Source organism: Chlorocebus sabaeus, chromosome 24, assembly GCF_047675955.1.
Source record: "Chlorocebus sabaeus isolate Y175 chromosome 24, mChlSab1.0.hap1, whole genome shotgun sequence".
NCBI classification, from domain to species: Eukaryota; Metazoa; Chordata; class Mammalia; order Primates; family Cercopithecidae; genus Chlorocebus; species Chlorocebus sabaeus.
In genome coordinates, this window is record NC_132927.1 from 72,184,629 (window position 1) to 72,256,307 (window position 71,679).

Consider the following 71,679-nt stretch of genomic DNA (forward strand, 5'->3'; position numbering starts at 1 on the left):
AGCATGTTCTTCACATTCCTGACCCTCAGCTTTCTACTCTGTAAGTGTGGGGGAATATGTGAACGACCTTTCAGGTTTGGTGGAGGGATTATATAAAACAAGACATGGAATGACAGCATTCTGTAGAGCTAGTTGTAGATGTTCAATAAGCAGTAGCTACAGCCACCACCACTAACATCAACCATGCATAAAGGAGAAATAACCCTCAGTAGATTTTCGCATTCTGTGCATGTCTGTCACTTACTGGAAGAACCAATATGGCCCTGTGAACCTCTCCCAGAAATCTAGCACTGGAATAAGAGCGAAAGACAGACAAAACATCTCTAGATGCTTTAAACCCCTCAGTTTCTAGGGTTGGCCCTAACGATGCATGCTTCTTGATCACACTGCACCAAGAAAATCCCAGGTTCAGTACCATGGCTGGATCTGTAATACACATTCATGAACTGATCTTATGTCAGGGGAGAGAAGGGCAACATTGTGCCAGTTTTTTAAGGCAGCATTCCCAAGTTAATGTAAAAAAAAGTCTGCATTTTCTTTATCATTCCTCCATCATGTTCAACCCCCAACGAAGATTACAACCTTCAGATATTAGTCACTCTCCAGTTGTAAGAGTTCAGATTAACAGGGTAAACAGATATTCTGTACTGCTTTACCAGAAAAACTTGGCTGATCCAACAGATTTTAACTCTGTAGGACAGATTTTGCTGTATTTGTGCTTTCCTTTTTTTATTCTGTCTTCCCCAGAGGAGTATTAACTCAAAGTCATCACGAGAAACCCGTCGCTGCTTCCTGCTTTTTATTTTATCGCTTGCATCTTTCTGTTTTATAATTTCTCCAGTCATTTGATTAAGCACACACACACGCGCACAGACACACACCCCGAGGATGCCATCCACTTCTAAAATGGCAACAATTTGATTGGAAAATGGAGAGTGTATAAAAGCATTTTCATAGCCACCCATTTCACTTTCATCTACCTTTCCTGGTCTACTCAAGGCAACAGCAGGACTTTGCTCTCTAAATGTAAAAGCTGCTATGGAATGCAGTTAGTGACTGAACTTAGAAAGGAATTAAGAAGACTGAAGTGGGTTGGAAACTAACAGAGAGGTACCCTCTGGACTTGTATTTTCAGTGATCTCTAATAAAAATGTGATGGATTTGAATGATGTTTTAACAAGGTTGCTGATACTTAAATCTTAAGTGTTTAGAAAAAAAACAGATAAGAGATGAAAGAACTTTTTTTCTTTGTCCAAAGTAGGTACGGTGACTGTGTTTTGAGTGGGTGAACTCTGAAAATAACAGTAATTTGACACACCAGCCATTAAGAAGGCAAAGAGGTAAGTCTGTCAGCCACTGCTTGTTTTGTTAGTCTGAAAAGTGAGAAACTATTTCTTGAAAGTTCTGCATTTTTGTTCATTGATGTGACAGAAGGTGTTGCATTTTATTAGCAATGCCTTTGCCTAGTCATATATACTTATATTTTACTGTTAGCTTTAAATTAATGGCTTCTAACAATTGGAAATATTCATTAGCTAAGTTTGGATCTTTGAAGGTTAAAAAATGCCTTTTCCAGTCACTGCTTTTTCATCTGAAAACTGGGAATCATGATGTGTGCTTGTGGTGGTAGTATGAATTTTGAGTAGAAATAATTTACATGAAAGGGGCCTGGCACAGCATAGAGGCTCAATTAATGCTGGCAAAGATGATGATGATGATGATGATGACGAAACTAAGCAGAGATGTATAATATCCTGATTATTCCTATGGAAAGCATAAGCTTTCTTTAATCAATGAAATGTCTTTAGACATTGTCCTAGATGGATTATGAATATGGTCACCCTAGCAATTCAACATTCCTGTGTTTCATGAGATATTTGTAAGTCATCCAAAGCCCCTCCTTCCTTATTCATTTAGAGGAATCTAGTGCAAGGAACTCCAGCTGGATTTAGCTTTATGCAGAGCTTCAGACAGGCCAAGTTGGCCTATGACTGGTTTGTGAGAATAAATAGAAGTTTTAGGAAGGATCTAGATTGGAAAGACAAGATGAGGAGCCCTTTGCCTTCCTCATCATCCATTAAGAGACTCTCCTTCAACCTGACGGAGGCAATCATATGATGGTTTGCTTCGAACTTAGCAGATGATGTGGTTAACTGGGTCGGGGGTGGTGGCTCAAGAAATGGTCTCTGATCCTAGTTCAGCTCTGTGGCATGTCATCTCTTAATTACCGTGGCTTCCCTGTCACTGGAGAATATTTGTCGCTTTTAGAACAATTAACATTATGGAGAGTCGAGACTAAGAGGAAGAATGAGGAACTTCAACAACCTTTACATTTTTAGTAATTTTATAGATATGCCTATTTTATGGACAATCTCCCCAGCAGAACTGAATTACTACATTAATATTTATCCTTGGAATAAGGTAATGTGTGCTCGAGTGTACACGGAGCAATTAATTTAACAATGCTCTCCAATCTTACCTTGGGAGCTGAAACCAAGCATGCTGACATCAAGTAATTATAAATAAAATATATAGGAATCATTTTGTTTGTACTTAACTGGGGACAAAGCTATTACTCTCTTGCCCCCTGTATTGTAAGTTATCATTAAAAATAAACAAGAACCACCTCTCATTTAGGAATTCAACACTGTCCAAGCTATGGCTGGGGGAGATAAATAAAACAAGGCTAAGGCTGGTGTGTCCTGTGGCCTGGTGGGGGGGTGAAAAGGGAAGGTTCAGCTAGACCTCAGCACTGAGATTAGACAATCTACGTCACAGGCAAAAATGGGAATAGAAGATGAAGGAGCACTGGGCTGAGGGTATCCCTGTGAAGACATGAAACATCTGTGGCATTTTTATGTGATGCTTCTTTCATGTCTCACCGGGAGGACATGCCTGACATTTTCTGTGCTCTTTTAAAATTCCAAATAAACACAGCCACGACACCAAGACTTCTTCTATCGGGAGAGCAAACATGAGTTTGGTTCAAATAGGTTTTGAGCGTGATTAAGTGACTGAGAGTGGATGTGTTAAGGCCTGAATAATATCTGAATGCTTCTCAGGTGAAAACCTCTTAGGGGTATCTGTCTCGCAGCTGGGGAATCCTGCCAATGGCAACCAACCACCTTGATTATCTGTCACCTGCAAACAAAAACAGCAGCAAGAAAAATGTAAAATGTAAAAATGTAAAATGAGTTTGTTGCTGCTGTCTTACTTTGATGGGAGAAAGGAATGAAAACTCAAAGCAATGAGGGCTTTAGAAAAATCAGTGCCTGGAATTCATCATGGTGTGGACTGGATCGAGCCACTCAGGATGAGAGAAGCAGTCTTTGCACAAAGACAGTAGAAACAGGAACTAATCAATTTGGCCTTTGCCGATGCTATTCATAAGGGGACATTATTTGTTTTCGGTTGGGAAATCTTTGCTTCAGCATGCAGGCTGTGGATTACTGCATAAGAACATTTTCTTTTGTTTCCATCACATCACGGTGTTTGCAAGACAGTCTGAGATGGGAAAATGGAACCTGTTTGTATTCAATCTGGTTGAGAGAAAGATAACGAAACGGCCACAGCCTTTTTTTTTTTTTTTCCTAAGAGATGATTTTTATTTATTTATTTTTGTGCCTGCGATCCTACTTGGAAAGAAAGCAAATTTCAGTTAATAACATTGTGCAGTATTGTTACTTTGCTAGATAGATACACCACCGGCTGAGTATATCCCTCCCCCTGCCTTTGGAATCTACCAGGTCCTCATCACATTCTGGCCAAGCTAGGTGGGGCCAAGGTGACCAGCTCCTCAAAGGCAGGTGCTTTGTCCAGCTCAAGGTCTGGCAGCGAATTTGCTGGATGATGTCCCCAGACACACCAACAGAAGCCCAACAAAACTAATTTTGCTGGTACCATACCTCATCCCTTTCAAACACATAGTAACGTGTGAGCCACATGGGTATAAAGGTGGCCCAGAAATGATCCACGCAGTTATTCATTAATGAGCTTATTCATCAATGAGTGCCTCTTTCCCAGCGGGAGAGGCCTGGGTGTAAAAAGATTTCCAACAGATGTTCACCCTTGAGATTGCCTGGACTTGTACTACATCTATCTTGTCATATTAAACAGGCAGAGAAAGCCACTGCTCACTTTGATGGGCATTGGACACTGGCATGAAAACTGTAGTCCTGAAAGTCTGCGGAGGCTGCTTCATAGATTATTCATTTATAGTTGTGACTATTGTAACAGGCAGACAGCAAAGAAATTTGAATAACTGTCATTAACTGTTGGACCCTTACAATCTCAAAGGGACCTTATAGGTTACTCAGACTCTTTTCAACATCACCGCTTAACAAGGCTTCAGCTTTTGCTTGAATGCCGCAAGTGATGGGAAACTCACTACCTACCAAGAGAGCCCATTTGTTATTTGTATTGCTGTGAGTCAGGAGTTAGAAAATTGTTTCTGTAAAGGGCTGGATACTAAATGCTTTAGGCTTAGTGGACCATTCAGTCTCTGTAGCAAGTACTCATCTCTGTTCTTGAAGCATAGACAAGACAAAAACGAATGGGTGGGCACTAGAACCTTGTTTACAGAAGTGGTCAGTGAGTTAGATTTGGCCCATGAGCTGTGGTTTGCTGACCACTGTTCTAAGGGTGAAGGTGTTCTTTCTTGTCTTGAAACAAAGCAATTGTCTTCCTGGTGGCCTACTTCAACCTCTTTGGGCCACCTCTAAGAGCTAATCAAGCTCTGTCCTATAAGAAAACCCTGCAGCTGGCTGGGCACGGTGGCTCAAGCCTGTAATCCCAGCACTTTGGGAGGCCGAGATGGGTGGATCACGAGGTCAGAAGATCGAGACCATCCTGGCTAACACAGTGAAACCCCGTCTCTACTTAAAAAATACGAAAAACTAGCCGGGCGAGGTGGCGGGCGCCTGTAGTCCCAGCCACTCGGGAGGCTGAGGCAGGAGAATGGCGTAAACCCGGGAGGCGGAGCTTGCAGTGAGCTGAGATCCGGCCACTGCACTCCAGCCTGGGTGACAGCAGAGCGAGACTCCGTCTCAAAAAAAAAAAAAAAAAAAAAAAAAAAAAAAAAAAAAAAAAGGAAAGAAAAAGAAAACCCTGCAGCTATTTGAAATTGATGGCATCCTCTTTCCAAATCATCTCTTTTGTGTTCGCCACTTGTCTCAGCTCTTCCCAGCTGTCCCAATTTCAATCTTTCACCACTTTCCTTGGTGTGGTCAGTTGATGATCTCATTTCGATAACCTCTCGATATGGGTGTTGCACAGCAAGATTTCCAACCTGAAAGCCGATCCTAAACAAATGTTTGCGTCCTCTTCACTTCATTTCACCTGTGCTTTATGGTGCTCTTCACTCAGGCCCTGCCACTCACACAGGCTGTTCTATTCGCGTGAATGCAAATGAGTTAAACTGCTGCTCAGCCCAGAGGCTGCAGTCTGTCTGGATAAGCCCAGCCAGTCAGCCTCCTGGCCTCCCGCTAACCAGGGGGCTCTGCTGGATAGACGCTGCCCCTCCCTGGATTAGCATTTTCTTCCTTCGAAGCTGGAGATGCTGACAGAGTCAAGTGAGCTCAGGAAGAAGGACATGCATTGTGAACTGTCAAGACTGATGTGCAAGTATTAAAAATTAACAGGACCAGGTTGGGGGCGGTGGCTCATGCCCGTAATCCCAGCACTTTGGGAGGCCGAGACGGGCAGATCACAAGGTCAGGAGATAGAGACCTTCCTGGCTAACGCGGTGAAACCCCGTCTCTACTAAAAATACAAAAAATTAGCCAGGCATGGTGGTGGGGGCCTGTAGTCCCAGCTACTCAGGAGGCTGAGGCAGGAGATTGGCGTGAACCTGGGAGGCGGAGTTTGCAGTGAGCCAAGATTGTGCCACTGCACTCCAGCCTGAGCGACAGAGCGAGATTCTGTCTCAAAAAAAAAAAAAAAAAAAAAAAAAAAAAATTAGCAGGGCCAGACCACCCAGGAGGAAGCCCTAGGTTCAAGTCACAGGGTCTGTCAGGTATCAGCTTTGAGACTGAGGAATCCTCCAGACCAAACCCCCATATATATGATGAGAGCCAATGAAATGTGGGAAATGAGAGGTTTTGAACACCTCAGAGCACCATAAAAAAATAAAATGTCATTAACAGTATAGATACTGATTTTTAGAAAGGAAAGATGCTTCCAATCTTTGCTGAGCCATTTCTAAGGAAGTCCTTTCTCCCTCTTGGGTCCTACTATCTCTAATCCCATATCATACACTTATCTGACTGCCCTTCACGTAGTGTTTCTTCTCTAAAGGGAACAACCAGGTTTGACCTCTCTCAGTGGGCTCTATTTTTCAGTATTTGAAAGTCTTTGCAAGTGCTGCTCCTGGACTTGAAATATTTCTGCTCCCCAACCCCCAAACCATTTCCCTTTCATTTGACTGACTCCCACTTATCTTTCAGACTCATCCTAGAAATCTCCCTCACCCCAGGAAGGCTTCCTCAATCTCCTAGATCCAAGGAAGGGCCTCTCTTTTGTGCAACCACATGACCTAATAAGTGCTCAATTAAACACTTATTAAATGAATGAATGCACAAATGAAGGAATAGATTGTGGATCCAATAGGCTAATATCTGCAAAAAGCTGGGAACAGATGTACTATTTATGTGTCTCATGCAAACAATACACTCATTACAGATCGCCAAGCCCTCTCACACAGAAGGACCTGTGAAGTGTACTGTGTGCCTCGCCATGTCCCTGCAAAGTGTGGAGGCTGGTAGGGATCAAGACCCCATTGTCCTTATGACTCTCTCTCAGCTCCTGCACACAAGAGCTGCTTGTTACCAGCTCTGGAATTTCCTCTGCATATTCCTCCTGATTAGCTTGTTCTTGCTTCTGCCTTATCACCTGCCCAATATTTACAGATCCTTGGGGACCCAACTCAGATGCCACCTCCTCTGGGCAGCCAGCTGCAGTCCCTACAGACAGGTACAGTCACTTTCCTCTATGCCTCCAAGAATAGTATTTGGTAACCTCTATAAGACAGAGCATAACAATTCACAACAACTATGAGGGTCTAATGATGATAATAACTATCTTTTTATCAACAGCTCACTTTGTTCCAGGAACTGTGCTGGAGACTCCACGCACACATCTCATTGGCAATCCTAAGTCTCAAGCAGCCACTAGCTATGTTACTATTGTTCTTTGTTTGCTTTAGCCTGGCGGACAGTATAGGAAGTTAGGAACCTGGGCTTGGGGTTAGGAAGACTGGATTACAAATCCCCAAGAGTCCATCATTTGCCAGCTGCACGACTTTAGGGAACTGACATAACCTTTTCGAGCTTCGCTTCTTAAGCAAAGATAATAGACCCACTTTACAGGGTTTGGTGAGGTTAAAATGAGCTTTCCTAGATAAAATTCGTGGTACCTGGAATTCCTGGCATGGGTGAAGCCCTCAATAAAAGCCCCTATGAGGAGCCAGAAGACTTATCTAAGTCATTTTTGCATCCCTGGTGCCTAACACTGTGCCCGACTTCAGTAGATGCTCCTCACAAAGTTAGGGAGATGTTCTTCTACTGCATTGCTAAGGGACAATCCCTGTGTGGCCATAGGGATCATGGGCTTCCTCAGTCCTGGCTTTCCTGTGCACTCCCCACTTCCTATTATTTGAGAAAAACAGGAAGAATGACTATGTAATGTAGGAGTCTTCCCTGCTCCCCCTTTCCCCACGCATACACACACCAATAAAAGATGTGTGTGCCGGCTTTTGCTGTGCTCAAACAACATGTTTCAAATCTCCGCAAACCATGAATGAGACATTTGTGCCATTGAATTGCACTCCCTTACAGGCTGCTTTGTTTCCTGGAATAGCGGGACGCATGGAATCCAAGCTCTGAGGTTTCATTTATTGTAAGCACTGGGCTCCCTGACAAATTAGGTATCAAACTCTACCTGCAGATTGGGAAACGGGGGCTGAAGAAAGAGCCGGCTGCCAATTTGGCACCAAGAAATAGTCCTTCTGGAGTTTCTGGGGACCAGCTCCCTGTCTGCAACTACCCATAGTAACTGGTTGGGAAATTCAGAGATATTGCTCCCAATTTCACTGGAAAATGTTGGAATGCAACTGTTATACACAGGCTGGGATGCAAAGTGCTTTTCTCAGAAAAGTGTGGCCTTTGGACCCTGATTTCTTAAGACACAAGGTTTCTGTTTCGATAGACTTCCAGGGTTTTTCAACAGGAGTTACTGGCATCTCAATAATAATAATAATTGGAGGAAATGTCTTGTCACTAAGCCAACAAAAGCCACTCAGACTCCGCCGTTTCCCAAAGCCCCTCACGCAGGGACTCTCTCCCGTAGAGCTGCAGGGCTGGGGTGTGGGTGTTCCTGGGCAGGCCTGATTCCCCTAAATCTCTGCAGAGTCTGTCCTCTGCATCTTTCTCCCCACACCCATACCAGAGAGGAAGACAGCAAGGCCAGCTAGGGAGGGTATGGGTTGGTCTTGTCGGTGAGGTGGCAGGCGATTCCTATTCTGTAGCAGGGATGGGAAGGAAGCAGCCTTTTGGTAGGCAGGAGGATCTTCTGGAAAGTAGAGGCAGAAGGTTCCTTGCACCATCCAACTGGGGAAGGGGCACAGCAGTGGAGCCTAGTAACCTGCTAACCAGGATGTCTGGGTTCTTCCCCCAGCTCTGCTTCTGAGGCACCCAGCGGACCTGGGCAATTTGGCCCCCTCGTCGTGTTTCCCGGCACTTGCCTTACCTCCCTGGACGTTGGGGTGGATTTTGGTGAGGTCCCAGAGAACCAGGAGACAGGCTGCTTATCTTCTAGAAAGTCATGTTCACATTCATGGAAGGCCTTGGGTACTAGTACCTAGCTATGACCTTTGGAGACAAGGACTCCATCTTCCTGAACACGGTACAAACGTCCTGCGTACTGCAAGCAATTGGAGGGGCCTGGATTTGAACCCCAGTCTGTGTCAGAGGTCCTAAGTCCTGAAAGCGGAAGGCGCCCTGAGGCAGGTTAGGTGTCCAGAGTCGGGCAACTGGACACGGGGGTGGATTGGGGAGGGGCCAAAGGGCGGCAGGGGTTGGGGGTGTAGTGGTTTGACCACGACATAACTACCTTCAGCTGCCAGGCCATCCTCCTGTTCCCTGGAAGATAGGAGGAGCTGGAGTGGGGAACGGAGCAACCTGGGCTTCCATAATGAAGAAAGAGCGCAGGAGCAAAATGTCCAGGAAGGAGGGAGGGAGGGAGACCAGAGGAAGGAGGAGGCGCCTCTTTCACCCGCGTCCCCAGGTCCCCATGTACGCCACGTGGGTGGGAGCGTGTCCCACACATCCACGCACCCACAGCCACATTCGCCACGCTCCCGCCGGGGCCGGGCTCACCGCGCGCCTCTGGGTGCCCAGCCTTCACAGGCCACGTAGCCGCCACCTGCTGCTGCATCCCCACTGCGGGGACAGGAGCACTTAGTACCTCCCTCTGTTCCCCCGCCCCGCGCAGGCCTCCCATCCTCCAGGGCCAGGCGGAGGCCACGTCTCTCCCGGGACCCCTCCCCAACGCGGAGAGGGAGGCGGAGGGAGGAGCTCGGCCCGCAACCGCCAGCCCTCTCGGCACTGGAGCTCCCCCTCCCCTCCTTCCCCGCCCCTCGGCTGCCGCAGCCCGGCTCGCCGCGCGCGTCAGCGTGGGCTCCCCGGAGCGAGTCGCTAGGTAACGGGGCTGGCTCCGCAGACCCGGGGCCGGGGAAGCCCGCGCGCGTTGTCAGCAGCGGCGCCTTGGGGCGGGGGACCCACAGATTCTCCCCCATCCCGGCCTGCCGAACCCCGCTCGCGCGCAGCCCCCGCGCAGGATGCCTTAACCCGCGGCGATCGCTGCCGCCGAGGTGCCCCTCCCCAGCAGAGACCCCGACGCAGCCAGCCCCTTCCTCCTTCCCCGCAGGTGCGCACTGCTCTGCGTGCGGCCGGGTGGGCGCCCAGCCGCTGCGGTCGCGGTCGCCGCTGGTAAGCTGCGCTCTGGGGCTGGGGCAGGAAGCAGTGGGGGGCGCTCGAAGAGCAGGGCAGCTTCGGCCACCGCGGCCGCCAGACCGGCCATGTGCTAAAGTTTCTGGGGCTCGGCGCCCCGCTGGGCGCGCAGCGCGGGGCGCAGAGGCGCGGTGGGTGGGGCAGCACGGTCCTCCTGGCGCCCGCCCGCCTCCGGCCCCCGCGGGGCGCAGCTCTGCGTGTTCTCATGCTGACTCTTGCTCTCTCTTTCCCTCCGCTCTGCCTCCCCGAGATCCTCCCTCCGAGCCCCGGCGCGGGGCATGAGGAGCCCCCGGGTGCCGCCCAGAGACCAGCCGGCTGCGCGCTCACCTCGCCAGCGGCAGACGGGGACATGAGCAGCGCGCACAGGGTCCCGCGCCCGGCGGCCAGCCCCATCCGGCGGCGGCCCGCGGGTCAACGCTGCCCGGGAGAATGAGGCAGGAGCCGGCGGCAGCCTCCTTTTTTTCCTCCTCTTCGCCTTCCTGCGGCTCCGGCGCTCCGGACCCGGGCCGAGCTTTGGCTCTGCTGCGTGCCCCGCGCGCCCCCCAACCGGCTCCGGATGCGCTTCTCGGTAAGCCAGGCCCTCCGCCTCGCGAACAAAGCTCCCTTTGCAGGGCCCGGAGGCCGCCTCCGGGCCCCTGTCCTGCCCTCCTTCCCCACTTAGAGCCTGGAAACATTTGCGGCTTCCGATTGAATCTTTCAGTTTCCCGTGCCCGAAACCCCGCCTGGAGGCTGAACTGCCGGGGCAGACCTGGTGCTTTCCTCTGCCTTCTGGAGAAAGATGCGGGCTTGACATGCAGGCTGGAGACCTGTCTGGTCTAGATAATGGCATGTGTATGCAGCTGGGTTCAGACTTAGCATTTGGGGGCAACAACTCTTACTTAGTGGGTGTCCAGGCCGTGCCGGGCAGTGCGCCTCAAAACCGCTCTGGGAAATAGGTTCCTGTTTCTCCTTGGCCCCGATGAGGAAACTGAGGCTCGGAGAGGTTGAGTGACTTAATCAAGGTCACAAGGTTAGGAAGTGGGAGACCAGGATTGGAAACCAGGGTACTCTACTTCCCTGCCAGACTGTTCCCTTTGTAACAAACACACCTCTCATTTCTTCTACTGACTGCTTCCGTCTCAAGAGTCACTGCATGTGTGTGAAAATACTTGCTCCAATGAGCATCTGTTCTGATGAAATAAATTGCCGGTAGCATGCCCTTTTTGTTCATCCTGCCATCACGTTGCTGCCAGCCCCTAATGTGTACTCCAAGTGTAAAGCTAATTTTTAGTTCAGGTGAGAGGATAATATGTTTTCCTAGGTGTTCTCTTTCCTGGGGTTCTGTTTTCCCAGTCCTCCTGAAGGATGGAAAGGACAGTGGTTCCTCCTGTGTGCCCAGCACATGCTAGGCCTCAGAACTGCATCCTAAACCTTTCCCTGGGGGCAGGGCTCATCCAGGTTACCTGCCCCTGGTTTTGTAAATCTTGGAGATGGTTACTTAACAGGAGCGGAGACTGATCCCAGACGGCCACTGTGCAGGGGCTGGCCTAGTGTTGGCTCATATTTGCCAGCCCTCAGTGTCAGCAGAACTTCACACTTCTGAGCCCAAAAGAAAAGGAGTTTTAATGCAGATCCGATGCCTGATGCATGCCCCCAGTTCTCTGGCTTGCCACTGTTAACTGTTTGCTTAAGTGCATTTAGTTCAGTCCTGAAGTGGGAAGCCACATGGAATCAATTGGTCCTGGTCTGAGGGGCTTGTTCCAATGGTGGAGTCACAGTGTTGAGCTCAGCTGTCTACACGTACATTTGTGTTGGTGCAGAGCAAGTCCCTTAGCAGTAGGGGCCTCTGTGTCTCGGTTAGTAAAGAGCAAAGCAGCTGTGGACTGAGTGGCCCCTCAGACCCCCTTCAACTAAGTGATTCTATGAGTGAAAGAACTAATGAGTTACAGGCTTGAACTAGGGTGTCTTAGTCCAGTGATTTGGACAAACATTCTACACTGAATGGGTTGTTGATTTCCAAGAAGAGTACATGGTTTCCAGGGAGCTGCGAGATTCAGGTTCAGACCCAAAGAGGTGAAGCTGAAGCTGTGCCTAATAGATTATTTATTGGGCTAACACATAGTGGCTATAAAATGTTCCAAGCTACAGATTGGGGTTATGGGACAGGTTAGGCCTTTCAGTAGGAGAGATGACATTAACTCCTAAGAACTGATGCCAATGCATTAACAAGATGCCCAGCAGGCTAGAAAGCAGCAAGCTGGTGAGCTTTTCCTGCCCCTCCCAAAAAGAATCAATCTTATTTGCATAGGTAAAACATTCCCAACGCAAACAATTACTGCAAATAAATAAAGTGATTTTTTTTTTTAGACTCTCCCAACTCCATTGTTTGCTGAATATATTAGCGATGCCTGGAGCCTGCCTGAGCTTGGCTGTAGAGGGGCTGGGACAGGGAAGGTGGGCCGCAAGGGTGTTCAGACTCTGAGTTAGTTTTTGGCTGTGGGTTAGAGCTAAATCCATCACTTTGACCTATGGGCTGTTAATGGGGTTGTCATGGGTCTTTTTAAGTTGTGGATTAATGAACCTCTTAAAGTGTTGCCGAATCCCAAATGAAACGGGCGTGTCCCACCTTTTTCCCAGAAACTCAGCTCTCAGCGGGTTTTGTGACTGTTTTAAATTCACAAAACCAGAGCAAAGCTTTCATTTTTGACAGGCTCATACAGTCTGCAAAGGAAAAATAATGCATCTTGTGTGGGGATATTAATCTCCTAGCATTGTGTGTTTTAGCTTCTCATGATTAACTGGTAAGGTTTTGAATAAAAATGAATGCAGAGAAACAATCTTCATTAAGTTGCTTTTGAAAATGCTGAGGTAATTATGAAATAACGATTTTTGTGTCATAGATCGTACTACTCAGAGCCAAAGCTGGATTACATCACAAAACATTACTCTTGCTACTGATATTTATTTTTTAATTCATTAGTTTTCTCCTATTTTTTGCTTTTTTTCTCCCAGTGTGAAAATAAGCAATCAAGAATAAATTTTTCCTTTCCAGTTTTTCTTTGTCTTAAACCTAGGGTTTTTTTTTTTTTTTTTTTTTTCTGTGAGATCCCTAAAGCTGAACTCTGCCACACTATGCATATAATGGCCTCATGTTAAAATATGTTTTAAGGGCCTCGGATGTCTTTTGGGAGAACAAGAAGGTTATGTGTAATAAGTAAGTAACAACGATGAGACGAGACGTTTCCCTTTTTTGCTTGCTATTCTAAGTCAGGGGTTGAGACCATGCCCTCATGATTGCAGCAGCCACACTTAGCATCCTGAGGACACAGCCTGAGTGCTGTGGCATTTCTCCCTCAGTGAAGATGCACAGCTGGACTGATCGGAGTGTGGAGGAAAAGAACAGCTTCCAAAGGCCAGGAAACCTGGGATTTATTCCTGACTCAGTTGTTAATTGGCTTTGTGGCCATGGACAGATTATTTCAATTTGCTGAATCTGGGTTTATATATATGCAATGGGTGTGTACGTTTGCATGTATATGTGTGTGTATTGGTACCAGATGTCACCCTCCAGCTCTAAGTTTGAAGAATCCTCAAAATTTGGAGATAGCTGGTTATTAATAGCTCCAGAATGCTCCGTACTTTAAGGTTACATAACATCCCAATTAGATATTCTTATAAACAATAAGAAATTGGTGATTATCAAAGATATGCTGTTTATTACCCTAAGTGGAGACTCCGCACCCTGAATGTGTGAAGGAGGATGGAGCTTTGATCTTAAAGGTGATTATGCCGGCTTCCCTATCAGAGTCCCCTTGCATGGTAGAGGCTCAGCACAAATCTGAGCGCACTACAATGAGCATGACCGTCTCTAGGATCCATGTGGCAGAAGATGCAAGAACCATTATGTAATTTGGGTCAATGGGGTAAGAAGACTATGACATTGTATCTGTGTAGCTTTAGGGTTCAGGAGACTTGAAGATTTCGCCTCAATCTCAGGCTGTTCCTGTAAGGTAAGGAGGGGAAGTATGGAATTACTATTTGCAGTTGTTTTGAAAATGGAGAGTACTTTAGTTAGAGCCTTGAACTCAGCTGAAGCTGGGAAATGGTGAGGAAGAAGTGTCTATTTGGCTGGTATTTTTGCCAGGTTTTGTGTGCAGGCTTCCTTGTAACATCTAAGAAAGTGTGTTGTCTGAGGTCAGTCTCCCTGGCGAAGCTGCAGTCATTTTCAGATAGAGAGGGCACGAGAAAGGAGCCACCAGCCCTTAAACATTTTGTCCTTGCGACTCTGCAAAGTAGATATTATGAACCCCGTGTTCTAGATGAGGAACCCAGGCTCAGAGAGCTGAAGTGTCTTTCTCAGTCTCTAATAATTATCGAATGGCAGAACCAAGCAATGTTTTAAATGGACTCTGCTGGGGTTTAAATCAACCCGTGCTGGACCTCATTTCTGCTGTTGCTGCAGTGTGTCTGTCTGGCAACCAAATTGTGTCCTTCCTCCCCAGTTTCTGGATAACCATGGCACTAAAAAAAAGCATGCAGATGATTTGACAGAAGTAACATATGGAGGTGATTTTGCTGTCAATAAACCTCTAAATTCACCAGGATTTTTGTTAGTACATTAGATTTCTTTTAACTACACGATGTCAAACGTGTCCATTTCCAGAAAGATCCCTAAATAAGCCAAGTATAACCCTAAAAGGGTTAGTGCTGGTGATTCTTTGGGAAAAGCTACAAGAATTCCTCTGTGTCCCACACTCAACCCCCTGGGGTTCTGTGGGAAGTGAACACGAACTGACATATGCAACATCAGTCTGAGAAGTTGTCGCTAGGCTGCACCTCCTGAAAAAGGGACACAATAAAAGTTATGCAACAGAAGCTTTCAAAAGAACTGTTTCTCCTCCTCCAGGATGCGCATGAGTTAATCCTCCCCCAAACAACAGACTAGAGAAGGGATTCAGAGGAACATGTGTAAGACCTTCACGGTTCACCTGCAGCTCTTAGGAGTTTCTGGGACTCGGGAGGAAAGGTAGGTGTCAAAGAACTTTTCACATTACGGAGTAGAGACGCCGTCGTAGCTGATGTTGGGGACGGCCTTCGGAAGGTCACCCGTGTGAGTATAGCAGCTGCTGTTCTTCGTTGTAAGTGTGTAGAGCTGGCCAAGCATCCACCATTCCCAGGACTGGAGATTCCAGAGTCCTGTCTGTAACACTCAATTTACAAAGAGCAAAGGAAAATCCCTGAAATACTCTGTCGTCGCATCACGTGGCTTTACATTCTGGTAATGATACTCAGGCTGGGTTTCTTCACCAGCAGTTGAAAATGCTTCCGTCTCTGACGCTGGCCTTGCCTGTGTCATGCGAGTGACGTCTTCACCAATAGACCCCTCCTTCATCTCCCTTGGATCACTGAGCTACTTATATGGCAAAAGCTTCAAGTTTCTTGATAAGTGATGAATGAGGAAAAGCAGACAGAATGAGTTAGAAAGCTTGACTATGCTTCATCTACAATCTGCAAAATACTGACCACATCTCAGCAGTCAGCACAAATTTTTGATTTGGTAAATGAGGAATAACATTGCGTGTCCTCAGTATGGCCCATGGAATCTGCATCTTCTGCCCCCAAACTTTGAGAGAACAGGTGCCCCGTGGCTTCAGCTTTGGGCTAGATTTCTAATATGTGTAGTTATTAAAAAGTAGAAAACGCAAGAGTAGCTTTGCAGAGTCACCAGAGAGGATAAGATAAGAAGACAGAGAAGTTCATGGCCTCTGATACGTGATTACTGTGAACACTTATTCGGGGCATGATAGTAGAAACGATTTCACACTTGTTTCCAGCAACAAGAATCACAGGATACATTCACTAAGAAATTTGGGTGTGTTTCTTGTTGTCTTTGTATGTGGCTTATGACGAGTGCAGATGGCACTTCGTGTGGTTAAAAACCTCCACCTTCCCAAGTCCTTCGGGGTGGCTAAGAGAGGCTAGGCTAAATGCCTTGACAGACCCTAATTTTTGAAACCTGAATCCCAAGGTCAGGTGGTGGCCTTGGTGAGGGTCAATGTATTTCCGGGTGCTTCTGTTTCTTAATTATCTATGATGAGCTGCTGTATGTAGTACCTCATTTAGCATCACCGAGCAAAAGAGCAAACAGAATACCCAGGGCATTTTCCCAGCCTGCCACATTTCTCCGCCTCTATCTGCTAATATGGTCTCGGGATCCCGATCCACTTCTTGATTCTTTTAATTGAGAAAATGGATGATAACGACAGTCATTTTTTAATGATCAATATTGATAAGTCTTATATTTTTAAATAAAGTGAATGCCCCCGGAGAGCATCACGTGCAAGGTTAAAATGATTTATGAATGGATACAGTATCCTTGCTCAGAGGGCTTTATTGACTACTTCTAAAACAGTACGCCCAGTTTTGCAGTGTTAAGTCTAAAGGTAGAAGTGAAAGCCACATCCTGTGTTCTTCATCTGAAAAGGAGGAGTGGAAAAATACACCCAGCTTCTGAAAGGGAATGTTGAGACTGTTCCTCTATCAGTTTTACTGACAAGATAACATTGCTTCAGTCTGAAAATTCTCTGTAGATGCAGCTTCTACACCAGGGCTGGTTGTCCTCGAGTCTGTTTGAGGACATCCTTGTGGCGGTTGAGAGTGGCTCTGTCCATCTGTGCAGGCATGGAGCCATCCCCTCCACGGAGCATGCGTCTCTCTGGTCCTGTCTGATTACCAGGATCCACCCCCCACACACACCATCATTCTTTCCTCAGTCAGGGACAACGGTTTAACAAACAGTTATGGAGCAATAGCTCTGGTCGAGGCACTGCTAGGCATTGAGGCTGCCGTGGTGGACACAGACAGCTGTAGTGTGTCATAGGCTGCTACTGTCATAGGCTGCTAGTGGGGCGTCACCCTCTGCCCTTTTTAAGGGGTCTGTTCAGAATCTGGAGGACTTAGCTGTTGCAGACTTGGAGGCACACGAGGGCTGGTGGGGAGAGCCCAGGCTGGGAGGAGGTGGCCTTCTCTCTCCTCTCACCTTGGTGCCTAGGGCCAAGCCACCCCCCACTCTGACCCTTCTCTGGTTTCAAGTGCAAAGATTGGGCCACTATAGGTTTTTTCCAAGTGTGATCCAGGGACCACTTCCGTGGAAACACCAGGTAAGCTTATTAAAATGCATACAGGTGGACCTTGCTGCAGACTTGCTGAATTAGAACTCCTGGGGATGGGGGGCTCAGAATCTATATTTTTAACACACTTCCAGGTCACTCTCATCTCGGGCACAGTGGTGTTTGAGAATCACTGGTTCTCATGGGTGGCAGATCAGTAATGCCCCTCCCTGCTCTAAAGGACTCAGAATGCGGCACTCACCCCCATGCTGGCCATTCTTCCCACCTTCACCCACCGCTGTGCTGTCTGAGTCCCTCGACCCTCTTCACCGTGCTTCCCACTCCTCCTCCTCTGCGCACTACAGTTTGTCTCCCATATGGTAGCCAGAATGGGCCTTTTAAAGGATCTCATTTCTCCTCGACTGGGAGAGCTTCAGTCCCCCCTGTGCCCAATAGCCAGGGACCTTAAGGTGACCCTCAGGGCCCTGCATGATCTGGCCCTCCATCTCACCTCCTCTCCCACCACCTGCCCCCTTGCCTCCCTCTTTGTGCCACAGCGCTAGAACCCACCCAGTTGCCAGGTGTTCACTCCGAGGAGCCACAGGACCTGGGGACTGCCAAGGCAGGGTGCCAGCCCCGGTAGGTGGGGCACATACCTGTGAAGCTCTGTTTTCCGTCCCGCCACCATGCTGAAAACCGCTGCAGACTGACACTCTTAAGCCCAATTGGGCAGATCTGTTTCTGGGCCTGCCCACCACCATAGTAAAAACAAATTTCAAAGCAGCTCTTTAATTCTGGGCACCGTGTTACAGGGTGACTCATCATGGGACTGCATTGTCCAAGTGGCTCTAGAACTTTTTTTCAGAGGAAGTTTCTGGGTATAGACTGCAGCCCTCTTGGGCTGAACTGTTAACTCAGCCACTTTTGATCCCAGGGCCCTGTCATCCCTCCTTCTCTTCTTTCCACAAATATTCACAAGACACCTGCTACGTCCAGGCACTGCGGTCCCCGCAATATGTGTCTGCGTGGTTGTATCTCCGACTGCCGCTCTTGCTTACAGATGAAACGATGTGGTCTGGAAAGTATTTCTCTGGCCTTTTTTTCACCTCCTACCGAGAAATAGTTGCTCTGGCCTGTGTATCAACAGTAGCCCTTTTGGGGCCTAGGTTAAGCAAACTGCACTCGAAAGTATCAGTCCCTTGGCAAGTAGGAGGGAAAGACGGACTGTGTTGTGAGATTCCCCTCCGAGGTGAGCTGAGCACGACACTGGAAGATCTGTGGGGTCTCTCAGCTGGGACGCAAGCTCAGCGTGTGGGGCCGGGGCTTGGTTTTCTGAAAGCCAGCCTGCCCAGCAGTGCAGACGAGTGAAAAAGGCCAGGACAACTTCAGACCCTTTTGGGTCTGACGTTGCAGATGCTTTACCTTGAATCGTAAGGAGGGAAGCATTTTCATTCTCAGCATCAGTCTTCTTTGGGATGCTTTCTGTGGACACGTTGACCAAGCCTTCACTGAGAGGCCATTAGCAAAGTGGGGTGGAGGATGAAGGTAGAGATGTTCCCTGCCTTTTATGGATTCAGAGACAGTTGGGGAAAACGTGTTACGTAACTACCCGTAGCCAATTAGAGTGATTGACATGCTCCGAGAAGGCAGAGATGGGAAAGATGGGTTTGGCCAGGGGAGGGTGGAGGCGTTCGACTGGAGTCCTGGGAGATGAGAAGGAATTTCTTGAGCAGAGATGAGCGGGAAAGGCACTCTAGATAGGAGGGCAAGTGTGAGCAGAAGCACAGAGGCCTGTTTATCAGGGAGAGGGGACTGTGTTGTAGGTCTGTAGAGTCAGACTGAGGCCACGAGGCAGAGACAAGGCTGGGTCACTCCTGCTTAGATGGGAGTGGGTCTTGAATGCTAGATTAGGGAGGGTTCCACATCTTACAGGTGACAGGGAGCTCTGGGAGGGGTTTGACTGAGGATTCGCATTAAAAAGATAGCTGGTAGCCCTGTGTATGACCCCCCATACCCTCTATATTATAGGATAGTGAAGATGTGTAAAATGTTCAAGAAGAAATACTGTGCGGGAACGAGCATGGTTGTCCCGGGTGTAACCTCAGGCACCGTTTCTCTGATTGCAATGTCTTTGCTTGTCTGTATCTATTGACTGATCCTCTGGGCCCTGCTGCCCAGACCCCAACTCTGCCAACTCTGCTGAGGCTCGGAAGGAAAGCAAGGTAGCCGCTGGCTTCAGCACTCGCTGCCCAGCCATCGTGGACTCTAGCCAACAGGAAATAGAGCGGGCAGTGTCCCAACCTGATTCACCGAGCCGTGGGTCTCCCTGTGCCTCTGCAAATGCATTCAGGCTGCTCCTGGCCTAAAAACAATGCTCCCAGACTTACATCCACAGCTGAGAGAATCCGGGGCGCACATTGGCTGGTCAGCTTCCCTGAGCTTCCCCCAGCAGTGGGCTCAGTGGGTGGGAAAGGGGGTAATAGTCAGGAATTAAGGCATGTGCCACTCAGTGACCATTTGCTTTAAAATCCACATGCTTGGCAGGGCTGGTGACTTTTGCAGAGCTGGCTGGACAAAGGGAACATGAAGAAGGGAAGAGTGTCTCAGGGTCATGGGTGGTTATACTACACTTGACCTTCACTTTCTTGTTGCTAAGGAGGAGAGAGAGAGAAAGAGAAAAGCATGTTCCACAAGCCGGTGGGCAAATTCTTAGCTGGTTTCTGTGGAGTGTGGGCCTGGCAGAGAGCCCTCTTCATTACTGGCTGACTGCCAGATGGTGCCAAGGGCATGCCAGATGGTGCCTGGGCAGTCAGCCTCCTGGTGAAGATTGCCACCCTCTGGAGGGTTCCTCACCCCAGGACGTGGGCCTGGGAAGGGAATGCAACTCCACCCTCCATGGGTCCCATTTACAGGTCAACAAATTGAGGCCAAGAGAAGCGAAGTGGAATTGTGGCCGAGCAGGACATCAAATCATTCTGGGGTTGGTCATGATCCTTGAGGCCGGCCAATGCCCAGTGCCCAATGCTGGCAGAGTCCACCTGGAAATGGGCAGTTTGTCTTCACACTGCCTTGCTGCCCACCACGCACGGAGGACGTGGCTTTCTCCTTGTTCATCTGTCTTCCCTCTTGGAACTCAGGCCCAGAGCCATGGGGCTGGGCAAGAACCCTAGATGTCTGGCCCTTTGTTTGTTTCTTGGTTTCTGAAGCTTGTGTGGAAGTTGAATGCAAGCAGAGAAAGGAATTCAGTAGCAAGTTATCAGAGCAGATTAGAATGGTTGTCAGGATGTGGGCATGGAAGTCGATGGGGCTGAGTTCTCTGTTTGGAGCTCTAAGGCTCCTGAAATGCAGCATCGGGTCCTGGGAAAGCCTTTCATCCTGGTTCTCAGAGCCCCTAGTGCACACTTACATACATACATAAGTTTAACCCAAACCATCTCGTGAGATCATCACCGCTGGCGCCATCTCCTTCTCTCAACTATCTATTCCCTGGATCATCAGTACTTGGGGCGAAACTTGCTTGGCACCTGGAAGTTACTCCTGGCCTGTTAGTGACTGGACGGAGCATGCATTGTGCAAAGGGACTTGTGCAGCCGTCAGTCTGGCTGAGCTTTTGGGGCAGCCTGGCGCTCCTGACTGTTTCTCACCTTACCAAGTAGGTTCTCCTAAATGCATGAGAAGCTGATGACAGCTCTGCTGGCTGACTTCAAAACAGTAAAACCTTCAGGGCTTTATTAGGCAGATCTATAAGTACAGTTCCTGCTCATAAAATGCATCCATCACAGCCCCGTGGAACATAAAGGAATTGTTTGCAAACTTTCCCAGGTTATTACCCCCAAACTTAGTAAATATATGTATTGGATAAATAATCTTGGGAGGCCCATAAATTATTGCAGTTTTGGACAGAACTAATCTACCTGCTGGCACATTTCATAGGTTTCATCACCTTATTGACTCTCATTTTAATGAAAGAGGAGAGCAAAGCTATAAAAACTATCCTCTTGGGTTGGGGACCCGACCAGATGATGGATGACAAAACAGTGTAGAAAATGTATGAGTTCTGTGTGGTTATTCAGGGTAATTATTATTAAGACATTTTGAGCATCTGACCTCAGTTCCTTTTGTTTTCCTGGGCAAGGACCTAGTACCTCCCAGATTCTGCTGCACTTGGCTGGCGACTCTCTGTGCCTACAGTCTCACCATTGGAATGGCAGTTCTTCAACAGGATTTTGATGGCTGTCACAGTCACTTTGGGGATCATGCACCTTTTATTTGAAGCTGTTCTTTGAGTCAGATTGTGAGGCACTGGACAGACCTGGATTGAAATCTGAGCTTATCCTCTAACTCCCTGTATGATTCTTGGACAATGTGCTTCAGCCTTTGTGAGTCCTATTTTCTCTTCTGAAAAATGGGCATAATAACAACAATTAATGGTAATCCCAGCTTTGATTAATGTTTACTGGGTGCTTACTGGGGTGGGGACCCTCTGCAATAGGTCCTTTCCATGGACTCGTTCACTGAATGTATACAACAGCTTGATAAAGGAGTTACTTTTATTATTCCCATTTTACAGATGAAAATACTAAGCCTTCGAGTATGTATTGGTGCATACGAAAACACCTCAGATAGTGGTTTTGAACATGGGTAATCACTTATTTCGCTCAGCTAGGTGGCCTTGCTCCGGGCCTCGTGTGAGGTTGCAGTCAGACTGGCTGGGCTGGAGTCACCTGCGAGGCTTCCTCACTCGAATGTCTGGTGCCTGAGTGAGAAGGGGGGCGCAGCCTAAGGGTGGGAGTGGGGAGGCTGGCACAGCTGAGACTCTCCGTCGCTCTGTGGACGTTCCGTGTGGCTGGGTAGCTGTACTGCCTACCTGTAGCCTAGGGCTCCATTGCCCCAAGAGAGAGCAAGCAGTTGTAGGAAGTGGGGGTGTCTGTATCCTCTGTGGTGATCGAGCCTCAGAAGTCACATAGTATCACTTCTGGCGTGTCCTTAGAAGCAAGTCCCTAAGGCCAGCCCATATTCGAGGGGATGGGGGGCATGACTCCATCCTCTGATGGGAGGGGTGCCGAAGGGTGCCAGTATGTTTTCAGCCACCACGGAGTGCTCAGGTGCTTTACACAAGGTAGACCATTGCAAGGCAGCAGAGTAGGGTTTCGGATCCGGAGCACGGCCGTCACCCCTCTGCAGTGTAAAGTGTGAAGCACCACAGGCCCCGTGAAATGGGACCTCTGTAAGCATGTGAGCTGTTTCCCCTTTGGAAGTCCTTTCTGAAGAAGGAAGCAGAGCTGTGTGCGAGCCCAGCTGTGGCTCCTCAGCTTCAAAGAGGCCCTTGGTACCAACCCTTGGGGCAGACCATCTCCCCTCCCCTCCCCTGCTGTCCCTGGCCTCCCTTCTCTTCACCCGGAGCCACGTTCTCGCTTTCCTGGGTCCTGGGCAATTCTGTTTTCATGGGCCTCTTCCTCCATAAAAAGAAAAATTAAAAATTATTTCTTAGGACTGAGCTGATATTAAAGATGAACATATTAATGTTATATATTAAAACATTTTCTTCTACCCGGAAGTTCATTGTTTTCCTTCTGATTTTAAATTGGAACATTTCTGTGGGCCCTGGGCACTGTGCCTCCTGCATCTGAAGGAGAATTTGGCTTGCCCTTCCCCCTCCACCCCTCCCTGCCTCCTCTCCCTCCCCCTCCTCATCTTCCGCCTCCACTATTAACTTTTCCACCCGGCCACCACTTAGCAGGCTGCTCTCCTCTCTTACACTGTGAACTTTCAGGTTCTCCGAACCCCGGGCAGCCCCGTGACTGGGAGCTGACTGTTCCCAGTAACTCTGGCTTTCCTGTTTCCTGGTCCTTCACCAAGAGTAGACCTCCCTCGTGAGGAGGAGCTTAAGCAGAAACTCATCTTCCTTGTAAGCCCACGGAGCTGTCACCCCCGTCTGGCTTCTGGCTTCTCTCAAAGCAGAGCACCGGAAGGGCCTCCCTTCCTGTGCACCTGCAGGGGTGGTGGCAGCGCAGAGATGGCTGCTCTCCTGGCTCTTGTGTCTGACGCCCCAGCCAGCCCATCCATCCATGAATCCTCCACTCAGCCATTTAGGAAACAGCTTTTTACTGGTGAGCATTTCTTGAGGCCTATCTTGTCTCCTTCCTCATGGAATTTAGAGGGACACAAAGAAAAAAAAAAACAAAACCAAAAACCAAAAACCTGACAAAGGGTTCTAAGCAATGGGAGATTTTTTTCCCCAAGAGGTGGGGTCTCACTGTGTTGCCCAGGCTGGAGGGCAGTGGCTATTCCCAGGCGCAATCATTGCACACTAGAGCCTTGAATTCCTAGGCTCAAGCAATTCTCCTTTTTCAGCTTCTCAGCGATGGGAGATTTTTTGTAAGAAATTGGCATTTCATGCAAATTGAAGCAAGAAATGCATTCTGGCTTCATGAAGGAGAAATGAAGCCATCAGTGACCAGGATGTCTTCCTTCCTCTCTGTCTGGAGCCCCAGGTCTCACCATCTGGTACCCTTTGTCTCTAACTTTCCTTTTCAACTTTGGGTTTTTCTGCTTGTCCTCTGAGCATATGGCCAAACAATGGTCACCCCAATATGGTAGCCCCAACCCTACATTTGTGTGGCCTTAAAACTCACTCCGTCTCCCCGGGGCCTAAATTCCCAGGAGAGTAGAGTGGCCTGGCTTGGTGAGGAGCCCTCTGCTCTAAACAGCTGTGGCTGGGAGGTGGTGTCACATGGTAGGGAAAGCTGTCCCTCGAGGCTGTCACTGGGATAGGTTCCCCAGGTAGGGTGTGCAGGAGGGGAGAGAGAAATAGCGTGTTTCCTATGCCTTTGCCTCAAAGCCAATTCCTGGTTTCGGGTGGTGGTTGCCAGCCTTTTGATGTCCACAGAAGAGGGTATTTGTTTAGTTGGGAAATTGGTATAAGATTGCCCAGTTTTAATCTGTCTTCTTTCATCAGCACGTGATAAATAATTTAGAAAACAGGAAGACCTTAATATTAGAATTGTAAAAGTGTTTTAAATTTATTCGTTAATCAAATTAATCAAGTGTAATTAAATTAATCAGAGTGTATTGTTCTTGGTTTTCCCATTTCACCACTGACAGCTGAGACTTTGGTCATAGAGCTGAACTGGTCTGTGGGCTTACACCGGGCCCCACAGCACTCAGAGTCCTCAGAGATCATTTTTAACAATAATAATGCAACCCAGACAGGAGCAAAAAGAGTCGACCTGTGTCTGGAGCCTGCTGAAGTTGGGGGACAGGGAAGCGACATGATCTAGTCTGTGATTTAGAAAGAGCCCTTCGGCCATGGGGTGGTTGAACTAGCATTCACAAATCAGAAATCTGTGCTGGCAAACACTTTTAAATAGAGCAAACGTTTGGCATAGGCAGACACATTCAAAATGACTGATTTCTGAAAGTGCATCCCCGGTCAGAAGCTAGAGCCAAGGTCCCACCTCCTCGGGGGTTTTCCCTGGAGCTTGAGAGGAACCTGTCACTTGCCCACCTCCGAGTCTGAAGACACAGGCTGGCAACAGTCGTGTTCATGACGTCACCTTTGACGGTTGATTCCTTTTTTGGAGAAAGCCATTGGCTTTTGGAATAATTTTCACCCTCTCTCCACAAGAGCCCTGCAATTCATGTAAGTTCTGTTTATAAAGCCCCTTTGTGGGCACAGGTCAAATTTAACAAGTGTGGAATAGGTGGGCAAGGCTTACTGGCCCAAAATGGCAGATGAGGAAAAAGGCTCAGACCCTAAGAGATGGAGCAGGAATTGGACCAGAGTCTCTGCCGCCAAGTTCATCTCCCTAGTACTATACACTCGCTACACATGCCGCTGAAAGGCTGTCCCTGATCTTGGCTCTGTTGTCTCTTATGTGTCCTAGCTGGGTGCTTAGTCTCCTAGGGTTGCCGTAACAATACCAAAAACTGGGTGGATGAAGACAACAGAAATGTATGGCCTTGTAGTTCTGGAGATGGGAAGCCTGAAGTCCATGTGTCAGCAGGGCTGTGCTCCATCAGAAAGCTCCAGGGGAGGGTCCCTGTCTCTTCCTGGTTGCTGGTGGTTGCCCACAATCCTTGGCATTCTTGGCTTGTAGCTGCACCACTCCAGCCTCTGCCCCTGTCTTCGCATGACCTTCTCCCTGTGTGTCTATTTGTCTGTGTCCAAATCCTCTCTTTTTCTCTTATGAAGATATTAGTCATTGGGTTTACTCACCCTGACTCATGTGACCAGATTTTAACTTAATTGCATCAGCAAAGATGCCATTTCCAAATGAAGTCACAGGTACTAGCAGTTAGGACTTGAGCATATCTTTTTGGGGGACACAGGTCCCCTATGACACTGAGACACTGCCAGGGGGCCCGTAGTGGACCACGCTCTTACCCAGAAGGTTCTGTGCCCGGTCAGTGTTCTTCCCTCCCTGGGTTCTCCTCAGTCCCCTGCTCAGGCCCATGAGATGCTTCCAGTAGGGGCTGTGCTCATGAGTCCTTCTGCCAGGAGGGGCATGAAGTCAGCTGCTGCCAGCCTGGGGATGGGTTGTGCCGCTTTCGCATCTGTTTGAGATGCTGCCAGTGCGTGGCCTCAGTGAGTGGGTGGCAGTGCAAGCACAGTGTGTGTTCCAGGGAGCAGGGCCACCTCTGGCTGGAGGTGTCGACTTCCTCAGGGCTCCTGGCAGCACCTGGTGCATTACTGGTCAGGGTATCATTTTGACCTCAGGGTGGCCGAGAAAGCTATGTTTAGGGAAGTGGCGTGGAGCTTAGACATTCGAGCTGGCCTGGTTCTTTTTCCCCCACCAGATGACAAGCGTCTCTAGGGCAGGGATGCCTGGCCATCTCTATTTCCCCTCCAGCAGTTTCAGGCTCATGGGAGCTGCCGTGTTTCTGCAGCTTTAGTCCCACATTGCTGTGACCCTGTGAGGCTCCCCTGGGCAAGTCTCTTCACTCTCTGAGCACCCTGCAGGGCTGCTGTGGGCTTCCATGAGACAATGCATATTAAACCCATGCACGACTTGAAAGGCCTCCAGGTCTGCAGCTTTCCTTATTATCTGGGAGATGCCTCAGGATGAAGTGGCAGGACCTGATTGAAGAATACAGTTGAAGACAGCACCTCGATATGTCTGGTGGTGCAGGGATAGGTGGCCATGTAGCCCCAGTGAGAGCCACTTATAGGAAAAGGTGGTAGATTTGGGCAAGGAGGTGGCCCCTCCGAAAACTTGTTGCAGTTTCAAGTGAATTTCTGAAGACACGTCAAGTTTGAGGTGTGCTGAGTCTGCAGTGCCCATGGCCAATGGGATGGGAAAATTTTCTCACTAGAGACCAGTGAGAGGGAACATGGACTCTCCAGAGAGTTTCATGAGCGTCCCTGCCAAGGACTAGTGGAAACCCAAGCGGGTGAGGACAGGGATAGTGGGAGAGATGGGAGGCCACCTGCGATCTTGGAAAAGAGGAAGCTTCCTTTTGGCAGCCTGGGAAGCAGCCTGGGAAAGTCAGGGTTGCAGGATGGGAATCCAGGGTTTTAGCAGACAGGAACCTGGAGCAACCTGGCTGGGCAGTGCTGTCAGCAGACCTAAGAATATTGACTGCTTGGCCTGTAAAGGAAAAGTTTGTTGCAAAGTGGAATTGAAAGTGGCCAGGGGCCAACGGGGAAGGGGCCGCCCTCACTCCTTATGGCTCTGAGGAGTTGGGTCTGTCCTCAAGTCCTGTGTGTGGCCCTGATTCCTAAAGCTACCTGGCTGCTCCCTGGGAGCAGGAGCTGCTTTCTGAAAGACCATGGATCCTTCCCCACCCCCGTCACCCCCGGCAAGCAGCCAGCGGAGTGCTGGGGGCATAGCACGTGCTCAGTTAACGAGAACCGACAAGACCCGTTGCCAGAGGCGGCTTTTGCTCCACTGCTGGAGTTCTCAACTCAGCTGTCTATGAGAATAGCCTTTCCAGGAGCATCTGAAAAGTACTCATGCCCGGGCCTCCTCACTCTGTATTAATGTTGCAGTTGGTCTGAGCTGGAGCCTGGCACCAGGCATTTTCAAAGCTGCTCATGGATGCTGCATTCATTATTAAGATTCACCACCAGCTCCGAATTGTGGCTGCACTATGTGGGCACATGCCTGGTCTTTCTGGGCCTGTTCAGTCATTTGCAAATAGCCTTGCAGAAATATACATGGTGGGTCCCACGTGTGCCTGGCACACAGAGGCACCCTGGCTAATGCTGATTCAGAGTCGCAAGACGATTTTGCCCTGTTTTGGTGGGTAGCTGCCCTGTGGAGATGACTGCTCAAGGAAGCTGGCAGCTTTCCAGAAGAGAGAAGAGGAGCAACCATTGCTGATTGGATCATCCAAGCTGGGTTAGCATCTGTCTGGCTTTGAGCGCTGGTTTAAGGTGAGCGTTAAGGTCCCGTGGGATGTCAAGAGTGTTTGAGGAGAAAGAACGCGTCTTCTTGGTCTGGGTCGCCTTTCAATGAAAAAATGCCATTTTGTCAGAAATTCGCCTCTTTGGGGATCAGGCCGTGCATCTGATGTTAACGTTAACGAGCTCTCATTGAACACACGCTATGTGCTGCATCTGTGCAAGGGCTTAGGGACCCCTAACTGAATTCGACAAATTAGACAAAGTCATGCCCTGTTGAAGCCCAGCGGCTTTCGGGTCCCCCTTCCCCAGGCACCTTAACCCAGGACGGCCACACTAGCAGGAGGAGGGCGGGGAGGGAGAGATTCACATATGAGGGTCCAGATTTGAAACGCTGATGAAGAATGGGGTTTGCGGGGCCCTTGTCAACAGTTCTGCTTGTCGAAACATTTTTTTCTTGGTATAAACTGTTGCCAATAGACTGAGAAAGGTGATTTGGAACCAGGCCCGTGACCTTCTGCAGGTGCTGAGCTGTAGGGTCTATAGATTGTTGGGATGTTACATAAAAAGCCCCTAAGGCCATGCCTGGAAGAGCAGGCTTTCCCACAGGTCAGCCTCCTTCTCTGCATATTGCAGAGCTTCAAGAGATCTTAAAAGAAAGGACTCTTTTAAGCAAGGGTCAGATGGGATAAGGATGACGCACAGCAAAGGTGTAGATGCGGTTGCAGTGAAAGAGAGAGTGAGGACCCAGAGACCTCCTGTCCTCAACCACAGGCGGCTTCCTCTTGGAGTCCACGGCACGTGCATATTGGTGCTGGGCACTGCGGGATGGAGTGTTCATCCCAGCCACACGTTCCTGCTGGGCACCACCTCTCTCCTGGTGATAGGTTGGAGCTGAGGGCACAGAAATGGCCAAGGCAGGGAGTCAAGCCAGACAGCCAGCATCTCCAGAGAATGGTGACAGATGCTGTCTGCCAGGTAAGTGCGGGAAGTGCAGAACCAGCCTTGAAGCTGGACGAGGGTCATACAAGGTGTCCCAGAGAGGGGACATCTGAGCTGCACCTTAAAGGAAGAGTAGCAGTTAGCCATGTGCAGAAGGGTAGTCTAGGCAGGAAGAACAGATATGTCTAACCCAGGAGGACAGCATGGGCCAGTGGGAGGAGAGCATGAGCCAGTGGGAAGGGCAGGAAGCTAGGACTGGGCAAGATAGAAAGATCTGCCTGCTGGTTTCATAGGGTGAGGGAAGTGTGGGGCCCCATTTTAGCTCGGTAGACCTGAGTTCCAGCAAAGCACACATGTGTGCATGTTCTTGGAGTGTGTGTGTGGTGTGTGTGTATGTGTGTGTGCATGCATGGGAGGAAAGGGAGCGGAGAGTTGTCAAATGAGGCAAGCGGAAACCCAGGCAGTGGGTTGGTCATGTTAACATCTTTTACAAGGGAGTTCCCGACACATCCTCCAGGATCATGGCTCACTCAACCTCACATTGCTGCAAAGCGGGAATTTTACCAATGATTTAAAGCCCTTCCAAGGGCTTCCAGGGTCTCTGATCTTCGGGCATAACTCTCTGGCATCTCCCTCACCCTCAGTGCCCTGTGCCCCAGACCTCGGGAACGTGTTTCAGGCCCAGTTTTTTCTTCCTTTGAGCCATGGCACGTGCTGTTGCTTCCACTGGAACACTCTCCCGCTTCTGTTCCTCCTTCAGATCTTAACCCGCAGTTGCAGTCTCACTGACCCTGGTCCGTCCCACTGCAGGCTGTGCTCCTGTGTCTCTGGGCTGCTCCACCACACGGTGCCTGCCCATCATAGCATCCACCACCAGGTGGCCTTTTCCTTGGTAGATTCCTTACAAGCATGCAACATGCTTTGTGCACCTCTCAAATCTTCAACACCTTGCGTGGTACTTGGCCCCAGGTGGGCACTTGGTCGCGTATTTGCTATATTATTGAATCCTTTAGAAAGCCCAAGCTCAGCAAGGTTAAGAAACGTTTCTGTCAGTGAGTAACAGAGTGGACACTCAAACCGGCCTTCTTGCTGGTCCCACTCCTGTGCACCTCTCACTGCGCCTACCCAGTTGCTGCCTTTCCTACCGATCTCAACGATTATGCAGTCAACTGTGGGAGAAATGGGGCTGAGAGTCCAGTCTTCTAGAAGGTGGAGTGAACCAGGCAGGGTGTCAGTGTTCAGGCTCAGTGGGGAAACTGAAGCAGAACCCCAGAAATAGAGATTGGGCCGTTCCAGCTAAGTAGGGGGAGTGCAGAGACATGACCCTGTACCCACTGGAGACTTCATTTGTGGCAACAAGACTCACTGCAGCCCCACCTCCTAGGGCAAAGCACCTCCTGCCCCGTTTTGCGTGGAATAAAGCTGGGACTTCCGTGAAGGGACTGGGCCAGATGCAATGGGCCAACCAGGAGCTGCACCACACCCTCTGGAACTCTAGAGGCCATTCCAAGCCTCACTTGTTTTTATTTTTGCAAAAACAGAAGCAGAAAGCCTCTGCTCTGTTTGCCTTACTCTGCAAATAAAAATGGAATCGAGAGAGTAGCAGTTTGAATCCCACTTGCAAGCAGTTTGTAAAAAGTGCCCAGGTGCCCCAAAAGGTGGTAACATTTATTTTCCATTTGCAAAAAATAACACTTTGTTATGTCAATATCATGCGGCAGTAGAGTACTCTGCAGTTTGCAATTTGGGAGTGCAAAGGGCAGGGTCTCCTTGCAGGCCTGGCTCTGGGAAGCCGCCTCCCCACAGCCCTCCGTGTTTTCCATGGCTCTCTCCAGCTCCCAGAGCAGGCTGCCTTGCCTGCTTAGCGGGCTCTAAAATCGTACTTCACAGTTCATGCCGTGATTCGGGCTTGCGTTGGAATTTGTTCTTTCAGATAGCTCTGTTTGGCGTATCTTTTTATTTCACAGTAAAACCATTTTTAAAAATTAACACGTGCACATTGTCAGAAATCAAATTGTATAGGCGAGTGTATCATGAAAGCCCTGACAAATCCTGAATGCTTGCTTTGTGCCAGGCACTGTTCTGGGGATGTTTTTCCTGTAAACTCATTTAATCCTCATCACAACCTTGTCCCCACTTTGTGTGATCCAGGATTTGCATCCAGACAGCGCATTGATCGTCTTTGGATCCCAGTCATGGACTTCCTGATGTGGAAGAGGAAGCCATGCCATACTACTGGCTCTTTCTCCTCCTCTCAGTTTCATCCGTGCTTATTAAAGTGCTTCTATCTGTTGCTTTTTAATCTTTAGATACATTTTTCTCCAGCACCCTTGCACAGTGTGTCCGTCTCCTTATTTCATAAGGTGAGGTTGTTAATCCATATTGTTTCTTTTGTCTTTCCTCTCAAGCTTCGGTGCCATCCACCTACTACCTTCAGGCTGACATTCCTTCAAGGTTGCTGAAGTTTGCATCCCGTCCTGAACACTCTAGCATATGCGTTGCCCATAGCTTGACTCTGAATGTTGAGAACAGTAGGTGACATTGCTATAATTATTGCTACATTAGAGGTGTCTAATGCTGGGTTAGCTCATGCGCTGGGATGACCTTTTCTTCTCCAGAGATCAATGTCAGAACCCCTAGACCACTCAAAGCAGAATGGCCCAGAACAGACTCCAGTGGGTTCTCCCGCCTACACAATGTCAGTTGCTTGGAAGCATGCCATATTGTAGTTTGCTTCATCTTTGGATCATGACTTCATTGTGCAGGATATTTTTTGTGGGATTTCTGGTTGCCTTTCTTTTTTTCTTCTTGCTTTATATGCCTTTTTCATACTCTCCCTTTTTTCATACCACCTGTTCCATTGAGCCTTTCCCCATTGTTGTTTTTGTTTTGTTTTGTTTATTTCTGGAGAGCTAACCCCTCTCAGGATGCTCACCCCTCCTCTACCCAGGGTACTGTATCCTCTTCAAGGCTGCTGCCCCCAGGTCATCTTGGGCTCGCCATCATTGCTTTCCTGGGTTGGAGGCTCTGTTTGCTCAAGTTACTTCCTAAGAAAAGGTACACGGAGGCCGGGCGCGGTGGCTCAAGCCTGTAATCCCAGCACTTTGGGAGGCCAAGACGGGCGGATCACGAGGTCAGGAAATCGAGACCATCGTGGCTAACACGGTGAAACCCCGTCTCTACTAAAAAATACAAAAAACTAGCCAGGCGAGGTGGCGGGCGCCTGTAGTCCCAGCTACTCGGGAGTCTGAGGCAGGAGAATGGCGTAAACCCGGGAGGCGGAGCTTGCAGTGAGCCGAGATCCGGCCACTGCACTCCAGCCTGGGCGACAGAGTAAGACTCCGTCTCAAAAAAAAAAAAAAAGAAAAAAAAGAAAAGGTACACGGAAAGTAAACTGTCTGAAAATGTCTGTATTTTATGCTCACACTGAGGGTCGATTTCCAGGTTCTAAATCATTTGCCTTTAGAATTTTGAAGACTTTAGAGTTTTCCTTTTTTCATTTGCCAATGAGAAGTCTGATTCTTGGTTCTTATCGATTATTTATTTTCTGTTTTTCTTGTCCAGAAGATTTTAAGAATTCTTCTTCATTCATGGGGAATTCTTCTTCATTCATGGGGTTCATGTATTACATGAGGATAGTCTCCAGGGTGGGTCTTCATTTATTCATTGTTCTGGTCATCCAGTGGACTCCTTTCATCTGAAAGCCCACGTCCTTCAGCTCTGGGAGATTCTAATGGAACTGATTGTTTAAAAATCTTCATTTGTTTTCCGTTCTCCATATCTGAGGCTCTTACTTGTCAGCTCTAAAATCTTCCAGAATGGGATTATATTCTTCTACATTTTTCTCATTTCTTTGCCTTTTTGCTCTTTATTCTAGATTTTGTTGACTTCATTTTCCAGTTTGTCATTTTGATTTTTTTTAACTTTTAAAAAACATGTTGGCACTAACATTTTTAACCTCTGAGAGCTTTTTCTTGTCTCTGATCATTTCTTTTCCTAGAATCTATTTTTGTTTTATAGCTACTAGTACACTGAGTGCTGGAATAGTAATTAGAGCATTTTGTTTGTTTGTTTGCTTTAGTCCATGAATTATTTCTGTCTCCTCTGTGGTCAGTTTTTGATTGTTTTGACCCTGCTCTTCCCGCTACTCACTTTCTCATGTGCCTTTTCGTTCTGAGTTGGAAAAAGTCTAGCAGCTCTTGTGAGATTCTTCTTTGGCCAATGAGTAAACAGGCTGAGAAAGACTGGGTAACTGACCAGGGACACCCAGGTAGAAATGTATAGCTGGTAACCAAACCCCAGTCTTCTGATTTCTACTCTGCTTCCCTTCCCCCCAAAACTTGATTGATTTCAAGTAGATTTTAGGCCAAGACCGTCCCACTTTGCTGATTGCATGGAGGCCAGCATCTCTTGGTAACTGGGGCTGTGGGAGAAGTTGACTTTCCCATCACTGGTCTGTGACTCATCCGTGGTATGCTGGAGGCCCCAGGAGCTCTGTGGTTGTCAGGAGACCATGCAGCCACATCTGGGATGGTTGGTAGCTTCTCACTGGCCTGATGTCCTTTGTCAAAGAGAGGCCCCAGAATCCACTCCCAGGTATCCCACAGCCCCCACAAAAAGCTCAGGCTTCTCCCTCTCAGAACAGGAGACCTCTGCTCTGAGGTGGGGACCACAGTGGAGCAGCACCCACTAGAAGGACTTCTGGGTCCCCGAGGCTTGGTTAGAAGTAAATCTTCACCTGCATGCGGAAGAATTCAAGGGGGTGTTTGACTGCAGGCAGGCTGCATGTCTTAGTCCATTTGGGCTGCTATAACAAAATAGCATAAATTGAGTGGCTTCTAAACTACACACATTTATTTCTCACAGTTCTGGAAGCTGGGGATTCCAAGATCAAGTTGCCAGTAGATTGAGTGCCTGGAGAGGGCCCGCTCCATGGTTTGCAGATGACCTTCTTCATGCTGCCTCCTCGCCTCTAGTGGAGGGAGATGTGGAGAGCTGTCTGGGGTCCCTTTTATAAGGACATTAATTCTATTCATGAGGGCTCCACCCTCATGACCTAATCTCATTCCAAAGGCCCTACTTCCTAATACCATCACCTTGAGGGTGAATATTTCAACATATGAATTTTGGGGGGACATATTTAGATCACAGCAGTGCAAAATTAGGAAAATGTGAAAGAAACCATGAAACCATAGATACTTTAGCTCATGTCACCCTCATCTTCTGCTCCTGCAACTTTCTCCTATAGAATATTCCGACTTGAAGAGAGAAACAGTGAAATCATTCAAAGGAATTTCTTGGCCCTCCAGCTTTGGGATGCTCCTTAGATCACATGGAATCTGAGACTGAACCATTTATTGGGAGCTTTTCTTTATTCCTTTATTTTTTTTTCATTTATTTAGCAGATGTATATGAAATCTTCCTGTAAGCATAAAACGGTGCTTAAATACAAGAGGTGAGAAGGGTGCAGAGTCAATTAAGACACGGTGTCTGTCCTCAAGGGCCCTGCAGCTCAGAGGGAGAGACAAACGTGTGAACAGGTGCACTGTGAGGCGGAGGGAAGGCTGCGCTGCTGAGAGGCACAGTTAGTGGGCTGCGTGATTGCGGGGAAAGGAGTGATGAATTGTGCTCAGGGGAACTGAGGCAGACGGGTGGAGAGACGGCACCAGGGCCGGTCTGGACAGAAAGCTGAGTGTTATTAGATGGAACCAGTAAAGGGGGCAAGGCACGGTTTGAACAAGAGCCAGGGGTCAGAGGTTCACAAGTGCCAGGCCTGTCCCAGGGCTGCTGGCCCCAGTTGGTGGGAGTCCAGGGCAGCAAAGGACTTGGCCATGTGAAGGTTTGGGTTTCTTGTCTGGTGAGGGCACAGTGCCTCCTTCTTAGGTCTGTGCTGGGGAGTAAATGAGCCAGCCGGGGCAGGAGGTGGGCTCCATACTGGTTGCATAGTAAGCCTTAATCCAAGTTAGCTGTCATTGCTTATGACAAGGTGGCCAACGGTTCCACCTGGCCTTGGAGTGCATACTAGTTTGGAGAGCAAGTGGTGCCAGGTTTCAAAGAACTGTGGGCATTAAAAACAGTTCATGGCAAAAGGGGAGAAGCAGATGCCCTTAGAAGGGGCGCAGCCACCTTCTCCACATCGCCATTTTGTGGACAGTCAAACAGAGGCTCGTAAAGGAAAAATGTAGCCCATTTATGTGCAGTGAGACAGGACCGAAGGCATGTGGTTTATAGATACCTTTTGCTTCTTTTTTGTTTATTTAGTTGGTTAGTTATTTTGCTCCCTTTACCTATTTTTTAGGAGCGTATTTTTCTCTGCTTTTTAGTTTCAGTACTCATGTATAGATTTCTTTCTTTTATTTTCTAGCATAATGTTTGAGATGGGTAAGAGACAGTCCAGGCAATAGCTTCAGAAGGTGTGTGTTTAACAGAGAAGCAGGCAAGTGCTGTTGTCTGGCTCGGCGTAAGAGCTTTCTGACCGGCAGAGCTGACAGGAGCCATTGTTTATGGACTGCTTTGGGAGGTGATTCATGCAGCCCCGGAAATGCTCAAGCAGAAATCTGGGCAACCATCTGGTGAAACTAGTAGAGAAGGGAATGAGGGTTCAATGAGTGGTCAGACTGGAAAAGCCTGAACATTCTCTTCCTCCCCAGAGAGTTGGGGGCCAGGGATTCTGCTCATGTATTCAGACCCTCCTGCTGTAAGCATTTTGTGAGCCTCTCCTGGGTGCCAGGCCTCATATAGATGCCAGTAACAAGGATGTTAAGGGACAGAGGCAGGATATGTACATTTTCTAATGTAGAGCACAGGAGTTAATCTTGTGGATTTGGGCTCAGGACAGCCCCAATGGTTGACAGCCCTGGAGCCTAGCAGAGCCATCGTGGACAAATTACTTAACCCCAGGGAACCACAGCTTTCTTTTCTGGAAAATGCGCAGATATTTATTCATTGAGCCTCTGCCGCACAGCACTGTTCTTGGCACAGGGGCTGCAGTGAAGGACATGATTGTTGGCAAGTGGCTTCTCTTCAAAGTAGGGAGGAGAAATGAAATCATAGCATACTTTGGAGTAGGGAATCCTCCTTTTTTCGGTACTTTGATGAAAATGAAGTAGGGCACATAGCTGGAGAGGGATGGGAATGGGGGACCTTTATAGGCAGGGCATCCTGGAAGACTTTTGCTGCAGGGACACGGTGTCTGAGCAATCTGAATGCTGTGATGGAGCCAGCCAGTGCAAAAGTTTGGGCAAAGTGTGTTCCAGTAGAGGAGACAGCCAGTGTAAAGGCCCTGGGGTAGTATTTCCAAAAGAGATCAAGGATGTTCAGTCCTTTAGTTGTGATGGGATTGACAGAGAGGGAAGAGTAGCAGGAATTTAGATAGCTAGGCAACAGTAGTATCATGCATATTTTTTCAGTGTAGCACCTTATAGCAAAGTCATTTTTTTTCAAGTCTTTTTTTTTTTTTTTTTTTTTTTTAACCCCTGTTAGTCTGGACATGTATTGGATCAAAATTTTAAAGTTGACTTCTGCCTGCGTGTCAGCCGCAGTTTCTTCAAAAAGTTACCATTCAGAAGGATGCTATTTCCAGCCTGGACAAAACACAGTTGGAGGGATCCATATGCAGAGATGAGAATTTTTATATCTCAGAAGATGGTAAAACCCACCCAGCTGTCTAGTCATGTCGGAAAAAATCACATTAAAATGCAAATGCTCCTGAGTAAGTGAAATGTAGATGGGTGCAGCCCGCCAAAGAAAAATATTCATGAAATACAGGCTGTTGATCCACGGCTAGCATGGGCCAAGCCATTTGCTCAGCAAGACCTGAGCGCTAGGAAATCGCAATTATGGGAGCTGTTCTATGCCCTTAGCAAACCCTGATCTCCCCAGGGGCATTTGGAAATGGGGACGCTCAAGTGCTGGGTAATCATGGGATGGGGTGGGGGAACCTGCTTCGTAAAAGGACAATCTGTCCACATCCCTTTCATCGTCTGTTTGAACCTCTCAGCATGGACCTTGGGGACAAAGACTAGAGACAGTGTCACCTCCACCTTCCCAAGAGGAGGGGATCTGCATTTCCCTGCATTGTTTAAACTTCTATTTCTGGTCCTATCAGGGACTGTAAGCTGGAATTCCTTAAAAACCTTTCTCCTTTCATGGGTGGGTCTTTTAAAAAGCATTGAGAACATAGATTTTCTTAGTAAATATCTGTTATTTGCAACTTTGAGCCATAAAACATAGCAGCGGAGAGAGAGAGAAAAATGTATACCAAACAAGATGACTGTTTCCCATTGAATCCATGCAGCAGTAATCAGGTGGGCGTTACTATTCCATTTTGTAGACAGGGAAACTGAGGCTCAGAAACACTAGAGTGGGGCCGTTCAGAGCAGGGCCTTGGTGAAAATGAGAGAATCCCAGCTCTCTCACACCCTGAGGAACGGGGAGACGTTTCTCCCACTCGCCGACTCCACTTTGCCCGTTTATAAAATGTGATCATAGCGCCTTCCTCTCTTCTGTTGTTGCAAGGATTAAAATTGTTGATGGACATAAAGTGCTTAGAACATTACCTGGCCCTTGGGAAGCAGTCAGCAATGCTAGGGGCTCTGCTGACTGCTTTAAATGTAACCATGGTCACTCAGCAAGCAGGAAGTAAGAGATGATAACATCAGCACGATTGTCCCTGTGCAGGAAGACCACGCTCGAAGCCCAGAGACCCCTGGAGATCACCAGCGACAAACATGCAACACAGATCACAAACGAGCATTGTCCTGCTCACACAGTTCTTGCTCAGTTACCTGTGGAATTATTCTCCCCACTTTACAGATGAAAAACAATGACATTCATAAAAAAAAAAAAAAAAAAAAAAAAAAAAAAACTTCTTTTCCTTAAGGATTGCAAACAAAAGCCTCTTTCAGCCAGTGTTCTCGGTACCTACTGCTGTGTAACAAACCAGCCTTAAACTTGTGGCTTGAAACAGAAGGTTGTTGTTATCTCGTGGGGTTCTGTGGGTTGACTGGACTCAGCTGGTGGTTCTCATTTTGGGTCTCCTGGGTATCACAGACAGATGGTGCCTGGGGCTGGAGCCACTGGCTGGCAACTGGGCTGGGCTGGCCGGCACAACCAGGGCTATCGGTCTTCTCTGCCCCCGTTTCTCTCCACTTGGCTAGCTGGGGCTTCCTCACAGCAGGTGGCCTCAGGGGAGTTGGATTCTGACATGGCAGCCAGCTTCCAAAGAGGGAGTGTTCCAAGACACAGGAAATGGAAGCTGCTGGGCTGTAAGGCTGGCCAAGGAACCTGCATGGGCTCTCACCCAAGGGGAGGGAGCATGGACCCCTGCCTTGTGACTGGAAGCAGGGAGTGGCCATCTGTAATCCCCCATCGCTGGGCAAAGTGGATTTTGCAGATCGTGGAGGGCTACGTATGTGTAATATTTCACTCCCCTGTAACAGAGGTTCTGCTAGGTCCCTCAGCACAAACCTGGAGCCTTGCTTGATCCTGCTGGAGACAGAGGCCATCACTGACTCCTGTTAGGGGGCCTGGGTGGTTGACTTAGACCAGAACCTACCTCTTTGGGGATCTGGGAAAAGGTCACTCTGGCAGACAGACTGAACCCAGGCAAGCAGTCAACATTCAAGGCCTGTGGAGGACATGCTGGTGATAGGCAGAACACAGTGGAAGGGAGTGGGAGAGGACAGGTGGGCCCTGGAAGGATTCAGGAAGGCAGGCAGGCCGACCTCCAGGCCTCAGGAGCACAACCAAGGCTACCAGGCAGGTGCAGGGCAGACCAGTCTGTCTGGCGGGTGAGGGACAGGCATTAAAGTCAACAACCCAGGCCAGGGTCACCAAGCAGGTTCCTGGGACAGGAGCTCAGCCAGAGGCCGAGTCCTAAGAGGTGGGCTGCAGCTGTGTACTGGTAAAGCCCAGGTGTCATCTCTGAAACACAGAAGGTGGGGTTCCCAGAACCCAGGGCCCTTGAGGCTCAGCCCCAGGGAAGTGAGGAACCCCTTCCAGGCCTCAGGCCCTGATTGCTTCTGAGAACCAAGGCAGGTAAGGTCTGCAGAGAAAGTCCAGGAGGTGGAGGGGCTGCCCGGGCTGGGTACCGCGCAGGGCCTGTGTTTATATCCTCTTCCCCTCAGGACACCAGCCCCAGCTGAGGACCTGTGCAGGATGTTCCAGAGCTCCCTTCAGTTCTGGGGTTTTCTGTAACCAAAGACTGACCCAGAGCCTGTCACCAAAACCAACTCATTCCGCCAGGGCCCTGGAAGCTCTGGTTCAAATCCAGCACTCCTTAGCCTCTGTTCCCTGCATCCTCTAGAGGGATTGATACTGGAGCAAATTCTTTAGTAGGACTTAGCAAAGACCCTGGTGGTTTGGCCTAAGTGTTTGTGAAATTGTTGAATAAGGGACTGAAGCATTACCTCTTTTTAAAATTTTGAGCTAATGTAGAAGTAGCTTCTGCACCCAGTGTCCCCTCCAGTGAACATCTTATATAACCCGAGTGTAATCAGCAAATTCAGGAAGTTACCAGTGTGCAATACTGTTAATTCAATTGCACACCAATTCAGATTGCACCAACCTTCCCACGAATGTCCTTCTGTTCCAGGATGCCGTTCCAGATCCCACACTGCTCAGTCACCATGTCTCCTTACTCCCCTCCAATCTGGGGCAGTTTTTCAGTCTTTCTTTGTCTTCCATGACCCTAACACTTCGGAAGAACACTTGTCAGTTATTTTGCTGAATGTCCCTCAGTTAAAGTTTGTCTGAAGCACTTTTTTGGACTGAGGTTGTGCATTTTTGGCAAGAATCCTACAGAGCTGATGTTGTGATCTCCTTGGTGCCCTATATCGGGATTCATGGTGTGGACCTCACTGGTGACATTGACCTCGATCACTGGGTTAAAGGGAGGTCTACCAGGCTTCACTGTAAAGTTACTGTCTTTTCTTCATAATTGATAAATACTTTGGAGGAAATACTTTGAGACCATGTGAATCTCTTTCTCCTCAAACATGAGCTCATTGGTTTTAGCATCCATCGGTAGATCTTGTCCACAATAATTATTACTGTTGTGAGTGCCTCCTGGTGATTTTTCTGTTTCTCTCTCTTTGTATTCCTACATTTATTTATTGGAACTCTACTATAAGAAAGAACTGGTTTTTCTCCCCCATTTATTTATGTGATTATTTATTTATGTCAATGAAAACTCATAGACATTTCTTTTATCCTATGATTTATAATCTAAGACTGTAGTTATTTATTTTCTTGCTCAAATTGTCCCAGCTTTAGCCATTAGAAGTTCCTTCAGGTTTGCTCTTGTGTTTTCAACCAGCCCCTCCACCCCCACCTGTTTTTGGAACACTTCCTTAACTTTCTGGTATCACAAGATGTTCAAGGCTTATCTTGTATATTCCCTTCCTCAGCTCTGGAATCAGCCACTTCTCCAAGGAGCCTGGGTTCATTTTATTGAAGAATGGCGTAGAGAAACCAAGGTTTGGGTGCCAGGTATGTTTATTGCTACTGAGCTGTCATTGCTTTTAGGCCTTTTAGGGGACATCACTGGGAATGACATGGACAGGCACTAATCCACGTGTGCACACTCATCTGTATTTCTGTGTCCGCCTACCTGGATGTATATTAAAAGCCATGTATTTATACTGGTATCTCTAGTTCTAATCCAACATCACAAGGCTCATTTTAACTTTTTCCCTTTCTTGAAACTTTTTTATCCAATAACAAGAAACCCAGCTTTTGTTAGCTAAAATATATTTATTTAATTCTAGTATACACTAAAGTAGTTTCAGATTTATTAACCCATGCCCCCATGAGAAGCACATTTACCCAATTACTGAGTAGGTGATAGTGTTTGTGTACGGTCGTTTTGTCTTCAGCCTTATGTTATCCAATCAAAATACTGTTTTCCAAAATTACTTAGGCGAGTTCTTTTCTTTCCCACCCCCTTCAGTGTGGTAATACTATTTACATGTAATAGTTTGGTCCACTTATTAATGTTTACATTCCATTCTGGGTTTCCTTGAGGTCTTGGTTGGTTTGAATTGTTTTGTGTGGACATATGAAAGATGTGCTAAACATCTCAATGCTCCTGAGTCAGATCTATAGCAAAAGATACACTCAGAGAAGCATCACTTCCTCCCCATCCTCACCATCGTGATCCTACCCCCCTCTTCTCTGCGTCCCTTTCTCTCCCACCTCCTCTAGGGAACCAGTCTCTTTAATTTCTAGTTTACCTTTCCTATATTTCTTTTGCACAAGTGAGCAGATGCATGCATGCATTGTTGTAGCCCCTTTCTTCCATGAGGTGTAGCATGCACTTTGACACTTTGCTTTTCTAAGTTAACATTGGGTGCTTGAAATCTCTCCAAGTCCATTCATAGGGTCCTTCCTCCTTCCTTTTTGCCACCACATCGTACTCTATGTGTGGACGTGCCATGGTTTTTTCAGCCCCTCTCCTGTATCTGAGCATTTAGGTTGCTTTTCATATTTTTGCGTTTACAAATGATGCTGCATTGGATGAACTTGCACGTGTGTTTTCGTAGCACTGGAGGTTATCTTCAGGGTAGAGTCTAAAAAGTGGAGTTGCATAGTTGGAAGGGAAATGTATATGTGGTTTTGTTAAGTGTTGTCAATTTTGTTTCCAGAAAGCTTTGCTTTCAAGGGTTAGAAAATGTTTCTTGTTGGAAGTCAACGGTAAGCATAAGGGGCAAGGTGGAGGTATTGCTACTCTTGTTACGGGATCTTTAGGATGCTGCTTTTCTGGCCAGAAATCTCTGTGGCCAGTGGTGCCTTTGCCCGAGTTCTTGTCCCGCATCCAGGAAGAATGAGGTGTGCAGACAAGTGGAGGGTGAGCAAGATGAGGAGGTGCTTTACTGAGTGTTACAACAGCTCAGGGGAGATCTGCAATGGGTAGCTCCTCTCTGTAGGCAGGTCATCCTGTTGAGTGTTCAGCTCTCAGCAGAGAAGAGGCCCTGGAGTGAGTGGCTCCTTTATGCCAGCAGGTTGTCCCACCATTTCTTCAGCTCTCAGCTGAGAGGAGGCCCTGGAGAGAGTGACTCCTCTTTGCAGCTAAGTCTCGACATCTCTGCAGATCTCTGAAGCCCTCAGCAGAGAGCACAGATCCTCTCTGCAGTTGGTCCTCCTGTGGTCTCTCTGTCCTCTCCATCCTCTTCCCTGCTCTGGCTGACCCTGGGGCTTTTATGGACCTCAGAGGAGAGGAAGTGTGTGCCAGTTGGTCCATGGGCAGTCATGGGTGGGCCTGGAAAAGGCACCACAAGTCCCCAGTTCAATCTGCAGGACTGGCAGCCCGGTCCCCAGCCTTCAGGCCCTCCCTGGCCTTAAGGTGGGGCCTTCCTAGGGACCCACCTCCTTCTGCTCAGGAATCTGCCTCCTGATGCTGTTCATGGCACCCAGACCCGGTCCCAATTTTGCTCTGAGATCAGAGCAGATGCCAACAGCAGGGAGAAGTCAGACAGTGGGAAGAGGCACTTCCAAGGCTGTGAGGCCAGGGTTGACTTCCCAGGTCCCCAGGAGTGCAAGGAGGCCTGAGTCTGCAGCCGTGGTTTGGGCAGCTGCAGCAGCATCCAGTGGGGTGGGGCTCCTGCCTACTCAGCCGCTCCAGATGGCCTGCCACTGCCATCACTCTTATGGAGGCTCTTTCTCACCAGGCAATGATCTGTCAGGCAAAGTGCGTCCTCCCATCTGTCCTCTCAGCATCAAGGAAGGGCAGATGCTGGTCTCTCCCTGACAGCTTACTGAGGGCTCTCATATACGCTGCCTTGTTTTGTCCTCTAACAACCTCATGAAGAATCGGGGCTTACTCTACTGTTGGCTCCATTTTAGAGCAAAGAAACTGAGGCAAAGAGAAGTTAAGAGATTTTCCCTTGGTCACAGAGTTAGTTGGGATCACAAGAGTCTCAAATTCAGTTTCCTCAGATTATGGCCTTCTTCCCCTCTCTATGTACACTACTGGAACCATAAGAGGCCTTGGCTATCACCCCATTTGAGCCCATCATGAATCCATTACGGATGAGGACCAGAGAGGGAAGTTGATGTATTTTAAGTGACACAGCTCGTTGAGGGCCATACCTGGAACCCAAATCCCTGGGTCCTTCCCCTACTCCCTGTTAGTCCTGGGAATTGGAGGTAGAGTCCCCCTGGCAAGTGGGGTCCATGGCCCGGTGGAAGTGGCAGGCAGGCGGGGGGTGACGTTGCTGGGCTGGAGGTCTACTCCGTAGGCCTGTGTCTCATCTCCACTGTTGAAGCATCCTTGCCTCAGAGATACCTGGTGACTTGTGTTCCTCAGGGAAGTCTAGACTAACAGAATTAACCTTTCCCACAACTGAAAAACGTGTTCTCATTGAGCAAAGGAATTACTGATTAATTTACCCTTAAGTGTCAGTACAGGGAGCTGTTTTTTCTCTCTTTAGATCCGTGTTTAAACTTTTCTCACTCAACACACAGTAAACTAATCCCTCCTTTCCATCAGACTTCAGGGGGAGAAAGAAAATAAACAAGGTTATTCTTGCTGCCATCTCTTTTTTTTTTTTGAGATGAAGTCTCACTTTGTCACCCAGGCTGGGGTTCAGTGGCATGATCTTGGCTCACTGCAACCTCCTCCTCCTGGGTTCAAGTGATTCTCCTGCCTCACCCTCCCAAGTGGCTGGGACTACAGGCGCCCGCCACCACGCCTGGCTAACTTTTTGTATTTTTAGTGGAGACGGGGTTTCACCATGTTAGCCAGGATGGTCTCGATCTCCTGACCTCGTGATCCGCCTGCCTCATCCTCCCAAAGTGCTGGGATTACAGGCATGAGCCACCATGCCCGGCTGCTGCCATCTCTTTATAGGGAAGTCCAACTTGGAGGGCTGGGCTAGGCTGTCCCTGCCCCCCGTCTCAGCTGCCTCTCAGAGTGAGCCAATGCATGCACTCACTCTCAGTACAGAACACCGTGGCTGCCCCAGACCAGGCTCAGGGGCCAAAGAACATGGAGGTGAATCAGACCCACCCAGGCCTGACCCTCCAAAGGAGCTCAGTTTAGTGGGGGAAAGACCCAAATCAAGAGATGGTCACAGGATAGGGCAGGAGTTGCCCAGACATCCGAAGACGGGGTCCCAGGAAATGCTACCAATGGAATTGAGCCTCAGAGGGCCAGCAGTAGTTATCCAAGCCAAGAAGAGCATGTGAACAAACGCACAGAGGTTAGAGCCGCAGCAGGCGGTGGTGGGACAGGAATGTGGTGGGCATTTGAGGGCAGGCAGGAGATGGGCAATACCTGGGAGTCATGTCGGCTGCGTGATTTAAGTTGCAACTTAGTTTATGATCATTTCTTTACTTTTTTCACTGCCATATCCCTAGTACCTACAAACTTCCTGGAATGTTGCAGAGGTTCACTAATTATTTTAAGTCTCAATTCCTTATCTCTAAAATGCAGATAATGCTTATTTTTGTCTGTACTGTTGCAGTGTCTCTAGAATAGGGTCTTGGCTAGGCATGGTGGCTCACTCCTGTAATCCCAACATTTGGTGGAGGTGGGCAGATCACTTGAGTACAAGAGTTTGAGACCAGCTTGGGCAGCAGAGTGAGACCTCATCTCTAAAAAACAAAATAGAATGGGGCCAGCATAGAGTAAATACTAAATAAATATTTGTTGAGTGGGTGGATGGATGAAGGAACTGTGTATTTACTAATGAGTAGCTATGACTTTTATCATCATGTGTGGCTGGATAGTAGCTAAGTAGCTACTGGCCCCATCATGACAGATATCAAGTACAAAGCCAGATCCAGCAACATCTTGGCAATTAGGGAGGGAAGCACTGTAATGAATGCTAATCATTGTGAACCTTCGTTGATCAGACTAAATGCTTTACGGATGTTTTATCTCTTCAGCGGTCCTTTGGAACTCCTGGGAGTAATTCGTATCACCAGGGATGGCCTGGCTGCCATCTCCCTTGAGTGGCCGTCTGATGACAGCCAGGCCATTCTGTGGCTGCCTGTGCTGGGCATGGGCACATGTGGAGGAGTTTGTCCTTTGGAAAACTCTTGCCCAGCCCCTGATGAAGACCTTGCCTGGGTTCAGATTCTGTCACTCAGAGACTCCCAGCTCATTTCCTGAAAGCCTGGAAGGCAACTGTGGAATGTTGCCAGAGCTGGCAACCACCCTGTCCAGACATTTAGTCCTGGAGAGCCAGTTACCCATTTTACTTTCTGTGGTTTGATTTTAGGAGCCAAGTGAGTTTCAAAAATTCAATATAAAGTATCTAATGTATACAAGAGTATACATAGTGTATATGTGTGATTGAGAAAATAAACAGGAATTGAACATCCATGTACCCATTGCATCTAATGAATAAATTCCACAAGTGCCTTGCATGACTTACAAAGGCCTCTGTTCTAGTCCCTGCTTCCTCCTCTAGCCTCAGCTCTTAGGACAGCCCCCTCACCATGCTGCTGCGCCAGTCCTCCTCGATGTAGCATTCCGTACTTGCACATTTTCTTTACATCTGCCAGTCCTCTGCCTCAGTGCCCTTCTCCCACCGTCAGCTGAGATGGTCCTACTGGCCTTTGATGTCTCCGCTCAGACCTTCTATCTTCTGGGGACAGTTCGCTGCGTGCCCTCTCTGCAGTGCCCTGAGCCCTCATCACCATAGTGATCAATTTGTGTTTTCCCCTCCTTGGGCTATGAGCTCATTGAAGGCCAGAGCTGTTGTCTTCCATTTGTATATGCCCATTGCTATGGGCGGCTGTGTTTTAGGTGACCACTGAGGTCTCTTCCTCGAGGGGAGAAGTTGATACTTCCTCTGTGCTCTGGCCTCATCTGCTAGATTTGTCAAACAGCGATGCTAAATTTCCAGGCAGGAGCTTAGCTTGTCCTTGTAGATAGGATCAGCGTGAACCTTCCCCGCTCCAAAATATGGAAATGTTCTCAAGATGGAGAAACACTCGGAATTACAATTGAGCCTGAGCCACTCCATTGAAAGCAGGCAGCAAGTGATGGAAAGAATTTGGATAGAATAGTCCCTGTCTTCCTTTTCCGGAATGTCTGGTACCTTTTAGCACATCAGGGAGCACAGATTTAGTTCTGAGACTGGCATTATTTTGACAAACAAGTTGGTACTAGAATTAAATGACACAAAAGCCAACTCCCATTCAGCCTGAACATCTCTGCTGTATTATAGAAAAGCTGTCAGAACCTCTCTCGTTTGTCATTTTTCACATACAGCAACGACCCCTTTTGGTTTTCAAATTCCAGCCTCTCAGGCAGAGAGATACTGACACCAAGATTTCTCCTTGCGCGCTGGCATTGTTCTCGTCACTTGGCTGGTGAGGTTCTTCGAGGATTGTTGGAAAACAGAAGCACTCGTAGTCTTCGTAGTTTTATTTGTTTATATATTGATTGCTTTGAACTCTGTTATAGAACATTTCTGATTTTTTTCCCCCAGCATGTTTTTCCTAGACAAGTAAGTTTTAAAACTCTTACTTGCACTATATTGTACTTTGTATTTTTACTTTAGTCCCTGTAATCATGTTGAATTTATGTGATCATTGACTTTATTTAATATGGAAAAGCTAGTTTCTTCTCAAATTTACATTATCTAATATTCTCACTAGCTACATTCTGCATTCCACACTGCCTTTTATTGTAATATTGTCTAAATAGATGCAGAAAAATGGAATTTTCTCTATTAAAGTATTTTGCAATTGAAATGTAAAAGAACTAGATAACATTTTTCTGTTCAAATGTGTTTATTTTAACATTGTTTGGTTAAAAAGATAGATGAAGTTCCAGTCAACCACTTTTTCCCCCTGAAATTTCAAGATAATGCTGTACTAACTGTTCTAGATCTAACATTAGCTTATCCTTCTCTGTGATAACATTGTTTGAACTTACTGAGAAAATATTCCCATCAGTAACAAAAATAAACTATTTAAATAATTTTAAAAATTATTTGCAGTCATAAGTAGAACTGAATTTTAATATCCTGTGTTTTTCCCCTTATCACATCGTGGGCATCTTCCTTTTTTATTTGAGACAAAGTCTCGCTGTCTCGCCCAGGCTGGAGTGCAGTGGCGCAATCTCGGCTCAATCCAAGCTCCGTCTCCTGGGTTCACACCATTCTCCTGCCTCAGCCTCCCGAGTAGCTGGGACTGCAGGCGCCCGCCACCGCTCCTGGCTAATTTTTTGAATTTTTAGTAGAGACGGGGTTTCACTGTGTTAGCCAGGATGGTCTCGATCTCTTGACCTCGTGATCCACCCACCTTGGCCTCCCAGAGTGCTGGGATTACAGGAGTGAGCCACCTTGCCTAGCCAGGCATCTTCCTTTTTTTACCACATGGTCTTTGTCACCATCATTTTCTTTTTTTTTTTTTTTAATTTTACTTTAAGTTCTGGGATACATGTGCAGAACCTGCAGGTTATTTACATAGGTATACATGTGCCCTGGTGGTTTGCTGCACCTATCAACCCATCATCTAGGTTTTAAGCCCCGCATGCATTAGGTATTTGTCTTAATGCTCTCTCTCCCTTTGTCCCCGACTCCCCGACAGGCCCCGGTGTGTGATGTTCCCCTCCCTGTGTCTATATGTTCTCATTGTTCAACTCCCACTTATGAGTGAGAACATGCGGTGTTTGGTTTTCTGTTCCCGTGTTAGTTTGCTGAGAATGGTCACCATCATTTTCAACTGCCAGGTAATGCATCAGTGAGTCGTAATCACACGAATTTTTCATTCCCCAGTTTACTATTGATCACTGAGTGGCTTGGCAAAGGACGAACTCCAATTCTTAGAATTGGCTCTGAGAAATTGGTTTAGAGAAGTAATAAAGAGGAAACTTCACCAGCAAATAGAGGCTGCAGAGAGTGCCAGGACCCAGCATCTTGGATATCGCTCAGCCATGGTCTGTCCAGCAGGGTCACTAACCTAGAGACCTCTAAGTCCTAGATGGAATTTTTTTTTTCTTTTGAGACAGAGTCTTAGTCTGCCACCAGGCTGAAATGCAGTGGTGCAATCTTGGCTCACTGCAGTCTCTGCCTCCTGGGTTCAAGTAATTCTCCTGCCTCAGCCTCCCGTGTAACTGGGACTACAGGTGTAGGCCACCACACCCAGCTAATTTTTGTATTTATAGTAGAGGTGAGGTTTCACCCTGTTGGCAAGGATGATCTTGATCACTTGACCTTGTGATCCGCCCGCCTTCACCTCCCAAAGTGCTGGGATTACAGGCGTGAGCCACCATGCCCGGCCGCTAGGTGGACTTTATAGCAACCTTGGAGAAATGTCGGCCAGAGGAGAAGGCAAATAGTAACCAATTGGCAGCCTTGGAAGAGTGCTAACGAGCTAGCTGGTATCAAGCTGGAAACCTAGTCAAAAACTGGAAGGTGAGTCATTTAGACAGCTGTATGGAGAGTCTGCACATCCTGTGTGTGGATGAAGCTGGGAGGAGAGTGACTATGTAGGAAGACAATCATCTGGGAACCAAGGTGAGCTCAACAGATTGGCACAGTGGATAGAGGTCAGCCCCTTGGACTGTAATGTAAATACTAAGTCCTATTCTTGGGTTAAAAATGCTCACCTTCCATGAACAGGAGGGAGCAATTTGGCTTTGCAGCATCATGAGTCATGGCATGCTGTGGGGGCCCCAAAGTGAGGTGTTCTTATTAGCATCCATGGATGTGCCACATCCAGGAGGGAGAGGACAATCCTGCCCAGTTTGGGCTCAAAAAACTTTCCCTGGAATAATGTTTTCCTTGTGCGTGCTGTGATTTTTAGGGTGGGCCTTCCCAGGAGAAGGGATCATGATTAGGAGTGGCTATGTGGACAAGTAGGGAACAGAAGGTGCTTAGCTGGACAAAAGGGCTTGTGAAGTCCATGAGAATGAGCCTGTCATCATCATTGTCGTCATCATCATCATCACCACTTAATCGTAGTGGCCGCCATTCATCAAGCTAGGAGACTTACACCTAGTATCTTTAGTCCTACAAGCTATTATCCCTGCTTTATAGATGAGGAAACTGAAGTTCAGAGAGATGAAGCAGCTTGCCCCAGTCACATAGCTGATAAACCACTGAGACAAGGTTGGATCCCAGCTATATCTGAAGCCAGAGTTGTCATTCCTTCAGTATCAGTTTTTCAAAAACCGTGGTGCTACCTTGCAGAGGATAACAAGGACTTGCTTTTGTTTAGTTCCTGGTTATAAAGTAGTTCCAGTGGGTGCAAGCTAAGCGAGAATATTTTGTTGTAAAGTAAAGGGCTTTCCTGACTGAGCTGTCAGCTGGTAGAATATACTTCCTGAGAGGTGGTAAATTCCAGAATGATGGGAAGTCTTCAAGAGGAGGCTTGGTTAGCACTGAGTATTCTTCTAGGGGGAGTTCAAAGAAGCCAACAAAATAACCTTGAATACCCCTTCTGTACAAGTAAAAGTTCCTTGGTTGCATGCAACAGATACTGGTAAGAAAGGGGTTCCAGCTGCCTTAAGCAAAAACACTGTTTTTTGCAGGGATATGGGGTAGTTCATGGGATAGAAGGAAATGGTGAACTGAGCTTTAGAAAGGGCAAAAGTCAGCCTGGCTCCAGGCATCCAGGCGGCAGCAGCTAATGGAACCTCATTTCAGCACCGTGGCTAGGATGAGTCAGTGTTTACGGTTAACCCACCTGCTATCACCCTACCTAAGACTAAGCTCCAGAGAAAGAGCATCTTATAGGCTTGGCCAGGATCCAGACCCATCCCCATGGCAGCTTGATCGACAGCCTCCATTGGGAAGGGTAATTTTCCAGAGGAAAATCGAGACCATGATCCCAAAAGAAAGACCATGGATACTGGGCAGGCCCCATGAGCCATGACCTCGGTGCCTTCTAGCCCTGACCGGCTGGGATTCCACACTGAACCCTGAGTCCCCCTGCAGGGCTCTCCCCAGCTGCCCTGCAGCCTCTAGGCCCAGACCACACACGGCACTGTGTCACTGTATATTCATGTGGTTTATTTTCCAAGACATGCATCCTAATTAAGCAAATGATTAAAAACTCTCAAGTGTGCTCATTGGAAGCAGCCCGGCAGAGGACTGGCTTGCTGAGAACTGTGCTTGAAAGTGAGTTGCCCATTGCCTTGGCACAGTAGGGGTGCTCATGAGGGGCACTGTGTCTTTCCAGAGAAGTGGCTCCCTTCCTGATTACCATGCAGGGCTTCTTGTGGCATTCAGTACAGCACTTAATATGCCCAGTTTTTAAAACCCTGTGTTTTTTTAAAAAATAATTTTTGCTAATTAGTTATTTAATATCAGTATTGTTTTATTGTTAATTATGTAGTTAATAAGTATTAAATCAGCAATTGACTTATTAAATATGGAATAGATATGAGAAGCATATTTAGAATGGAAGTATAAAGAGCAAGCGCTCGTGTATCCACCACCAGCTTGAGAAATATTACCAGTGGCTTAGAGAGTCCCTGAGCATCCTCTCCATCCTGTCCACTTAGTGGGAACCACTGCACTAGCTTTGAGGTTTATTATTCTCTTGCTTTTCTTTGTGTTTTTATCACACTTGTATCTCCATATAAAACATTGTCAGATTCTCCCTGTTTCTGAACTTCCTACCTAAGTGGGATCATCCTTTCTGTGGTCTTTTGCAACATGCTTTTTCACTTGATATTGTATTTGCAATTCATCCATGTGATGGCACATTCCAGCATTTCATTTTTTCCTCAACGCTCTGTGTTATGCCAGCATGAGAACATACAACAGTAGATCCAGGCCACTGTGGATGGCCATTGATGCTGGATTCAGCATTTCGCTTATGCTGACATTGCTGTCTTTAAATGCTCTTATCCATGTACCCTGCTGCGTATTTGCAGGTGTACTTGGTGTGTATCTCAAGGTGGCATGGCTAGATCACTGGGGTGTGAGTATGTTTGGCTTTACAAGATAATGCCATCCTGTTTTCCAAAGTGACAGTATCCACTGATACTCCTGCAATAGGTATCTGGAGAGTCCCTGCTGCTCTACAGACTCTGTGGTCAGTGGTCTTGTCAGATGTTTTAGTTCTTGCCAATCTTATGGCTGTTTAATGGTAGCTAACTGTATTTTAATTGACATTTCTCTGATACTGAGGTTTAGGTTCTTTATGGCTATATACTTTTTTGAGAAATGCCTGGACACGGTTTTGCCCAGTTTTCTACTGGATATTTATCATTTTCTTGCTCATTTGAGACTAGAATGATGTGTAGTATATATCCCAGTTTGTGGCTTAACTTTCTGCTTTTGATGATATTTTATTTTTTGATAAACAGATATTGAATTTAAGGTTGTCGAATTTCCTTATAGTTTGAGCTTTTATGTCTTGTTAAGATATCATTCTCTACCCCAAGGCCATACAGGTATTCCTTTATATTGCCTTATAAAAGTTTTGAATGTTCTCTTTCTATTCTTATTTGTAATCCATCTGGAATGGATGAGCTACTAGTTTGATTTCATTTATCCTTTCATACAGATACTCAGTTATTCCAACATTGCTCATCAAAGACCCATTTTCCCCCGTGGATCAGCAGTGTCCATGTATGTGTGGCTTTGTTTTTGTTTCTTTGGCCTATTTGTCTAAGGCTTGTATAAGCCTTAGACCTAAGACATATTGATGTCTTATGAGGCAGATTTCCCTACCTTATTCTTTAGTAAACGTATTAGCTGTTATTATCCATTTGCTCTTTGATAGACATTTTAGAACCTACTTATCAAATAACACCAAAAACCCAGTAGACATTTTGACTGGAACTACAACAAACCTATAGAACACTTTAGGAAAAACTGATGTTTTTAGGATATTGAATCTTGCACATTGAAGGTGGCATTCCATGAAGATGGTATATCTTCCTTTTCATGTTGGTCTGCTTTTATGCCTTTCAGTAAAGTTTATAATATTCTTTATAAAAATTTTTTAGATTTATTTCTGGGCACTTTATATTTCAGATTCTATTGCAAATACTGTTTTTAAAAAATGAACATCTTGATTGGGATATAATTCACAAACCACAAAATTCATCTATTGGAAGTGTACGGTTTCATGACTTTAGTATATTGAGTGTATTTAGAGTTGTGCAACCATCACTAAAAATCTAAGTTTAGAATATTGTATTACTCCAAAAAGAGACGCCTTTACAATTATCAGCCAATCCCCACTTCCCCCTCCACCCAGCCCCTGGCAGGAAGAAATGAGTAAATGATTGAGTCAATAAATGAATGTATATACCTTTTAGCAGACGTTATGTCAGACATTGACTGGCCCCAGCCTTTGCTTGTTGTTTTTTATAAATTTTTTTTACTTTTATTTTTTAAGTTTTAATTTTTGTGGCTACAAAGTGGGTGTATATATGTATGGGGTACTTGAGATGTTTTGATACAGGCACACAGTGTGAAATAACACATCATGAAGAATGGGCTACCCATCCCCTCAAGCATCTATCCATTGAGTTATAAACATTCTCATTACACTGTCTAATTCATTTTAAAATGTGCAGTTATTATTATAGTTGTTGCTTATTGTTTCTGTTTTCCTTTCCTATCTCTATCATTGCCCTGGTTTCTAGGCTAATCTCCTGGATTCGGTGAGTCTCCTCCATCACTGTTCATCCTCCAGACCCTGGCCAGACAACTTTTTCCAAAGAAAACAATATTCTAACCACTCCATTTAAGGAAGCCCTCAGTAACTCCCCTGGGAATCAAGCCACACTCCCAACATGGTGTCTACAGGGGAATTCAAGTTTCCAAGTTGACGACTTAAGCAACTTGGAAACAGATGCTTGAGATGCAACTCTTCTGTGAGTCGGAGAAGGTCTCTTCTAGGTCTTTGTTTGCTTCAGAGTCCTCAGAAAGTAAACACAGCTGACCTGATTATTCCCCCCCACTTCCTCCTGAGTCAGAGTTATCTCAGGTTAACTCAGGAAAGAGGCTAAATTAAGCCTTGAAACGAAGCAGCCTCCATGACAGGCACTTTGTTTTGCTTGACTGACTGTGATGATGGGTCTTTGGTTATAAAGGCAGCACTAATTGCATCTTCTTAAACCAACCCTGGCCATCTATTCCCTGGCCTGCAGAGACTGGGAGATGCCAGGTTGCCCCAGAGCACCCACTCATTCATTCAGTCACTTATTCATTCACTCATTCAATTTTCTTAAGTTCCTGCTCCATGCCCAGCACTACGCTTGGAGGTGGGGATTCAAAAGTCCTTCCTCCAAGGGCTTGCAGTCTTTCTAAGAAGATGAATGATAAACCAGAGACTCCATTAAAGAAATGACTAGTGCTTGGATAGACATCTGTCCAGGGCAGTAAAGGGAGTGGATTTCTAAGGTTCTTACAACCAGCTTCTCATGACTTTGTGCAAAGTTTGAGCCATGGAGTCGCCAAAATAAAAAGAGGGGATCCACTAACACCTACAAACTAGCAAACAGACACAACCACTTTGAAAAGCTGTTTAGCAGTATCCACTACCGTCAAACATATGCATACCCTGTGCCTGGCAGCTCCTTTTCTAGGTATGTATGTAGTCAATAGGAAATGCACATGTGAATTTTACATTAAAAGAGAAAACTGTAAATAAATACTGAACTGTAGTTAAAACATGCAGCATGCTTCTGTGTTTAAGGGCAAATGAAATAATATCTGCAATTTAGGCCAAGCATGGTGGCTCACACTTATGATCCCAGCACTTAGGGAAGCTGAGGCAGGAGGATTGCTTGAGCCCAGGAGTTCAAGACCAGCCTAGCAACATAGTGGGACCCAGTCTCTACAAAAAGAAATTTTATTAGGTGGGCATGGTGGTGCACACTTGTGGTACCAACTGCTCGTGAGGCTGAGGCAGGAGGATCATTTGAGCCCAGGCAGTCAGGGCTACAGTGAGCCGTGATCACACCACCGCACTCCAGCCTAGGCAAAAGAACAAGAGCCTGTCTTAGAATAATAATGATAATAATAATAGTAATAATGATATATGTAGTTTAAAGTGCACCCAAAAAAGAAGATAGATGAATAAGGAACGGGCAGATATGTGACAAAGCAAGTATGGGAAGATGTTAGTGATGGATTTGAGTTGGTGAGTTTATGGATGCTCACTGTAAAATTCCTTCAAATTTGCTATATGTTAAAAAACTTCGTATGAAATATTGGGAAAGATGTATGTATATGCTTGCCCAAAGATACGTACAAGAATGTTCATAGCAGCATTATTCATAATAGCCCCAAACTTGAAGCAACGAAAATGCCCATCAGCCATAGAATAGAGACATAAATTTTGGGTGTAGTGATCCAGTGGAATACTGTTCACATATGAGAGTGAATAAGCCACAGCTATACACAAAGACATGAGCAAATCTCACAAACACAGTGTAGAAAGTAAGAAATCAGACTCAAAAGAGGACATACTGTATGATTCCATTTATGTAGAATTCAAAACCAGGCAAAACTCATCAATGGTGTTAGAAGCCACATTAATGGTTTTCAGGAGGTAGGGATAGTGACTGGACGGGGCACTGTGGGAGGCCCCTGGGTGCTGGAAGGCTCTGTTTCTTTATCTCAGTGCTAAACAGATATGAAAATGTATCAAGCTGTACACACATTGTGGACTTTCCTGTATGTTTACTATACATCATGAAAAGCATACGAGGGGAGAAAAAGCAGGAAAACCAAACGAATCCAACTAGAAGCTTTCCCTAACTGAGCTATGGGAGTAGGAACCCACTCTAGGTCTGTCTAGTAAACCAAAGTTGTGAAGAATATGAAACTTGCCTTTAGGGCGTTCCTTTGTTCACTTATGCACATTTTCGTGTTGCATTGGTTCCTCCATTCTTCACTGATGTGCTTGCCTCTCCTTCGTACAGATGTTCATTCACATATACTGTCCTCCGGATCCAGAGCCGCTCTGTAAGGTGCGAGCGACCCAGCCCTCTCGGGGCTCACGTGCACGGAGGGAGGGGCATGCAGACGTTTCATTTCCCATTTCGTTTCACATTCCCATGTTCCTGGATTCCCGTTTGTGATCCTTCCTGGATGTGTGTCCTAAGATAGCATTCGAATAAGAGACACAGAACCAGTAAGATATAGATAGGTGTGTATGAAGAGATTTGTTATACAGAATTGACTCATGTGATTTCGGAGACCAGCAAGGCCTGAGATCTGCAGGGTGAGTCAGCAAGCAGGAGACCCAGGATGGCCGGTGGTGTGGTTCCATCTGAACACCTGCAGGCTCCAGGCCCAGGAAGAGCTGCCTGAAAATCGACAGTTCCAGTCCAAAGGCAGGAAAAAGCCATTGTCCCAGCTCGAAGGCAGGCAGGCAGGAGGAATTTGGGGGAATGTCAGCCTTTTTGTTTCATTCGGGCCTTCAGCTGATTGGTCCATCACTACCCACATGTAGGAGGACAGTCTGATTTCCTCAGTCTCCCAACTCAAATGTTAATCTCATCCTGACACACACATACCCGGAATAACGCCTGACCAACTAACTGGGCATGCATGACTCAGTCAAGCCAACACACAGATTTAACCATCATCAAACCCTGAAGCATGAAAAGCCTTCTGGCTCTAAAGGTACAGCCCTCCAATGGAGGAAATGTAGCTATGGGGTGGCCTGGTGCACATCACATCACAAGTGGACGGGCTGCCACCACCACACACACTAGTCCTATTGTACTTATGGTTTGGACCAGCAATTGGTGGAAAAGAAGGCTTTGGCTGCCCAGTCTGCCTCCTAGATGGCCATGTTTTTTGTCTTCGAAAATAAAAAGTTATTTTGATTATTACAATATGTATCATGCATACAAAAAGAGTAGCTGGAAGATATGCCAGCAGTTTAAAGGAACAGTTTAAAGCTTAACAGATGGCAGATGACTAGTATCTGAAGGCCACTGGTGCCCCTCCTTCATGGCAGCCTGCTCCACTCTTGCCTGGAGAAAGCCACTCTCCTGAGTTTTACGCTAGTCATTTTGATGCTAATCATTCCATTACTTTTTATGAAAATCAAAGAGCTCATCTCTAAAACAATAGATGACTTGGTTTTGCCTGTTTTGAGCCTTTATGAATCAAATGGTGCCGCACAAATTTGTCTGCCATGTGCTTTTTCCCTCCGTTAAGTGTCTGGGCTTTGTTCTTCCTGTTGCATGTAGCTGTAATTCATTCATTTCACCATCATATAATATTCCATTGTAGAGACTGACCACCACATGTTCATCTGTTCTCCTCTCGGTGCATATCTGGGTAACTTCCAGTTCTCTGCTATGGCAGATGAAGCCCATGGGAGCAGTCCTGTCTATGTCTCCAGGTGCACAGAAGCGAGGCCTTCTCTAGGGTATACGCCTGGCAGAGCAGGTGTCCAGTGGTAGAATATGTCTGTTCACTTTTCTGGCTAATGCCAGGAAATTTTCTGGAATGATTGTAGCAATATCTATTTCTACCAGAGTTTATGATAATTTCTCATGGTACTACTCATCCATACTGTGCGTAGACCCCTTACCATCCTGCCTGGTCTCCATGAATCACCTTCCCTGGCTTCCAACCATCCCTACCCATACCGCAGTCAGAGCTTTAGCATGGTAGGACTGTGGTGCCCCCTACACACTTCGTGGATACTCAGGACAGCACGTTTCTTGGGTGTAACCTGATATGTGAGAGTGTGTGAAATTCCCACCACCAGGACGGAGGGCACAGACCTTAGTTTCACTGCAGTGCAGCTGACCCAGTTTCTCCTTCAAGGGAAAGGGGGAAAACCAGCTCAACAAAGTGGGTAGTGCCCGGGTAGACTTCTAGGCTCCTCTCTCTGTACCAGTGTCAGGACACTCATCTAAACCGATTAGCCGTGTTCTGCCATTTTCCCATGGCCAAGAGCAAGGTGTCCCAAGATAGGATCCTTGTGTGATTTGTCATCCCCCCAGCATGGTCTGACCTGCAAGCAGATCACCACCCACTGCAGATCTGCCTGGCTATGGAGGGCGTGCTTATAAGTGATCATCTTTTGTGCTGCCTCTTTCCAATTACAGGTTAGCCTGGAGAGGAAGATAAAGACATTTGCAACCAAGATGGTAATCACGAGTGGAAATGATGAAGACAGAGGAGGTCAAGAAAAAGAAAGTAAGGAGGAGAGTGTCTTGGCAATGCTGGGGATTATCGGGACCATTCTGAACCTGATTGTGATCATATTTGTCTACATATACACCACCCTGTGAATGACCCAGAGTGTCCTCAGAGGCCTCGGGATGGCCAGAGACGGAAGTCCTGTGTGTCGGCGTATCACTGACCAGACCCTGCAAGAACCAGCAGGCTTGACCCACCCACACCACCCAATCAAATGCACCTTCAGACTTTACAGAAGGTCACACAAATAGACCGATCCTGCTGCAGGGAGCAGACACTAAAGCACAATGATTCCAACAAAACTCATTCACAGCACTAGGAACTCAACGTCTTTGGCAGGGGGCCCAGAAGAATGCTTGGACGACCAGCTTCTGACACCATCGGTGAGCGGATGGGTGCAGAAATTCATTATTCCAGATCGCTGATGGATATCACATATCTGAAAAGATGAATAGGGCAGACACGGCTCAGATGTGTGTCTCCCAGGACAAGTGTTTCATCTTCACTTGACGAGCTATTTAGTGGAAAAACCAGAGGGGCAGCCCTTTGACAGGCATCCCATTCATCAAAAGTGTCTAACTATTTGATACCGGGGAGATAACTTATTTTTCTTTTTTCATTGGCTTGATGTGTGTATCTGTTCATATCAAGGTTTATAAATATATATTTTTAATAAATGTGCTCTATTTTTTAGCATGAACCAAATACTTGGAAAGGCACTCCCAGATCCATAGAGCTTTCCTTGGTTTTATCTGCTTTGTCCCTTCCTCCCCCAACTGCAGGTGTTCTCTTGTGGAGCCATTCTAGTCCTCTTGTCTCATCTCGAATCTTTTACTTTTGCGCTCTTGTTCTCTCTCTCTCTCTCCTTCTCTCTCTCTCTGCCTCTTTGGTCTGAAGGACATTTTCCCATACAACCAGCCATGGTTTTGGTTGGTGCATGTTTCAAGATTGTCTATTGAGTGGCTTTTTGTTGTTCTCTCGGAGATATCAAACGATTGTGGGCATGCAGACCTTAGATGCACCCTATCTTTACTGAGAATTATGCATGAATAAGGGCTGAGTGATAGATCAGCTTAAAATTAAAAGGACTATTGTTGAGGAAGAAGAGCGTGGCTGTATTTGCAGATGAACTTTTGAACAGAATATTCAGCTTCTTATTGGCAGCGTTATTGTTTCATTCTTGTGACCATTCGTTTATCAGATTTTGATTTTAGTGGTCATGTACCGTGACAGTTGGGAAGAACAAGGCGGAAAGCTCAGAACTAGGTGCATTACTCCTTCCTTGGCAGGATACCTGGGATCCTCTTCAAAAGTGGGTGGGGTGTAAATGACACAAGAACTCCCGCATGAGAGCTCATGGTGGTTCAGGCTGTCAGGACAGCCCTGTGACAAGTGACTTTTCAGGGGCATAAGGAGGGGATTTAATGATTGCCCTAAAGGACTGCTGCATTTTTAAAGTCCCTGGTTTACACCCATGTGAAGCAAATTCCTCTCTGGCAGGGATGGTTGCATAGAAACAAATTGGCTCCCTTCTCCTGGCTCCCTGAAATGGGCCCTTGCCTGGCTGCAGTGACATGGCCTAAAAGAGAGGGTTAGTATTCCTTCTGCCATTGCCAGCTATATTCATCTGTTTTCACACTGCTGATAAAGATATCCCCAAGACTGGGCAATTTACAAAAGAAAGAGGTTTATTGGACTTGCAGTTCCACGTGGCTGAGGAGGCCTCACAATCATGGTGGAAGGCAAAAGGCACGTCTCACATGGTGGCAGACAAGAAAAGTGAACATGTGCAAGGAGACTCCCATTTTTAAAACAGATCTCTTGAGACTTATTCACTGTCATGCAAACAGCATGGGAAACCTGCCCCTGTGATTCAGTTACCTCCCACTGGGTCCCTCCCACAACATGTGGGGATTCAAGATGAGATTTGAGTGGTGTGACAGCCAGACTGTATCACCAGCCTTGCCCCTAGGCAGAAGCAGCAGCAGTCTGCCTGGCTGGATTCAAATGATTCTGAGGCTTCTATAGTCTATGCCTCCAGATCTCTCCCTCACCCATGCTGTGGTGTCCGAAATTCCATCATTAGAGAGTCGTTTCTTGGCTTTGTTAAACGGACCAGGCTCTTTTATAAAGCAAATGCTCCTGAGCAGCTGGCTCTGGCATTGATTTATCAGATATGTTCTCTTCCCTGCCAGAAGAAAGGAAGCTAAGGTGCATGTAGGGTGTACTGTGTGCCCAGGCACTGTGCCAGAAGCTTTGGATACTTGGAGTCATTTAATTCTCATAGTAACCCTGTGAGAGAGGGAGGTTTTCCTCCCCCACATTGTAGAAGAAGGAAAAATGGTTCAGAGAGATCAAGAAATGTCCCTGAGATCACATTGTTCCTAGTGGAGTCAGGATCCAAACCCAATGTGTCTGATTCCTTAGCCCTTGGGGGTCTGGAGGTTGCTGAACAAGAGAGGAGGTGGAGAGGAGAGAAAGCCGCAGGAATACTACTGTACACCCTTCTCCCTCCCCTGTAAAAACAACCCTGGGAACTCCTTGGACACTAGCAGAATATCATACACTAAGGACAAGGGATGAGAGGAGGCTGGTTAGAAATAAAGCAATGTCAGGGGAAAGGAGCTACTCAGTAGGCTCTATGTGATTCTAGAAAGACTGTATGAAAATTCTGAACATTGAACAGAATAAACAATAAAGGTGCAATGGAAAAAAATACTCAATGTCTTTTCTTTCAACATTGTGGGATATAAAACATTTCAACGTCAGTCCTTTGCCTATACATAGTGTTTGTTTATTTTTATTTTTTTAAAAAACTGAACGTGATGCTGTTAAACAGAGACTGTTTTGTGTGGACTGTAGAAGCCTCAGTGATTTTTCAAGTATACGAATTTGAAATGTATTGAGGGGGAAAGTGCCTTTCCAATCCTCTGCTCCCGGGATGGTTCTTCCAGGTTGTCCTAATCCACAGCCTGGAAATAAAGCTGCCTGTTCAATGTTGAACAGAGCAGTGACACTCTTTCCCACAGCTCCAGCATGCCCTGTCTTATTTCCTTTCTAATTTAGTAGAGACCATGAACACATACTGGGCAAACTCATAGCTTCCCCCAGATCTGAAGCCATCGTGGAGGCACATGGAAGGGAGAGGCAGGCAGTGCCCCTCCATCCTCAACATCTGAGGTTGAGCCCCAAGCCCAGCCTTGGCCAGCAATAGCAATACCCAAAACAATGCCAGGACCATATACTCTACCAAGCACTTTCTGCTTATCCTGTGGGACACAGAACAATCCCATAAGATGTGTGTGTGTTTATCCTCACTTTGCAAGACGAGGAAAAAAAGACAATTGACTTTTCTGAAATCGCACAGCCAGAAACCAGCAGAATCAGGTCTTTGCCCCACGTCCACCCACCGTCAGCACCTTGCCTGGCCCAGGTGGTGTGATGAACCATCTGGCTAGCCCAGTCACAATATACAGATTCCCATCAGCTCTGGCACTTCTTGATCACAATACAGTTGGCCCTGTATTGATCACAATACAACTGATCACAATACAACTGGCCTTTCACCTATCCTCTGGGAAGGCAACTTTGAAAGGCTGAGTGCCAGCAGCGGAGGGCCAGCGGGGCTGCTGGCAGTGTAGCCTGGTGGTTTGGAGCTGCAGAACACTTGCCCTATGGCCAAAAACCTCCTGGTCCTGAGTCCCATCTCTTTTTCTTTCAATCTAAGTGATAGCGGGCAGCTCACAGGAACTCGAGTTTCAGCTTTCCTCATCTGTAAGAGGGGATAACAACGGTCCCACCTGGAGCTGCTTTGTGAGGATTAAAGGAGCCTGACCGGCTGAAGCTGCCAGCAGCACCAGGCCTGGCCCATAGCTCGTGCTCAGGTCATGCTAAGCTCCTGCTGCTACATGAAGGTAGTCAGGGAGCCGTTGGACATACATTTTGGGGGCCCCTCCTGGCCTCACTCTCTCCAGTCTGCATGGTCCCTTGCCTGCAGGCAGGCCCAGAGAGGGGCCTTATGCTGTCGACAGAAAGGGAAGTTCACATGGCAACTCGGTCCTACTCTTCTTGTCTTTTCATAAATCACACACACATAGTCACGGTCAAAAAATTATTATAATTCTAAAAACTCTATAAAAGCACTTTTTAAAATTAAGGTAACTGCCAAATCTCACCACCCAGAAGCAATCACTATTAATATTTAGTGTGTAATTTATAGAGCAGGTGGCTTGCATATCTGTTTGGTGAGTCCATTTTTTCTTGAATTTTGAAATCTCTTTGTCTTCAGGCAGGGCACACTCTTCGGCCACTGCTCCCATGGCCCCTGCAGTCTTACAGTGGACAGCTCTCTGCATTTCTGTAACTTGGATCACAGGATGTTCTGGATGACATCCTTGAATGGCCGTCCAGACATTGACCTATAAATAATAGATTGGATATTGTAATTTACAAAAAATGGCCTCATGCTATGAGTATTGCCCCCAAATAATTTTGTCATTGGCAATTATGAATATGCTTCCATATCAATCGATCTATATGGGCAAGCCCTCATGGTGTTTGTTCAGTGTTCTGTGGTTTAGACATACCATCACAAATTCCCCTCTTCTCTTACTGCTGACCCTCAAGATCATTGTCCGTGTTTTGCTACGAACGATGCAGCCTTGCTCTTTAAAGCATCCCAAGCATTGCCCATATCTCCTCCATGATCCCCTTAGAGTGGTCTCAGGTGGTGTCCTTTACAGCAAGCTTCAAGGACATAACCCTCTCTCCCTCCCTCTCTGTCTGTCCCTCTCCCTCCATCCCTCTCTCCTTCTCCCTCTCCCTCCCTTCCTTTCTCTTTCCCTCTCTCCCTCTCCCTCCTTTCCTCTTTCCCTCTCCCTCTCCCTCCCTCCCTCTCTCTTCCTCTCTCTCTTCCTCTTCCTCTGTCTCCCTCCCTCTCTCCCTCTCCCTCTGTTCCTCTCTCCCTCTCTCTCTCCTTCCCTTCTTCTCTCTCCCTCTCTCTCTTCCTCTCCCTCTCCCTCCATCCCTCTCTCCCTCTCCCTCCGTCCCTCTCTCCCTCTCCTGCTCCCTCTATCCCTCTCTGCCTTTCCCCCTTCCTCCCTCCCTCTCTGACTCTCCCTCTCCCTCCCTCTGTCTCTCTGCTGTCCCTCTCCCTCAGTCTCTCTCTCCCTCCCTCTCTCTCTTCCTCTCCCTCTCCTTCCCTCGCTCTCTGCCTCTCCCTCTTCCTCTGTCTTTCTGTCTCTCCCTCTCCCTCAGTCTCTCCCTCCCTCCCTCTCCCACTTGCTCTGCCTCTCCCTCTCCCTCTCCCTCCCTCTCTCTGCCTCTCTCTGTCCCTCCCTCTCTCTCCCTCCCTCTCTCTCCCTCCCTCTCTCCTTCTTCTTCCCTTCCTCTGCCTCTCCCTCTTCCTCCCCCTTTCTTCCTCTCCCTCTCCCTCCCTCTCTGCCTCTGCTTCTGCCTCTGTCCCTCTTTGTTATTCCTTCTTTCTCTTTTCCTTTCCTCCTCCTCTAAACACCAGGGCCTTAGCTCACTTTCCTCTCCTTTACATGTTGCCACCCCCATGCTTAGCTCAGGGCCCCCTTCCCACCAGCTGCCTGCAGAGCATGAGAAAGCCCACCCCCTTCCCTGTCGCACTGTTCTCCACACCGACAACCCCACTGGCCATTTAGGCACTTCCCTACCCGCGATTTCAGGAGCCCAGACTGGCTAGGAGCATGCCACATATTAGGAAGAGAAAGTTCCAGGGGCCAAATTCCTGATTCCTCTTCCAAAAGAGCTCACCTATGAGACTCTGTGGCCTCCATCTCCCCTAAAGGCAGGACCCCTATAACAGGACACCTCCAGAAAGATCCCCTTGTGGACCCGGAGACCCTCTGGCATCACTATGCAATGATTCCTCCCTGTCCCGGGAAGCAGATGGGATGAACAGACTGTCAATATTTTCTGTTGTTCGTAAACATGTTACATAAAACTGTGGATACTTTTCCCAGAAGATGGGCTACGTGTTACCATGAGAAGCAAGATTACATAGCTGTAAATTTTCTCTTAAAAGACTCTTCGTTAAGAGCCATATCTGTTTACTTTCTCCACTTCCATTAGGGAGTAATGGGGAAACTTTTCCAGAATGAGGTAAGAGTCATAGTTGCATGTCTCCATGGGAAAGTAACGAAAGGTCCTCGCACCTCCCTCCCTGACACAGCAACCCGCCAGGTACATGGACAGATGCTCAGCTTCAAAGCCGGTCCCTCCAACAGTGTCATCCACCCCTGACTACCAAGAGGACAGCACAACTCAGCATCCTGTTGGGGCAGTGGAGACATCCCACCTTCCAGCCGAGAGCAGGAAGCAGGGGGGTCATAGCTGAATAGCCCTAAGCATTGTCGTTAATCAGAAATAAGACGACAGCGCTTTTAACTGGTATCTGTCTCATTGGGACTAAAGGAATCAAAGTTAGAACAAACACAGAGAGGTGAGTCAGCCTTAATTCTGGCAAGATCCAAACCCTACACTTTATGTCTCCCTTATCTCATCTTTCTCTTAACCAGGAAGGCTTTGTTTCTAGCACAAAAGGTCAAAGGCACAGATTGACTGACCCATCCATGTGAGCCAGCCACAAATCAAAGCTGCCGAGATGTAGACAGGCCATTTCATCTCTGAGACCTCCAGCCAGAGAAGGCTGACTTCAGGCGCTTCCTCAGGAGCCTGCGCATGCCTGAATGAACAGTGGTAGCTTCTATTGGAGTGGATGCATGGTTAGCTTGCCTAGCCCCTCAGTCAGTTTCCAAAGAGATTCATAACTCTCACAACAGAAGCCAGCCAGCCACCACAGTGTGGCGTCCTGCCCACGGTTACCATAACTGTCTCCCCTTCTCTCTACCCAAGCCTCTGTCGTCCCAGCCTCTGGAGTCACTGCCTGACCAAGGTTGGCCATGTTCTCCTTTTTTTAAATTTATTTACTTAATTTTTTTTTTTTTTTTTTTTTTTTTGAGATGGAGTCTCACACTGCCCTCCGAACTAGAATGCAATGGCATGATCTCGGCTCACCGCAACCTCCGCCACCCGTGTTCAAGTGATTCTCCTGACTCAGCCTCCCGAATAGCTGGGATTACAGGTGCCCACCACCACGCCCAGCTAATTTGTTGTATTTTTAGTAGAGATGGGGTTTCACTATGTTGGCCAGGCTGTTCTCAAACTCCTGACCTCGTGATCTGCCTGCCTTAGCCTCCCAAAGTGCTGGGAATCCAGGCGTGAGCCACCGCACCCAACTGAGGCCATGTTCTTTCTTTGGTAACTTTGTTTTCATTTCTAAAGAGCCCTCTTTAGTGTTTTTAGTTCTAAAGACTGTACTGCAGAACTTTGTGTTCTGAGGTTCTGAGACCACCTCAATATTGAAGAGTCGTGTGAGCTCAGCTTCCAGAGGCTGTTCTGGTTTGACGTTGGCTTGGCCACCCAAGCTGCCAATAGTTCTCACCTATCCCATTTTCCTCCAGAAGAGTTGGTGGATCATTTCATTGCCTGTGAATACTAAAGCAATACGTGTGTGCAGAAAGCCAATCCTCACTCCTCAAGGACCACCCCCCTTTTTTTTTCCTGAGGGCCAGGAAGTTATCCAGAAATGGAACTGGGATTCAGAAGCAGAAAACCTGTGTTCAAGTCCCAATGCTGCCACGTATGGGCTGTTGCTCTTGGATCACACCCGCAGTGCTGCCGAGCCTTCATTTTCTTGTTTTGAGTTTAATAACTCTGGTCTCTCAGTGTTGTGTGGATTACATCTTTATATATCATTTGGGGAACTGAGAAATGTGTGCTTCTGCTAGCAGTTAATCACATTTATTACAAATTATATAGAGATGATAGATAGTTGGATAAATAAAAAGAAAATAAATAGCAGAGATGAAAGAATGTATAGAGATGGATACATTTAGACAGATACGTGCATTTAAATTTTTTCACTGAAGAATGATAAAGATACAAGATTCAGATGCAATAATGTTTCAAAATCCTTTTATTGTCAAAATTAAGTGTGGTTTCACCTGGGTTGGTAGCAGAGCTCTATGTGACTGGAAAACTAAATATTAGGAACTTGGAAGTAGCTACATATTCAAATATGAGTGCAATGATCTCTTCATCAGTGATTTGAGATTTGAACTCTGCCTTCTCTACTCAAAGAGAACAAGCAGAGATTTATTTATTCACAAGGCAAAGGTGTGTGTGTTGCAATTTCAGAGCCCTCTGTGTAGACAGATACCTTAACCCCTTTGTTCCAGGTGGTCCTCAGAACAATCTTTGTGGAGTGGATGGGACAGGACCCCATGCGTCAGTCATGGTCAGAAGTTAGCCACATCCTTCCTGCGCTCCCAGGCCAGTGATCACGTCTCCTCCTCTGCCTCTTTACTTTTGCAAAAGAAGACAGAGATGTAATCAATCACTGGAAGAAGAATTCTGGAAGAAGTCGCCATAGTGTTCTGGGTCTCTGTGCCACTAGATGACTTTTATATTTCTGAAGTTTATCATTTCTCTGGGCCTCAGCTTCATTATCTATAAAATGGGGTGCTACCTGGCAAGGGCTTTGTAAGGATTTGTAGATCATGCATGCCCAGCACCCAGCATGGTGCTTGGCACATGCAAGGTGCTTGCTGAATGAAAGTTATTATCATTATTTCCCAAAGACATAGGAGTAACAGGCTCCATTCAGCTCCTTCAAAGTTAACCTGAGTAACCATCTCTAACCACCAGCGTGTCACTCTAGACCCCTCTTGCTAAGTGAGCTCTCACTGGAAAACATATGGAGCTGAGTGGTTCTACCACTTACTAGCTATGTGGATTTAAGACAAACAAATTGTCTGAGCACTTATACTTAGAGGATGTGATGATATCCAAATAGAATCCCTAGAGATGGATAAAAACACACTAGATTAATTGTTCCTCTTGCAGTAAAAATACTCCATATTATTCAATTATGTCTCCAGTAAGTTAGGTACAACAAGGTTGGGGAGTCTCATCTTAGATCCTCCCTTCTGTTTCCTTTCCTCCTTCCAGAGCTGGTCTTCAGCTGGTAGGAACCAGTACAGATGGGCTGGGTGTCATGGCCGACACCTGTTCTGATTGGTTAGTAGCTTGTTCTTATTAGCTGGTGCCCATGCCATACAGGTGAGTAGATATTTTAAATATTGCTTTGTTCCTGTCTATTATCTTATCCCCAGGCCTCCCAGAAGAGGCCAGTACAACTCCTTCTTTTGCAATATTCTCCATTACTACTTTCTCAACCTCTGCCAGCCCCGGCCACCTCTCATGCATCCTGCCAGGTACAAGACTCTTTGAGGCAAATACTGCTGTAGGAGTTCTTACGATTCACGCAGTAGTGCCCTTTGTGATGCCATCCACACCCAACTTCCTCTCTCTAGTGGCAGCTGTCTCGCCATTGGGAAGTACTCTGCAGGAAAACAGTACCAGACTCTTGTTTGCTCAAGTACAGCCACTATTTTGGTCCAAGGATTGATGCTTGACCCAAGCATTGACCTTTCCATTGACAGTCCAAGGACCCTTGATGTATATAGCTTGGCTTAAAAAGATGGGCTGAGCCAATCCAGTTTCCAAGAGATATAAATAGGAGTTTCCAGTAAAAATCTAGGTCAGAAGGGTGAATATCTTGAGAGCTCCTGTGATGTACAGAGGAATGGGAAACTCTAAGGGACTATGCACAGCGTAAAGGCTTGAGTAAGGTGACCAGAAGAGGAGCAGAAAACATGGACAGTGTAGTAGATCCAGTGATTGGTTCTAACTCTTTATAGTAGTATCATATATTCTCCCTTTCCTCATCTCCCATGGCCTAAGCATGGCAACGTTTAAATTCCCAGTTGTCTACTTTGGGTTTGGCTGTATAGCTTGCTTTGCTAAAGGAATGTTAGTGGACATGATGCAAGCAGGAGCTTGGCATGTGCTTTGGCATTTGGATTTTTCGCTTTTCAGTTTCTGACATCATCACGAGAGAATGAATTCTGGGTGTCTGCTGCTGCTGCAACCTGAATCTGAAAATGACACACTAGTGTGATGGTTAATACTGAGTGTCAACTTGATTGGATTGAAGGTTGCAAAGTATTTTTCCTGGGTGTGTCTGTGAGGGTGTTGCCAAAGGAGATTAACATTCGAGTCAGTGGACTGGGAGAGGCAGACCCACCCTCAATCTGGATGGGCACCATCTAATCAGCTGCCAGAGCGGCCAGAGTAAAAGCAGGCAGAAGAACGTGGAAAGACTAAACTGGTTTAGTCTTCTGGCCTCCATCTTTCTCCTGTGCTGGATGCTTCCTGCCACTCCAAGTTCTTCAGCTTTGGGACTCGCACGGGCTTCCTTGCTCCTCGGCTTACAGACAGCCTATTGTGGGACCTCACCTTGTGATCGTGTGCGTCAATGCTCCTTAATAAATATATACATATATATATTAAGCTTATATATAATATATAATAAACATACATATATGAGAGTATGTGTGTGTATATATGTATATCCTATTAGTTCTGTTCCTCTAGAGAACCCTAATACAACCAGGATCCTAGTTTTTCTAAGAAACCTACACAACCACCCATGTCAACCCAAAGACGTGAATGAGACATGTTGAGCCACCCCCGTCAACCCAAAGACATATGAACGAGACATGTTGTCTACCACTGGGATTCTCTGGTTGTTTTGAGCACTAGCTCACTTACGCAGGCAGAGAGAGGTGGATACACCATGACAGGGAGAAGCTTCCATTTCAGGCACTTCTAAGTTTGAATTGTCCTGAACCCAGCAGCACCCCATTCCTCCTTACTGGTTTCTGTGGAAGCTTTTCTTATGAAAATCACACTTTGCCATAAGTAAAGAGAAAAATGAGATCTATTTCAGAAATACAAGGTTTAACAATGAAAAATCAATCAATGTAGTTTATCATATTAACAGAATAAAGGGAGAAAAGCATAAGCTCAAATTTTATGTAATGGTGAAAAACAAAATGCTCCCCCCCCAAAATGAAAGTAAAATATCAATGCCAAAAATGTGAAACAATTAAGAATAAATTTAAAAAATATGTCTAAGATTTGTGCATGAAAACTATAGATCTTTGCTAATAAACATTTGATTGATTGATCGATTGATTGATTTTTAGAGTCAAGATCTTACTCTGTTGCCCAGGCTGGAGTGTGATGTCATGATAATAGCTCACTGCAGCCTTGAATTCCTGGGCTGAAGGGATTCTCCCTCCTCAGCTTCTGAGTAGCTAGGATTACAGACATGCACTACCACAACGAGTTGATTTTTTTTTTTTTTTTTTTTGTGGAGGGGGTCTTGCTATGTTGCCCAGGCTGGTCCTAATTGATTCTCCTGCTTCAGCCTCCCAAAGCGCTGGGATTACAGGTGTAAACCATCATGCCTGGCCCAAGAAACATGCGTAAAAATCTAAATAAATGAATATTATTACACATTCATGGATCAAAATACTTAATATTAAGATTTCAGTTTTCCCTAACTTTGGTCTGTGCATTCAGTACAATCGCAATCAAATCTCAACTGTCTTTGTGGGTTGGAACTGAGAAGCTGATTCTGAAATATATATTGAAATTCAAAGGACGTATCATAACCAAACAGTTTTTTAAAGAACAAAGTGTGAGAATTTATAGCACTTAATCTCGAGACTCACTTTAAAACTACAGTGAACAAGATGCTGTGGCTTTGGTTTGAAGAGAAACATAGGGATCAATGGAACAGAAAAGGAAATCCAGAAATAAGCCCATACCTAATAGACCAATTGATTTTGATGACAGTACCCATGTAATTTAACAGGGAAACGAGATTTTTCAACAAATAGTTCTCAAACAATTAAGCATCGCTATGGGGGGAAAATTTGAATCTAAACCCTTCGCCTTACACTATGTGTATAATTGATTTGAGATATGTCAAAGACCAAGGTAAAAGCTAAATATATAAAACTTCTATTAGCAAACACAAGGGAATATCTACCCAACCTTGGGTCGACTGGAGACAGAAAACACTCATTATAAAACAATAAGTTAATACATTAGACGTTATTAAACTCGGAAGTTCTACTCCTCAAAAGATACTATTAGAAAATGAATAGTCATTATCTGACAAAGGACTTGCAGTCAGAATATATAACGATCCTGTATACAACTCAATAATAAAAATAAAGACATTCCAATGTTTAAAATGAACAAAAGACTTGAACAGACATTTCACAAAGGAAGTAACCAATAATCTTTTGATGACATCATTAACTATCAGGGAAGTGCTAATTTAAAATGCAGCTACACACCAACATCTTGAATAAAGTTTTTGCATCTTGTAGCTTCTCAGACTCCATAGTACACGGCTTAAACAGTTGTATAAGGTGCAGACCTTCTCATTATACCTCATCTTTTTAAAGAAAAGTCCCAATTGTCATGTTTAAAACCATCTGACTATGAGACTCCGGAAGCTTGAAAGAATCAGAAATTTTCCAGACAAGCTTCTTTCTTATATATTTCAAGCCTTCTTTCTCCTCCATTAACCACACACTTCTGGTGCTGGGTACCACAGATAATGTTCATATTAAGAATCCACCTCCAGCCTCTTTTCACTTTTGGCCATGATGCCAGTTGAATCAGTTAAATGAGTGGCAGTTTTCCTGGAAGCTCTTCCTGCTAGCAATAGCCTGAATATATATGAAAGTAACTGTGAATGAAATCAATTTATTTCATAAAACTCAAAATAAATATGTCCCTAACTTGATAATTCATTCAGCCAGATACCAGAAATGCTCAAACATACCTCAGTGTCATCAGATACAAAGGAATATGTAATGGAGAGGAAACCAGATTGGAAAGAGATAGAAGCATTAACCAGCAGTGGATAAAATATCGTACTTTAGCAAAACATTTGACCCTGTGAGCACATTGCCAGAGCCCTGCCCAGTGTTTTATGAAGTCCTGTTCAGCGAGAGGTCCTATTAGTCCTCGTGGAGAATCAACTCCTTTACCTATTAGTGGACACTCACACTTTTGTTTGCAAAAACAGGATTTCCTTCTTCCATGTGGTGTTCTCTAATTTGATGTGATTCTAGCAGAAGCTGCCATCTTTCAAATCCCACCTCTCTGCTATTCCCCGCTTACTTTCAACTGGCTCATGAATGAGTCAATCAGAGTAACCTGTCATGTGGCCAGAGTTGAATGGTCTAGTGTTAGTCACCTGATCTCAGCTGGGACAATTAGAACGAAAGGTTAGGAAGAGTATCAGAGTCCTTTGAATGGCAAAGCTGTGAGATGCCAGCATAATCATCATTATCATCATCACCATCACCATAGCTAGAATTTATCATATATTCAATAGTATTTGCAACACCTTATGAGATAGCTTATGATATTATCCACATTTTAGAGGTGAGAATACTGAGGCTCAGAGAGGTTAATAGACCTGCTCATGAGACAGAGCCCCTAAGTAGAAGAGCTGCAGTTGTAACCCAGGCAGATTGATATAAGGGCCCCTATGCTTACCCACTACTCCATAGCACATTATTTGATTTCTGGCTGTGGGGGAAGGATGGTTGGACAGAGTGAGGACATAAAACACAAAGATACATAGGAGTCCTTGAGCCCCACGTGCAGCCCTTTCCTTCCTGGGCTGTGGTCCCGGAAACTTAAAAAGGAACGGTTTGCATTATTTCACTTGCAATCAAAAGAGCTCAACCCTCAATCAAAAGAGATAACCACACAGAATCTCCTTTCACAGTCATGGTCCATGTGCAATCGGATGGGGAAGGGAGATATGAATGGGTTCTGAGATCCTGAGAACCCAAGCTCTACTTCCTTCCCCCTTCCCCTTGATTTAACACATCTGATTACAAAATGCTGACTTCCATTTTGTCTGCTTGTCTGTGGACCTATGTCAGTATCTGAGCCCCTCGCTGTCCTGCAACGAACTATTGTTACAGCCAGGAGGACATTCTGCATCCTCTAGTCCATGGAAACAGGCTCAGGCCAAGCAAGTGACTAGCCCAAAGGCACAACCAGGTGAGAACTGCCTGCCTGGCTGATGACACAGGGGGCAACTCCTGATGTGCGGGCTGCAGGCTGGCTACCCTGTCAAGGAGGTGATAGCAAGCTTGTGGAAAGAAGACACAGCATTTTCTTTTTTTTTTTTTTTGAGGTGGCCTGGAAGTGTGGCACTCTTGTCTGGCAAGTAATGAGATATATGTTTTCTTTGTTAACAGCTGGCTAGTAGATTTTATCCTTGTCCAAAAGCAGAGATTACACTGGCTTTAGAAGTCTGGCAAGCAGGCTGTAAAGTATATAAAGACCCAGTTTTGTTCCAAAACCCAGATTTGTGCAAACTCCTCCAAATGTTCATCCATAAGCTATAACTCCAAATTTTTGGCACAATCCATTGTGTAACTTGTTGAGCTACACTGAGGATGGAGCTGGGTGTGGGATGCATGGCTGGGAGGACTGGGATCAAGCTAGCTGAATTGAATTCAAGGGATGAGGGAAGGGGCCATCACTTGTCAGGAGATTATAAGGCACAGTGATGAGCAATATCCCAGAGTTCAACTCTCCAGGTTCAGATCCTGTCTTTACTGCTTACTAACAAGAAGACCTTAACCAGTTACTCAACGTCTTCATGATTTAATTATCTTCCTTGTGAAACAGGAGTGTTAACAATAGAGCCTGCTACACAGGCTTGTTGTGGGAAGTAAATGAGTTTTCACACATGCAGATGACCAAGAACAGTGGTTCACTCTGATGACCAAGAACCCACTATGGGCCTGTGCAATGCTCTGCCTCATGGGATCTTCATCACTCCTTGTGAAGTGCTTTTGAAGTCCTATGGATGAGAAAACAGGGACTCAGGGAAGAGGTACCCTTGCCTTCAATCCCACGGGCAGACCTCTCAAGCCTCTGTCACTCACTCTGATTCTTTCTAAGCCACAGGATCCCATCTCCAGTCTTCTCCTATAACTGCACAGAAATTTTGCAATGGGATGTCTAGTAGCTTTGAGTGAGGTACCAAGATACAGTAGACAATGGATAGCAAAGTGAATTTTTAGACAACTGCTTGCTTACACCAAGGGTATGTGAGGGTCAACATGAAGCTTGGATGAGGGCTTGCAGGGAGTGTTTCTTTGGAAAAGACCCGGATGTGAGATAAGCCCCACCCTCCTGGAGGGCAAGGAGTGTCTCCC

At 46.7% G+C, this 71,679-nt stretch overlaps 1 protein-coding gene across 2 annotated transcripts; it reads left to right on the forward strand.

Annotated features, from left to right (window-relative positions):
* Positions 1-9,134: 9,134 nt before the first annotated feature.
* TUNAR (transmembrane neural differentiation associated intracellular calcium regulator) lies at positions 9,135-58,140 on the forward strand. 2 transcript variants are annotated; one of them, XM_073011303.1, is made up of 4 exons: positions 9,135-9,983; positions 10,255-10,572; positions 39,788-39,869; positions 56,383-58,140. In XM_073011303.1, the coding sequence occupies exon 4, from the start codon at positions 56,422-56,424 to the stop codon at positions 56,566-56,568; it is 147 nt and encodes a 48-aa protein (XP_072867404.1). In that variant the 5' UTR covers positions 9,135-9,983; positions 10,255-10,572; positions 39,788-39,869; positions 56,383-56,421; the 3' UTR covers positions 56,569-58,140. The 2 variants fall into 2 exon arrangements, with proteins under 2 accessions (XP_072867404.1, XP_007986308.3); XM_007988117.3 differs by lacking the exon at positions 39,788-39,869 and having other exon boundaries at positions 9,142-9,983.
* Positions 58,141-71,679: the final 13,539 nt, after the last annotated feature.